This window comes from Gossypium raimondii, chromosome 4 (genome assembly GCF_025698545.1).
Source record: "Gossypium raimondii isolate GPD5lz chromosome 4, ASM2569854v1, whole genome shotgun sequence".
NCBI lineage: Eukaryota > Viridiplantae > Streptophyta > Magnoliopsida > Malvales > Malvaceae > Gossypium > Gossypium raimondii.
This window is the reverse complement of record NC_068568.1, coordinates 29390628-29462716: the sequence shown is the minus strand read 5'-3', so window position 1 is coordinate 29462716 and position 72089 is coordinate 29390628. Positions and strand designations below refer to the sequence as shown.

General features: G+C 33.4%; 4 protein-coding genes and 1 pseudogene across 6 annotated transcripts; all 5 read right to left on the bottom strand.

The window, feature by feature from the left end:
• Positions 1-2003: 2003 nt before the first annotated feature.
• LOC105780657 (probable glutathione S-transferase) lies at positions 2004-2973 on the bottom strand. The gene is made up of 2 exons (XM_012605113.2): positions 2639-2973; positions 2004-2568 (listed from the first exon to the last, which is right to left on the bottom strand). Exons 1-2 carry the CDS (start codon positions 2948-2950, stop codon positions 2218-2220), a joined length of 663 nt encoding a protein of 220 aa, XP_012460567.1. The 5' UTR covers positions 2951-2973; the 3' UTR covers positions 2004-2217.
• A 30016-nt stretch (positions 2974-32989) lies between these two features.
• Positions 32990-35503, bottom strand: LOC105781005 (probable protein kinase At2g41970). Of its 2 annotated transcripts, XM_012605570.2 has the most exons (8): positions 35061-35503; positions 34799-34925; positions 34466-34725; positions 34265-34391; positions 33910-34183; positions 33657-33789; positions 33488-33574; positions 32990-33352 (listed from the first exon to the last, which is right to left on the bottom strand). In XM_012605570.2, the coding sequence occupies exons 2-8, from the start codon at positions 34893-34895 to the stop codon at positions 33215-33217; spliced, it is 1116 nt and encodes a 371-aa protein (XP_012461024.1). In that variant the 5' UTR covers positions 34896-34925; positions 35061-35503; the 3' UTR covers positions 32990-33214. The 2 variants fall into 2 exon arrangements, with proteins under 2 accessions (XP_012461024.1, XP_052485471.1); XM_052629511.1 differs by lacking the exon at positions 35061-35503 and having other exon boundaries at positions 34799-35054.
• Positions 35504-48863: 13360 nt separating this feature from the next.
• LOC105779018 (E3 ubiquitin-protein ligase SINAT2-like) lies at positions 48864-55621 on the bottom strand (annotated as a pseudogene).
• Positions 55249-58465, bottom strand: LOC105780270 (gamma-tubulin complex component 3). 2 transcript variants are annotated; one of them, XR_001129237.2, is made up of 3 exons: positions 56113-58465; positions 55552-56014; positions 55249-55475 (listed from the first exon to the last, which is right to left on the bottom strand). XR_001129237.2 is itself a non-coding variant. In XM_012604496.2 (2 exons), exons 1-2 carry the CDS (start codon positions 58374-58376, stop codon positions 55723-55725), a joined length of 2556 nt encoding a protein of 851 aa, XP_012459950.1. In that variant the 5' UTR covers positions 58377-58465; the 3' UTR covers positions 55249-55722. The 2 variants fall into 2 exon arrangements, 1 of the variants encoding a protein (XP_012459950.1); XM_012604496.2 differs by having other exon boundaries at positions 55249-56014.
• Positions 58466-63650: 5185 nt separating this feature from the next.
• Positions 63651-66655, bottom strand: LOC105780867 (DNA-3-methyladenine glycosylase). Its single transcript, XM_012605394.2, has 6 exons — positions 66329-66655; positions 65967-66038; positions 65695-65818; positions 65273-65343; positions 64049-64106; positions 63651-63960 (listed from the first exon to the last, which is right to left on the bottom strand). The coding sequence occupies exons 1-6, from the start codon at positions 66620-66622 to the stop codon at positions 63797-63799; spliced, it is 783 nt and encodes a 260-aa protein (XP_012460848.1). The 5' UTR covers positions 66623-66655; the 3' UTR covers positions 63651-63796.
• Positions 66656-72089: the final 5434 nt, after the last annotated feature.

The window sequence follows — 72089 nt, the reverse complement described above, 5'->3', positions numbered from 1 at the left end:
GTTAAATTTGAGTGGTCTGAGAAATGTCAGCAAAGTTTTGATCAATTAAAAGCATTGTTAACCGAGGAACTAGTGTTAGTTTAGCCAGAGCCTGGTAAAGAATTTGTGATTTATAGTGATGCATCGTTAAATGGTTTAAGCTATATTCTGATGCAAGAGGGCAAAGTAATAGCATATGCTTCTAGACAGTTAAAATCGCACGAAAAGAATGATTCGATGCATGATTTAAAGCTTGTTGCAATTATGATTGCTTTGAAGATTTGGCGACACCATTTGTACGGTGAAAAATGTAATATCTTCACATATCATAAAAGCTTGAAGTATTTAATGTTGCAGAAAGATTTGAATTTGAGACAGCGCAGATGGCTCGAGTTGTTGAAAGACTATGATTTGATCATTGATTATCATCTGGGAAAAGCTAATGTAGTTGTTGATGCTTTGAGTAGAAAATCTTTATTTGCTTTGTGAGCGTTAAACACACGATTGACATTGACTGATGATGGTTCAATCTTAGCTGAGTTGAAAGCTAGACCGATGTTTTTACAACAGATTTGCGAAGCTCATAAATGCGATGATGTGTTGATAGCTAAACAAAAACAGATTGAAATGACTCCTGATTCAAACTTTCAAATTGGATCCGATGATAGTTTATACTTCAAAGGCAGAATTTGCATTCCGAGAAATTCAAATCTCGTTCAAAAGATTTTGCAGGAAGCTCATAATAGTAGCTTGTCTGAGTTAAGTGGCTTATGGCAGGAACTTAATTATTATCAACATATTCAAACAACTTGTACCAGTGATGCTGAAAATTTTCAGATGCTGAAAATTAAGGAACACGTTTTTGATTTCTTGGATCAATGATAGCTTCTCTCCAATCCTCGCGAAGCTCATATGTAGATATTCTCCAAAAATAGTCATCTCAAGATAGAAATATTTACAAATACAGATTGGGCTAGCTCTCTTGATGACAGAAGGTCTACAACGGATTATTGTACTCTTGTGGGAGAAAACTTAGTCATTTGAAGAGGCAAGAAACAAAGTGTTGTGGCTTGATCAAGTGCAGAGGTTGAATATAGGGCTATGAATCAAGGTGTTTGTGAGCTTTTATGGCTGCAAAAGGTACTAGAAAAGCTAAAGTTGTTGAACGTAAATGGATCAACCTTGCACTGTGGCAACAAAGCGGCCATCAACATAGCTCAAAATCTAGTGCAGCACAATAGGACCAAGCACATCGAAATTGATCACTATTTTATCAAGGAAAAAGTAGCCAGTGGTGTTTTAAGTCAATCTTATCTAGCATCCGAAAAATAGTTGGTTGATGTTTTTACTAAAGGGTTCAGCAATAAGATTTTTCATAATCTTCTTTGAAAGTTGGGCATGCAAGACATCTATGCACCAACTTGAGGAGGAGTGTTGAGAATCTTTGATTATTTGACAACATTGAATAGCTAACTTTTAGTGTTTATAGCTGATTTTTAGAGATTCTAAATTAGAGACCTTCTTTCCTTATATGATTCAATAAATGCTTCGTCTATATATATCTTTACATATTTCTAAAAAATATATAGTTTTGAGTGAGTTTTTCCTTAATATATTAGAGTATTAATCTCTAATTTCATCATCGTCTACTTCCATTGTGGTGAATTTGTATGAATAGATGTGGAAACTAGAAAGTGTGACTTTTTTTAACACTTATTTTTCTCATTTTCCTTGGAAGTTAATTTTTGTTGCTCAGTAAATGGATTCTTTTAATACTTGCTGTTCTCAGCCTTGTGTTCCTGACTATACATTTTGAAGCCAAGGATTTTGATAAGAAAGATAAATCAGTCCTGCATGTAAATATTCACTTTATTGCTGTCTTGGACCTGCTTTGCTTAATGAAAATTTCAGTGTGCTTATGGAGGCATAATAATTAAGCTTTATTATTTTACTATTATTTTCCACTAACAATCCTTTTGATTAAGCTGTTTCTTTGCATTAGCTAGCTGCCATTGGATAACAAGTGAAAAAAAAAACAGCAACAACTGATATAATTCACGAGGCAATCTGGTTCAACAATTACAACTTCAGTTTCTTGACAGATTACAAAGGAAAATCCCTCATTTATGGTAAATAAGCTCCAAGGCCTTGTCTACACACATAGTTTTGAACTTATTGCAGCAATATGATGCCTAAACTTTTAATGTAAACTACCAATGGAAAAACCTCAGGAACAGGTCATTTTGCAGGCTGGTATTTGTCATAACGTGCTTGATACTTGATGATCATCTTGTCACGAGGAGGCCAGGTATCTTTAATCACAGGGAGTTCTGAAAATTCTTGCATCCAGGCCGATAACAATGGATATCCCTCACCAACTATGTTGAAGCCAGATACCTCTTCAAAAATAGAGATCAAGTTAGCAAGCCAACCGAAAACAAGATCTACCAGGCCTATCTTCTCTCCACTGAAGAATTTCTTTCCTTTCAGCTCTTCTTCTACGAATTTCAGGTTCTCCATCGTTGCAGCCATAGCTTCCTCTCGGTCTTTCCCTTCTTTGGTGAAAGCACCCCATACTGATGGTAGTAGCTGCGCCAACAACAAGAATAGAGATACGTTTATGTTTTCTCAAATGGATACAGAAACAGAAGATCCTTACCTTTTCATCACTAAATTTGGCCCAGAACCGTTCCCTGGCTCTGTGTAGAGGATCTTGGGGCAATATGGGATTTTGCTTCCATGTCTCATCAATATATTCAAGAATCACAAGGGATTCAGAGATGGGGTTCCCATTGTGAACAAGAACTGGGATTTTCTTGTGGACAGGGTTATACTGAAGAAGCAAAGCGCTCTTGTTGGACAGATCTTCATCTATTGCTTCATATGGTATACCTTTGAGCTTCAACGCCCAAACAACCCTTAATCCAAAACGGCTTGACCAGGTCTTCAAAAGCTTCACTTCTTCTGCCATTTTATTTTGCTTTCCTCATTCTTCATAGTTTAACAGCATATATACTACTTCAATTTTCACTGGCTCTATTTTAACTATATTTTTGGTAAAAAGACCTCTCTAATCCCTCTTAATTTCAAAATTGAGTAAATTGGTCTCTTTCGAAAAAATTGGAGCAATTTAATCCTCGTTAATTTTGAAAGCGAGCAAGTAAGGAGAATTAAGCATAACATTAATGTCTTCCGTTAATTGTACATAATTTTGATTGGTATAGTAACAAATTTAGCCTTTAATGTTTATATACTTCGTTATTTTGACATTAATTCTAATAAGTTCAACAAATTCAAGCTCAACATTTACACATTTATACAAACGCTATGGGATAAATTTGTTAAATTAGGACTTGATTGATAGAATGTGTAAATTTTAAGGACTAATTTTATTATTATACCAATTAAAATTATGTCTAAGTCGTGATTAATTATCCTTAGTTGCTCATTTTTATATTCATAGAGATTAAATTGCTTTGATTACTTTAAGAGAACTAATTTATTTAATTTTGAAATTGAGAAAGAATAAAATGATTTTTTAAAAATATATTATCTTTCTTATTGGGAGAATCATATTAAAAACCAATTATTAAGTGGCAAAGACTAGGCTGTAGGTCTTTGAGTACTCATACCCTTGTAATATGGGTTTTGTTTGCTTATGTACTGGTTGGCGGTTTGGTTGTATTTTTTAGTGGTTTGATTTATTTTATTTTATAAATTTTTCATATATATTTATGATTGAATTGTATTTATATTTATTAATTCTTTTATACTTCAATTGTAGGTGAATAAATATATTTATTTTTTATAAATAAATAATATATAATATATTTAATGTAAATAATATTTAAACTAACTAAGAAACAAAATACTTTTATGCAATGTAGAAGTTTTTTTAACTATGGTATAAAAAGTAAATGAGAATTCAAGTTTATTGTAAACATTAATAAATCTATGAAAAGATTTTTTGTATGTTTGAATTAATTCATAACATTATTAAAAGAATATAGAAATTTAGAACTACATTGAAAAGTAAATTATAATATTAAATTAAAGTAAGAAATAAGTGAAATCACATTTAATATGAAAATATTTACATTAAATTAATAAAACATTTAATAATGATTATAAAATAATTTTAAAATTTTTGTTTACTTTTTAATTTTTCTTGACTTTATTTTGTTAGAAAGTGTTAAAGTCATACACTTTGCAAAATAATCTTTGTATGAAAAAAAAGAAAGGCTAGTACAACCCCATTTTTCTATATGTGGAAAACAGAAAAAAAAATAAAAAAGAAGTAAATATGAAATTTTTATTGGGAAAAGTTTTGACCCATTGCGCTAATCTGTCACATGGGCGGCTCTTAGGATTTCATAACCAACTAAAAATCAAATATGGAAAAATTGGAATATATAAACACATCTTTTTTAAAGATAGATAAAAATAGTTTTTATTCCCAATTATATTCTTAAATTAATATTAAAAATAGCCGATTTAATCTTAGTTTGATTGGCATTGACTTTGTTGCTAAATAATTATACAACTCATACACTTTGCAAAATAATCTTTGAAACTCATGAAGAAAAAAAGAAAGAAAGGCTATTACAACCCTATTTTTCTATATATGTGGAAAAATAGAAGAAAAAACCGAAAAGGAGAAGTAAATACGAAATTTTTCTTAGGAAAAGTTTGGACACATAGCGCTAATTTGTCACATGGGCGGCTCTTAGGATTTCATAACCAACTAAAAATCAAATAAGTTTGGGTTTTGAATATTTGCACTTTTGACCCACACGGCATCAATAAGTGACACAGTCTATTTCCACGGCTATGTGACTCTAGCTCCACACAGCATCAGGCTATAACACGGCTTGGCCACAAGGCCAGGTGTCCCATCCCACATGGCCTCAACCTTTCACACGGTCAAGGGACACGGTCGTGCGATTCCTGTTTGCAGAATTTTCTTATCTATTCATTTTTGTTTCAATTTAATCCTTGTTTTTTACCAGGTTGATTTTAAGCTTTTGTAAGCTCGATATAAACATGAAATTCATTTAATTGCATGTTATACATGATTAAATATGGTTAATTGATATTGAATTGAATTGTGAACTATTATTTGGTATGTAAATGTTTCGTATTAGTCTATAACATTCTATTACTCAGGTTCAACACCTGGACCGGGTAAGGGGTATTACAAAGGATTTTTTTTTCCAAATTTACTAATTTGATCAACCTTTGAGGACAATGTTTAACCTTACAACCCCCTTAAGATATATACAAAAGTCTTATGACTCAAACCCTCTCAAAGAGAAACAAATAAGAAAACAATGAAACCTCACAAGACAAAAATGTTACAATTACAAAGAAAACACTTGAGCTTATATAATAACAATGAAACTCATAAGTATATGAAAGAAAAGTATGGAAAAATTAAGCACAAAGGTTGTTTGATTGATCTTTAAACTTGAATAATCTCACTTCTAGTTGTAGAACCCTTAGAAGTTGGTATTTATACCCTTCAATTGATTTCCAACCATTGTGGTTGTTGGGATATTGAATAGAGTCGTTGGGGATGAAAATACTGGAGCATTAATGTCACCTGCAACAACAAGTATCGATTTTTTTCTACAAGTATCGATACCAAAAGAATTTAATGCCTAATTCAGTGACCTTTGGAACTCTTTATATTGATACCTATGGAAATTAATCGATACCAAATAAAAGGTATCGATACCGTATCGATACTTGATAACTACTTTACAAGTCAGAATGCTAATTTCGTATCAATGCTGAAAAATGTATCGATTAATGTATACCAGTATCAATACTTGAAGAAATTTATCGATACCCAAAAAAAGGTATCAATACCGAATCGATACTTGGTAAAAATTTTCAAAATAAAATGTCATTTTCATATCGATACAAAAAAATGTATCGATAAATTTGTGAATCTATCGATAGTCATTTAAATTTATCAATACTGGATCCATACTTTTCGGCCTGAAGAAATTTTAGTTTGTTTGAAAAATGTCTAAGACTTTGGTTTAACTAACTTGGATTTGAAAAATTTTCTAAGTATAAGTTCAAGATTTTTTTCTTTTAAGATATCATTTGAGATCAACTTTTTTGTCACGTTGTGTTTAAAATGATTTTTATTAAAAACATAGTATTTGTTATATCAAAATTATTTACCAAGTAAAACTTAGTTTAACAATTTCCTCCATGTAGGTGGCACCCCCATGCATTTATCAAGGACTTACAACCTTTCCGATCTATTTTGACTGATTCAGTTCAGCAACCTTTCGAATCTATTCTGACTAATGCACTCCTCTGTTCTGCTCAATGCTTCTTTGCTAAGGAGTTACTAAGGTGACCGGCCAAAGAATGTTTTTGACAAAACTTTTGTGGCTAAAGTATGGAAAGGAGATGGGTGGCTATGTAAGGGAAGGAAAAGGAAAATGGAATGTAGAGAAAATGCTAATGAGAGAATAGAAATGAATTGTAAGGGATGAGGGATTTAGGGATTGGTGCATGGTATTTATAGGTGAAGGTAAGGGGTAGAGTTAGCTAAAACAATATTCAAAATTCCTTTTTTTTCTACCACACATGGCCGGCCATATTTCAAGGAGAAGGGGATGACTTAATCTCCTCAATTTGAATTCAAACCAAGGCTATTAATAGCCATAGGGTGGACAGTTTCAACAATAAGTTTTTGGGCTGATTTTCTTATTATTTTCCAACTATAAGGACTTTCAATTAAATACCACAAAGCTTGCTTTTGGGCTACCATATACTTGTGTCAAAACTTGGCTTTAGTTTCCCCTTGTTGGACGGTTTATCAGTCCAATAACTTAGCAAACATGTTCATCTTTTATCACATCTTTTTCTAGGTCAAATTATCAACCCCATGACCCAAATTACATGGTCTTGTCGTCCACATGAACTAATTTGTGCATGTCCAATGTTTATTCACATTAATCACATCTTCAATGGTCCTCCTACATAGTGAAAAATCATATATTAATAAATTAACAGGAAATAACATAAAGTATGTACAAAAATCATGTAATTAAGCACAATTTCACATACTTTCTAAATTCATGCCCAATATTACTAATTAAGTAAAATTCACTTATTTTAATAACAATTACTCAAGTAAACATATTTCTTAAGTAAAAAGGTGGTAACAATATGTAGAAAACCCCTATATAATTTTGAGTTTATAGGGACCTTTCTCTCACTTCTTCAAGAACTAATCTCTATTTATAAAGAGGAAGAAACGGAGAGAATTCCTCTTATTATTCAAGTTGAGTCAAAGATATCAATCTAGGCTTTAAGATGCCCCTTGTTAAGGTAAGATCTAAAAACCTCACATACTAAGTTGTTAAGGAGCAACTTGGTTTAGCTGGGTAAAATAAGTATGGTAAAGTCTTATTTAGAGATTTTTGGTGTTCAAACTGAAAGAAAGTGAGTTAAGTGTACAAATCTTGATGAGTTCCCATGTTCTGTCAATTAGGAGTTGTCAATATACTTGATAGAAACCCGAATATGGTGTTTAAAGTTGCTAAATACGCAAGTCAGGTGAGTCTCTAAGTTGACTCCTAAAAATGTATTATGCATGTTAGAACATTTTGTGAAAACAAGCTAAGAAATGCATGATGTGATGATTCTATGTGAAATGTATGTCTAATGAACTTGTATGAATGATTCATATGGAAAATGATTAATATGTCTAAATGAGTAAAGTGTGTATATGTGTATTTTGATGACATGTTGTGAAAAATTTTATCATGAGTAAGTCACTGCATGAAGGGTCCATGCATGAAGTTTACGGGAATGTGTTACATGTCTATAAGTATGAATGCATATGTCATGAAGAAGTCTGAAAGGAATAAGTTTGTCAAGTATGAGCCTGCATTAAGTGTCTGTGTCTGTCTCTAGAGTCATTTAAAGGGGTCCATCAAGAGTAAAAACACGAATCTCTAAAAGAAAAAGTTCATGGCACTCTTAAGACCATATGGTGTAAGACCATGGCTAGGCCATGGCATTATATGGAATATGTAAATGATAGTTGGGTGAGTACTAGCGATGAGGGAAAAACCTCACAACGGTGAGCTTAGGCAAATACCTAACGTCATAAAAACCAATTTCTGTATAAGAAAGCCTTTGTGTCTATCTCTGAATAGACGCCTTTGTGGCTATCTCTAAAAGAAAGCATTTGTGGCGATCTTTGTTATAAGGAAGCCATATGGCTATCTCTGTTAAAAGAATGTCTATGTTTCTATCTTAGTTAAAAGAATGCCTTTGTGGCAATCTTTGTTATAAGGAAGCCTTTGTAGCGATCTACGTTATAAGAAAGCATTTGTCGCGATCTCTGTTATAAGGATGCCTTTGTGGCTATCTCTACTAAATGAATACCTTTGTGGATATCTCTATTAAATGAATGCCTTTATGGCTATCTCTGTTAAAAGGACGCCTTTGTGGCGAGTCTCTAAAAGTAAAGCCTCTGTGGCTATTTTCAGGAAGGAATGCCTGTGGCAGAATCTGAAGAATGGATCTCATGATGACCATCTGAAGACAACACCTTTGGGTGAATACCGAATGAATGGCCAACCCCATATAGTTACAAGGGATGAAAAGAAAGGCTAGTGTGTGCCAGAGTAAATGGCGAGGCAAGGATATGAGTTAAGAGTAAGAATAGAGAGTGCTTTGAAGTAAGGAAGATATAAGCAAATTTTGAGATAAGTATTGGGCGCAGTCTACCTCCCCCATAGATAATGATAAGACTAGTGAGTATAGAATAAGTTAAGTATGATAATAAGATAAGTGAAGAGGTTAAGGATTATGTAAAGATAAGATTTATGAAAGGATACATAAGGTAATGAGATGTTAAGTACAGTATGCACAAGAGAAGGAAGATGGTTCTGAAGAAATAAAGATGGTAGCCTCAGTATTGTACCCGCCAAAGAAGGTAAAAGGTCAAGAAACACCCCAAGGATGTGCTAAACAACATATGAAATGTAGCATTAACGAAAAAGGTATCTTAAGGTTGAGCTCACTAAGTTCTTACGAACTTACAAAAGTCATTTTTGTTTTTAGGTCTATAAAGGAATATGCGCCAAGAAACGATGCCAGGGCTACGCCAAGGAAGCGGTGTGTTAGGTTATTATGCATACAGAGGTAATCAAGTGGCATGTCAAAGTCTACGCATAAGTCATTTGAGTAGAAATTCAATATGTTTATAGCTAAAGCCTATGCCAAAATAAATAAGTAGTACTCTAAGATGTACACAGTAGAATAAGAGAGAGAGGAAGTAGGAAAGTCTGAAGTTTTATTGAGCCAAAACAATGCCCATACATTGTATTTTTACAAGAGAATCTGTAGTAGCCATAAATAGTCAATTGTACATAGGCTAAATGTAAGTGTAACCATACAATGTATGCTAACTAGAGATTATGTTACATATATAGAAAGACGTTTACATGAATGAATAAGAAAGAAAAATTTTAAGTTACATCAATAATGAAAACATAAAACCCGAGATTCAGATCTGGTAGATCGGGTCGGTTCAAGGGCATTACAAAAATATGAGCTTAAAAGTACTGAAAATAACTCAATATTTTAGAGGTATCACTTGTCCCATATCTCCTTGGCATTATAACACGATGACACCTTATTATATTCTTCGAGACCAAGTGCACAAAATAACGTATGCATGGCCTTGGCATTTAGTTGATACTCATTCTTTCTTCTTCGTTCCACTCTTTTTTTTTGGCACCAAAAGTTCTCCTTATTCTTTTTGAGGGTATAATACCCTTAACCTGTACCCATCGCTGGAATAGGGCTACGGAGTATTACCGGAGTTTACAATACAAACAAACAGAATTTTAAACATTTCATAACATAACAATATTCATATCAAGAACCAATCAAAATCATACATATTGTCCCTTATACAAGCCCTCGAGGCCCTAAATATGCATTAGAAACAAGTCAGGACTAAACTAGAAACTCAAAGAATTTTTTGAAAAACATTGAAAATTTTCAAAGCTACAAAGGTCACACGGCCAAGAGACAAGCCCGTGTCTTAGGCCGTGTGGGCATTCAAAATAGGACACACGGTCATATCCTAGCCCGTGTTCGTGCCCATGCAACTCTCTGACTTGGTCACACAGCCAAGCCACACGCCCGTGTGCTAGGCCGTAAACCCTTCTAAGTAACCTCACTCGCCTGTGTACCAGGCCGTGTGCTAGGCCGTGTAATAGCCTGACTTGCAACCCCTTTGTAAAACTACAGGGGACACACGGCCGTGTGTCACAAACGGCTGAGACACACGCCCGTGTCTCTACCCGTATGGACGAAATTAGGCTATTTTACAAGCCATTTTACTCACCCATTTTGGCATGTACCTACACCCAAAGTTTCACATATATACAAGCTATAAAAAAGCACCAAAATTATGAAAAATCAAGCTATATACATATTGTATATTAACATACAACCAATATGCCCATAGGCACCTCAAATGTCAACATATAAACATGTAACCATGTACTCAATTTGGCCAAATAATATTCACTATCTTTTAAACTAAATTTACTTCAACATATGGCATTTAAATTACATAATAACCAAACACCAACAAGGTACCATTTGTATCATTCCACTCCTATAGCCAATAGACTTATATGCCATTGAAGACAAAGTTAGCAAATCCACATTTAAAACATATCCTACAACCTATATTTCATGCATTTTCAAACTAATCTTTCATTTTTATTTGTTCAAACACCTAACCAAATTCAAATGCTAGCATAACAACGTAAATTCATCAACATTAAGTTATTCATAATTAATACCAATTTATCAAGTCAAAAATACATATGTACAACCTAGAAAACAAAATGTCCAAACATACAACTTAGTAATTCACTTTTATACCAAAATGAACTAAACACATATACATATATACTTATAGCCAAATATACATGCGATAATCCCAAAAAGGTTCAAAAGCTACTAACGATGATGGATAGTGTGAGCCGAAGTTTCAATCCGTCCCAAGTCAGCAAAAGTAATCTACAAAACAACACATAAACTCGAATAAGCTTATAAAGCTTAGTAAGTACATAGCAATTTATTTAACTTAACATTAAATGAGTGAACCACTATTTTTCTTAATAAATGTTACCGAAGCGTAACCATGGCGCGAAAGTGATATCAAGAGTACTGAAGTACACCAGGGGCACGTAAGTGCAATTAGGGGTATTGAAGTACAACAGGAGCACACAAGTGCGACCGGGGGTACCGAAGTACAACAGGGGCACGTAAGTGCGATCAGGGATATAATTATATAATAATTAAATACTTTATTATAAAATAAAAATTCATAAGCAAATCAAATGATATAATTTAATTACTATGAACTTACTTCGACACTATCGTAAAAGAGTACGACCGACTAATACACAACTTTCACCTTCCCTCAATTTAAATTCGGCTAAGATCTATCTTGGTCTAAATAAATAAATTTAACCAATTTAATAACTAGTCTATTAAATTCAATCCAAATTCACATGTTACACTTTTTCCCCTACATATTTGATTTCTTTTCAATTTAGTCTCTAAGCTCGATAGATGAAATTCATGTAAATCCATACCTAACCCAAGCTACCCAAATTTCATATAGGTCCCTATCAACTCATAAACTTCATTATTTCACAATTTACACCATGAACTTTTTACATTTTTCAATTTTAACCCCTAATTGACATTTTCAACAAAATTCACTTTACAAAAGTTGTGTATCTAACAACATATATTCATTTTCCTCCACCAAAAATCAAATTCACATGATTTTAATACCCTAGACTTTTAACAATTTTTCAAATTAGTCTCTGGGCTAGCTAGATTAAGCTACAACTTCAAAAACGTAAAAATGATTAAAAACAGAGTTAAAATTCATACCATGCAATCCCAAAAGTTTAACCGAACTTTCAAGCTCCAAAAATGGGGCTAAGCCTAATTTCGGTGGAGAAGAAAATGAAGATGAGCACTAAATTTTCTATTATTTATTTTATGATTATACTAATTACCATTTTAACCATAGTTTTTAACCTTTAAAAATTTACTAAACCATGCCCATTTTTGTCCATTAACCATATCAATGGTATAATTACAACATAAAACCTCCAACCATTTAAATTCATAGCCTATAATTCCCTTTAATTTATAGAATTTAAGTTTTGCACCTTTTACAATTTAATCCTTTTTTATCGAATTAAGCATGCAAACAGTAAAATTTCTTAACGAAATCTTTATACGACGCTACTAACATGTTTTAGAAATTAAAATAATAAATAATTAGATATTCACATATCGAATTTGTGGTCCCGAAACCACTGTTCTGATTCCACTAAAAACCGGCTATTATAGAGGGATGGAGGGATCATCCATAATGATATACCAAGCCCCAAGATCATTGGCTTGAATGAATAGCATCGTCCTCATCTTCTAATAAGAGTAGTTGGCTCCATTGAAGTATGGAGGCTTTGAGATAGATTTAGATTCTTTATAAAAAAAACTAACCCAGATGTGGACATCATTCTTTGTAGAGTGTGTTGATGATTGTTTGAGATTCTTCAAGGATCTTCTCTTGGTTGTTAAATCGTCTGTGGAGACTAGTTTTGATATCAATTGCTAGCTTGATCAATCAACCGAAATAGCCAAGAGTGGTTGAATTTGTTGGAACATTGGTATACCCCGTGACGCAGCGAAAAAATTATTCCAGTGATCATCAACCATGGATCCATGTACGAGGAACAAATTGGGTGAAGAAGAGTTGAAGATATACCTTTAGAATCTAATTTCTTTCACAATGTTGATTCCAAGTTGCAACCAAAAACATCTCGGCCTCTACGTAGTCCATCCAATCAAAGAACAAACAGCAAAAACTCTTCAAATTTTTTTAGAGAGAATTCAAAAAGTGGTTGCTAGACCTTTTTTGATTTGTTTTTCATGGTAACCCTAACACAATCAGAGATTCACTCTCTTTTCCTTTGGTATCACATAATAAAAATGGAAATATTTCATTAAAGTATATATAGAAAGTTTTATCATATTCTTTCCAAAAGAATATTATCTTCCATATTATTTATCTTTGACCGAAATTATTAAAATAAATAGTTATAATAATAATTTTGGTAAACTATATTCAATTAATATTTTATTTGAATCAAATTCATCTATTAATTTTAACTATGTTCTCTATTTGTGTACAACAAGTTTGTACATATAATACGTTCAATATTTAACTTTCAAATTAAATTAATTCAACAATTAATTTAATTCATGTGACAGTTAAATACAATACCAATTGTGTTAGGATTTTCTTCGTTTCACCCATAGGGTTACAGGAAGTCGCGAATCAGCATAACCTTTTTGTGATAAATTTTTCATGTATTATATCATTTTGTCATTTATATCTAGATTGGACACAAGTCATCGAATAGTCACACTTGTATAGTCCATCTTATATTTCTTGATATTCTGAGTAGACTATAATAAACAAATAAGTGTGATATCTCATATAAACTTATTTGAGCATGGTTATGCATTTCTAGTCTCACTCCATCAAGTGACCTAAGATATTGTTCCCATTATGTATAAGGTACAAAGCCTATCTTGATCAATCATATCTCACCACATAGATTGGGGCATATCCAACATCAGTCTTTATAGTACAACCTATTACAGTAGACGTTTGACTGTATCAAAATATATGACTCACAATTTTAGGACAATGATGATCTCAAGTCTGAGGATCGTATATATAATTATCACTATGAGTAATGTTGTGACTATTACATTATAATCCAAGAAATATAATCATAAAGGGTTAGTCCAGTATGTTGTTCTCTAACACATACTAATGTATTGATTTTGACATCCTTATGTCAATGACAACACTTTGTCATAAATTAACTAGACATTAGTCTCAATGCATTATTATTGTCCAAGCCCACAATAATACTTGAATAAAGACCTTTTAAGAATAATCATATTATACTTAAGAGTTTATTATTAATCAATTTATTTACACACATAGAAAAAGAAACTGAAATAACAATGGCAATGCCTTATATTTGCAAACAAGGTAAAATGAGTATGTGATTACAATCATCTCATGATTTGTCTTTGCGCATACTCTAACAGAATTGGCCGTTTAAAATTTTGTGGAAACAAGAATGAAAAGATAAGACAATGAACACAAGAATTTAGACTATGCGCAATTCTGTTAGAGTATCCCACAACTAAGGATTTTCTCAAATTCACTAATTTGATTAACCTTTGAGGACAAGAATTAATCTTACAATTCTCTTAAGATTTCTACACAAATCTTAATACTTAAACCTCTTAAAAGAGTAAACAAATGAGCAAACAAAGAAACAATTCTTACAAGATTAGGATGTTTTCCAATTAAGCACTCACACAATAAAAACACTTGAGCTGATAAAAATACAAAGAATTTCTCACAAGTGTTTGTAAGAAAAATATGAAGAATTGAAGCAAAAAGGTTGATAAAAGAATTGTTTATGTTTATTGATAGCTTTTGATCTTTTGTAATCTCTTTTGTAGTTGTAGAAGCTTTGAAAGTTGGTATTTATACCTATTAATTGATTTCCAACCATTTAGGTTAGTGGGAAATTGAATAGAGCCGTTGGAGATGTAAGAACCAGTCCATTAATGTCTCCTGCAACTGTAACACCCCTAACCCATATCCATCACCAAAATAGGGTTTCAAATATTACTGAATAAACGTAATCTAAATCATTCATTTTAAAACATTTCAATAATTATAATATAATCAATCATTAAACATGCATAATGTCCCTTATTCAAGCCTTCGAGGCCTTAGAATCACTTTAGAAACGATTCGGGACTAAATTGAAAACATTTGAAAATTTTAGGAAAAAGTTAGAAAAATTTCAACTGTATGGTTCACACACTCGAGTGGCCTGGCCGTGTGCCTCACACGGCCGAGACACACGCCCATGTGGCTAGGTCGTGTAACTCTCTGACTTGGGTCACACGCCCATGTGTATTGCCCGTGTGTGATACACGTTCATGTGGCCAGGTCGTCTGCACCTAAAAGTACCTTAAAACTCAAGTTTACCATTTCCTACTTACTTGGGCACTAAGAAACTCAAAAACCATTCGTTTAATCTATTCAAAACATGATCAAACATACTCAAAACACGCCAAAAAATCATCCTAGGTGCCTAACCAATGTACCTTCATTGGTACCACATTTATATCACCAAAACATATCATCAATGCATCATTCAAATCAATATTATAAGTATACCAATTCATTCAAATTAACCTAACTTATAACTACCTAAATATCAAGCTTAAGTTCGCATACACATCACAAGCAATGGTTCCAAAATAACATGCCAATTTATGGCTTCAAAGACAAACATATAATTATATACTCAAACCAACATTACACTTATAACTCCATTTACAAATCATTCACAAAATAACTATCAACTAAGACATCCTAGGTACATTCCATCACAAAAGGAAATGATACAAGTCACAAAGGCCCAATCCAAGTTCAAGAACGTGATGGGCTCAAATTACCATAAGGCCCAATAACGAGATCAAAGGCTCGACAAATGTGTTCCAAACTAAATGGGACCATTCAAGAGTTTGTTAGCAAGGCCTTAGAAGAAAATCAAGATTCACTTTCTTGTTTTCAAGAAAATCAAGAAACCGAATCTTGGCCCAATTTTGCTGTTTGGAGCGATTTCAAGAATCAAGAAAATCAAGATTTCAAATCTTGGAAATCTTGGTCCAAGAAACCAAATCTTGCAGCCAAAACGCATTGGATCTCCATTACGAGCATCAACGATCCAATTTCGGTACGAGATGGATCACAAGTCCAAATTCTTGAATGCGAGGCCCAATAAGCAAATTCCCAGCCCAATCAAGAAATCCAGACATACTTAGTTGAAAATCAGGCCAAAATATCAAAGGGCCCAATTTGTAAACATTTTATTTGTTAATTTAATTTTTTAGGCTCTAGAGATATTACATGTTAAATTCGGCCCAAAACAGCCCATTTAAGTGTTAGGCGAAATTCTTTTATTATTTTTATTATTTAGGGTTAATTTTTAAGTTTCCTAATGAGATTAGGATTAGTTTGAGGCCTATATAAGTGATGGTCGGCCACCCCTTGTATTCACTACTCAAATACATTAAAATTTCAGATTTGTTAAGTGCAGAATTTTCTTTGAGGTTTTCTCCAAGAATTCTCTCTTGATCTTTCTTTAGAAGTTGTTTTAACAATCTATTGATTGTGGGAGCCATCTTCAACCTTCTTCTTGCCATCGATATTCTTTGGAGGGGAGATTAGAGCCGTTTGAAGGGATTTGTGAAGTCTTTTGGGATTTCAAGGATCGTTAGGACTTTAATTTAATTCTTGCTGTTCAAGTTCTTTTATTTATTTTTGATTGTGCCAAATCTTGATCTAATCTCTTTGCTGTTCTTTGTCGCGTTTCAGATTTGTTTCAACTCCAAGAACTCTTCGTTTAATCAATCTCTTGTTGGCAGCACATAATCGATTCAAAATTCCCGAAGTTCTAGGTTTTTTACCGATTGCTACTTCTTTTTGGGTGAAATTCGGTTGCTGGAATTTGGGCATTCTTGGCCGAATCAATTTGTTGGCGGATTCGCATCCTTTCTATACTTCCAAAATCGTTTGATTCATCTATTCTACTTCTTTTCTTCTTGCCGTCCCAATCCCTAATATTTTATTCCTGATTGTTTTCTTTTTTATTTGAAATCTGATTTGTTTGTTTCTTCTTAATTGATAGGGTCGATTGTATGAATTCATTGCTTAATCACAATTCGACTCTTAGCTCTCAAGAATCACAATCTTCTCTAAGGGTGTCTTGGTTTCTTGCTGTTTATTAATAGTTTATTTCAGATCTAATTGCATCTAATCTCAATTCTTCTGTTTCGTTCAGATCTGATCATTTAGAGCCTTTCGTAGGAGTTTCTCGTGACCTGACAACTCGATCTTGTTCCGCGCGCTACCCTCTATCAGGTAACCATCACCACATTTGAGATCAAGATCGTTGTTGGATACTGAGTCGGTGATCAAAAGAGAAGTACCTAACCTGTGCAGGGAAGACAAAACCGTAGGCTGAGTAAAACTCAGTGATATTTCTATAATCCGAACATTTAAAGACATAATAGTACATGAATGCTCAAATTGAATTTTCAATCACATTATTAAATAAGCATAACATTACAAGATATCATCATTTCAATTTCATACATATTAATGCATCATTCCATATTGTATTCAATTTTTCACATGATTTCATACTTGATTTGATTTAAACAATTATCTCAATTTCCATCACTTGCTATATAAATAGTTTTACATATATCAATCAACATTACATTTATACAATGGCACAACTCATTCCATATTCAATTCATGTGTACATAACTCATATATTTCTTTAGTTCACAACATATTTCACATTTCATTTTTCAATCTATTATCTCATTTTCATTTCACATACCATGTCATTTCAAATATCAAATATAGAACTTTATTATTTATTTATCCCTATTAACACGACTCGGACTCAGACAGATACACGGATCCAACCAACAAAACAGTTTAGCACCCAATGTCTCATCAAATAAATCCAAAGTAATAACTAAGCCCAACGCTATATAAATTAGCACCTAGTGTCTCATCGGTTAAACCGAAGCAAATAGGCACCCAGTGTCTCATCGACTCGAAGTCGAAGAAATCTATGAACTCTTCCTATCCTATGGCATGCCATCTATATTCGACTTAGCCCAATACAGTTAATAGGTTTTCATTTCACCTTTCAAATACAACCAATATCCAATTTTCATATTTGCATATTATCACATTTACACATATATTCATTTCAATTCAAATAATTAATACATTCATATTGTATATACCAATTCAATCCATTTCAATCAACTATAATTTCAATTCACTATCAAAGTGTCAAATTATTCACCTCAACCACTTACCAAATGCATTAAATCAAACACAACAATTAACAACTAGGTTCGGATTATAGAAATACAAACCGTGAATTCCGAGCTATTCGACTTCGATTTTATCCTTTCCCTTTTTAGTTGAGGATTCTGATACAATATTAGCTACAAAATTAAAACAATTAAAATACATCAATACAACACAATTCAATTTCATATTGAATATTTTAATTTTACTCAATATTTGCTTAAATTCCAATTTAGTCCCTAAATCCGCACTAATTTTTATTCTTCACGTTTAATCCTATATTTTTATACTAATTTCACTTTAAGCTAAATTTAGCTCCTTATTTCTAATTAAACCCTAAATTTCAAATTTTTCACAATTTAGTCCCTATTCTCAAAATTTATAATTTGTTCTACAATTTAATCATTTTCCATTTCCGCTTAAAATCCATCAATTTAATCCCTAATAGTAAAACTTAGAAAATTTAAAATCTTAATCAATGCTAAAATTTTAACATGGGTGAATACTACTTAAAATCGAATTCTAAAAATATAAAATTTACAAGAAAAGGACTAAATTAACTAACTAATTAAACTTGAAAAGTTTTGAACCTTTTGTGGTAGTGCGCTCTCCTTCCTTTCTTTCTTTCTTTTTCTTTCTTCTTTTTTCTATTAATTTGCATGCTTCCACTTACCTATTCTATTATTATAACTATTGTTACTATTTTATAATTTACACATATAATTTTTATTTCATTTAATTAAAACATATAACATATATATATATAATAATAATAAGTTAACATATGAATATATAAAATCATCATTAATGCCGTCCACTTAAAAAACAAAGGTGTAATTGCTACTTTAGTCCCTTTAATTATTTTTAAATCATAATTCAACTTCTACCTTATACGCGATTTAGTCCTTATACTTAATAACTTTTAATTTCACAAAATGTACTTAATCAAAATCTAATTAACTACACAACTAACTTTGTAAATATTTATTAAAAATATTTATGAGTCCGATTTAAAGGAACGAAGTCCCGAAAATACACTTTTCGACACCCCTAACTATAGGGCCGTTACAATTCAATAGGTATCGATACCTTTGAAGGGGTACCAATACTTTGGGCATTTAATGCCTAAATTTAGTGACTGTTAAAGCCTATAGTATCAATAAAAAAGGAGGAAATATCGATACTTTTTATGAGGTATTGATACCTTGGGGAGGGTATCGATACTCGAGCAATTTTTCTTTGAATTTCTAAAACATCGATCCTTAAAACGATATCGATACCAGGAAAGGTATTGACAAATTTTGAAAGGTACCGATACTATACAAGTATCAATACATTTTATTTTTTTTCAATTTTCCAAAACATTAAAGCTTAAATTGATATTGATACCAGGCAGGGATATCGATTATTTTTGCAAGGTATCGATACAATTTTCATTGTATCGATACTGTAATAACAAATTTTGCCCGGACCCAAATTACAATTGGCCTATATGGCCCAAACCCAAAATACAACAGGAGCCCAAAGCACGGTGGCCCAATTATGTGTGGCCCAAATGCCCAAAACGATAGTCAGAAACCCTAGGGGTTCTAGGGAAATCCTCAAGTGCCGCAGCCATGAATCTCAGCCCCGATCTTCACCTGCAAGGAAGCAAGCAACAAGGAAAGAAATAAACAGCAAGGATAGAAAGAAAATCAAAAGATTCGTAGATCAAATCAAACAAAATTTGTTTCTTGATTTTTTTTCATTCGGCTATAAAAAAGCCATTAACATACATTGTAAAGGGGGGATGGAGAAATTAATAAAGAAAAAAAACAAATAGTTTCACAAACAACCGAATACTAAGAGAGTCCAAAAACCAATCAAGAGATCAAAAGGTTGATATTTTTTTCATTTTCTTATCCACTCTCTTTCTATTTTTTTATTTACTAAAATAAATCGAAATAAAAGGTAAAATACTCACCACGATTTGCTTCTGAAACGCCGCGAGCGATTGAGGTAACCGCCCCGAGGATGATTTGTGGAAGCCGAGGAGTTTATTGAAGATTTGGGCCCTCTCCGTCAAGATTTTGGCAATTTTGGGGTTAGATTCGGATTTAAGGGCTTTGGAAGGGTCAGATCTAAAATTTTCGGCTCTCCGACCACCGCATATGGCGGCGCCGTCACCGGTGATCGGTGGTTGCCGGCAGGGCCGACAACGGATCTCCGCTGCATAAACCGAAAGGGGAGAGCTTCTGGAAGTTTTTTTTTGTTTTTTTTTTAAAATAGGTTTCAAATGAAATTTTTTGAAGAATGGGGGGTATTTATAGGGCATCAAAACGGCGTCGTTTTGGAAAGCCCCCAGACGTCCAAAACGGCGTCGTTTTGAGTAACCGACCCGACTCCGACCCGATCCACTTTAGGATCCGCGTGTTTTTGAGCGGAGGGGCAAATTGCGCTTTTAGCCCCTCCGCCTTTTAACATATTTCCAATTAAGTTTTTTTTTGTTTTTTAATTCGGCCTTTAAATTATTTTAAATTCCAATTTAATCCTTTTGAAAGGCGCCGTTTTAGAGGAGAAGGGAAAATTTCCCTTCCAGCCCCTCTATGTAATTCGCGCGTTCAAATTAGTCCTTTTACTTTTATTTATTTGCGAATTTACCCCATATTTTTAAATTGCAATTCAATTTAGTTTTTTTTATGTTCTTTTTATTTATTTTATTAATTAATAGTGTAATTATTATTATTTTTTTATTCTATTTTTTGTTATATATATTCCTTTTATATGCACACATGTATATATATTTTTTTTAAACGAATATTTTCCTATATTTTTTTAAATGAATACTTTCATATTTATATGTATATATTTACGTTTTTTAAGTGATTAAATATTCACCTTTTTCTTTTTTTTAAAAATACTTATTTTTTATTATTTTATATATGTACGTATAATTATATTTTTTATTTTCATAAGTATATTATGTATTGTATTTATATATAAATTCTATAACCCAAAATTTTATTTGTAAAATATGTGTATATTTTAATCTTCATAATTTCCATGTGTACATCTTTTGATCCTTATTTATTTGTTTGCTATCCCATCCATTGTATAATTGTGTTTACATTTAATATTTTGCATGTCATGGATTACCCTTTTTATTTCGTTTATTCATTTGCTTATATTATTTTTATGTCAATGATGTATTTATTATTGTTATTATTATTATTATAGTATTTGTATGTATAAAATCACATTACATCATTTTTACTCAAATTTAAAGATAGAATTTTTTTTTTAAATTGAGATAATGTTCGTATTTAGGATTTTCAAGGAAATTGAGCCCTAACGTATTGGGTTCCGATTTTCTTCATTAAATCCGAAAATCGAGCATTTCTCTTCAATTAAAAAATTAAAAACTCACTATTGGGAATTCAACACGTTGTGTCCTAACGTATTGATGTGACGATTGATTTCTCAAAATGAAGATTTTTTTAAAGGAAATATTCGAGTTTGAGATTCTAAAGGAATTGTGCCCTAACGTATTGGGTGTGATTTCTTAAATCTTGAATGAGTGGATGTTCTTTTAAAATAAAGGAAATATTCCGAGTTTGGGATTCTAAAGGGATCGTGCCCTAACGTATTGGGTGTGATTTCTTAAATCTTGGACGAGTGGATGTTCCTTTAAAGTTTTATTGTATAAGTATTCTGACCTAATTCATTTTGGAGGAAATTAGAATGTTGTGCCCTAACGTATTGGGTGTGGCATTTTTGCTTCTCTGAATCGAAAAGGGTCTTAATGTGCAACATTTTAAGTTTTTAAAGATTATATTTTTAAAATTTTCGACCTTAAGACATTAATTAATTAACTAGGTACCAATTTTTGGGCGTAATGAGGGTGCTAATTCTTCCTCATACGTAACCGACTCCCGGATCCGTTTTTCTAAAATTCGTAGACAAAAGCCGTTTTTTTAGGTGATCCAATCACACCTTAATAAAAGATTGGTGGCGACTCCCAATTTTCATTTTTTAAAGTCGACAACCTAAAATTTTTATTTTTTCAAAAATGGTTTCGACAGCTTGGCGACTCCACTGGGGACTTTTTTTTAAATAAGAGAGTCGAGCCACAAAGTTGATTAATTTTTGTCTTATGGTCGAGAAAATATTTTTTTGTTTAAAAAAACTCATAACATCCTTTTGCATTCATTATCTTCTTGTCTAAACATTGTTTGCATTATACATTTCATGAGTTGAACAATGTTACCCTTTTAAGTGGGTGTGAGAAACTATGCCTTTGTGAGGTTTTTACCTCCGTATAGGGTAGTGGATTGCTTTCGGGATACATCCGTACCTATGTCTTCGTGAGATTTTTCATCTCCGTGCAGCCATAGGGAAATGTATTCCCCTGAACTGAACTCGGTCCATATGAGCCTATAATGGGTGAGGATTGAGGAATCTGCTAGTTCGGGTACCTTTACTCTAGAAGCCAAACCTCATATAATGAACCTTAGGAATCCACCTTAAGTAGAATCATACTAAACCTTAGTAGATATCCAATTAGGGATCTTTATTATTTCTTGATTATATCTTGTGTTTCTATGTTATACTGCCTTTTGGTGTTTTATTTGCATGACATGACATTTCATTTCATCATAAAAGGCGTCAATTCAAATTCAGTTGCTAGATAGAAGGCTTAACATGGAAAGCGGGTTTCTTGATAAAGTGGAGGACAATGTGGCTGTTCGAACTTGGTCTGAGACAACGCAGCAAGAAAAGGGTGATTGTATTGGAAAGATCTCTTCGTCAGTACCGAAGCCAAAATTCTACGTTAGAGTTAAAAGCAAGCTTGAGCAAGATTAAAGAAATGGAGAAAAGAATTGAAGAGTTAGAGACGGAGTTGTGAAATTGTGAGATCCAGATCAAGCACTTGAAAGCAAATGAGAGTCATAGTAATGAACAGCTTCACCATTTTCAGAATCAAGTTAGAAGCAGAGATCATCTTATCGGGAAAGCTGTAGTCCAGATTCGAGGAGTAGCTGACCATATACAGACTTTAGCAGTACAAGCTGACACGCTGAGTGTGAAGTATGAATTAGAGTCAGATCGGGGGCAAGAATTGGCTTTGTTACTTAGAAAGATTAGAGTTCTGGGTACTAGGACAAAGTCGTATTTGTAATTCATTTTATGTAAAGAAATTTAATTTCTAGTAAAGTTTTCTTATATGAAATTGAATTCAAATTGACGCCTTTTCTGCATTCATCTCATGCATTGCATTTTTTCATATGCATTAATAAATACATTAAGGGATTCTGATTAATCTAAATCACTCCTCAGCTAATCTGGAAACCAATCAAGCTATCAAACACTACTACGGAACTCGATCCAAAACTAGAGACATGGACCAAAGGCTAAAACAGTTCCAGAAAGAAATGCAAGAGCAAATGAATGAGCAATTAGAAAAGATTCAACAAAGGATGATGGAAAAGATAATGGAATTTCAAGGGAGTATGATGGCTAAGTTGACTCAGTTATTGGCTGGAGGAGTTGACAAAGGAAAGGGATTGGTGCTCAACAATAAAGAAGGTGACAATGAGGGACTTGTCTATCCTCCGGACTTTACACCCCAACAAGTTGAGATATATCCGCGTAGGTCCTCTGTTACCATTAACCCTCCGGGTGACGTTGCAACGCAAATGAATTTCCAGGTGGGATCGGGCTCTAACCCCGAAGCCAACTTTGTTAATCATGCTATCCCTGATTTCGATAAGACGGCCGGAAAAGAGAAAATGAATGATGAATTGCCAAAACAGCTAGAGGAAAAGTACAAGTGGCTGGAGGAAAAACTTAGAGCGATAGGAAGTACTGAGGGCTACCATGGAATTGACGCTAAAGAATTGAGCTTGGTTCCGGATTTAGTGCTCCCTTACAAATTCAAAATGCCAGAGTTTGAGAAATATAATGGAACCAGTAGCCCCGAAGCTCATATTACCATGTTCTGCAGACGAATGACCGGTTATGTCAATAATGACCAACTCTTGATTCATTGCTTCCAGGATAGCCTCGCAGGGGCAGCATCCAAGTGGTACAATCGATTGAACCATACCCATATTAACTCATGGAGAGATTTGGCACAGGCGTTTATAAAACAATACAGTCATGTGACTGACATGGTACCTGATAGAATTACTCTGCAAAACATGGAGAAGAAGCCTAGTGAAAGTTTCAGGCAGTACGCACAGAGATGGAGGGAGGTTGCTGTCCAAGTTCAGCCATCTCTGCTAGAAAGAGAGATGACGATGCTTTTCGTCAACACATTGAAGGCACCATTCATCACACATATGTTAGGGAGTGCAACAAAAAGCTTTTCTGACATAATCATGAATGGTGAAATGATTGAAAGCGCCATAAGGAGCGGAAAGATTGATGCTGGAGGAAATAACAGAAGGCAAGCCTCAAAAGAAAAGGGAAATGAGGTGCACAGCGTGAATACGTACGGCAAATCGATTGCTAATCAACAGGGTTCATCAATACAAGAATTAGGTGTGAAGCCAGGTACTGAAAAGCTCCAGTTCACACCAATTCCAATGTCGTACAATGAGCTGTATCAAAGCTTATTCAATGCGCATGTTGTTGCTCCTTTACATGTGAAGCCTCCACAGCCCCCGTATCCCAAATGCTATGATGCAAGTGCACAATGTGATTATCATGCAGGCATTACGGGGCATTCTATAGAAAATTGCATTACCTTCAAAAAGCTAGTTGAAAAATTCATCAACATGGGTATTGTCAAGATAGATGGTTCATCTAGTACCCAGTCATGATTGAATATGAAGGCGTGTTGAGAAGTGTTCACGATGAAACAACTGAAAAGAGACCTTGTCAGATTTTTGCCCTTATAGACTTGGGAGTGTTTTAAATAATTAGACTGCAGAAGAAACCCCTGTAGTATTTAGAGATTACTCAGAGTAATGTTTAAAACACACTTGTTGCCTTCAGCCTAGAGGCAATAAGAATTCCTTTATGAAATAGGCTCATGTCTGAACGTTGTTATTCTAATAAAATACATCTTTGCATTTATTTTTTTAAGCCAATATTCTTTCATTCTTTTTCGAATAATTATACTTTCATTCTTTCGAATCTTCTTCCATATTATTCTATTCATTCATAATTGTATAAATGATTATTCATACATTTTTTTGTATATTCTTTGGTACCTACTATGGGTCCCCTGATATCAACGACATGAGTGATGCTGATACGGACTCAGAAGTTTCTTTGAGTGAGATCTGTGTTTAGAGGGATCTCATGACTTTAAAGATGATAGATTGTAGCCTATTTTCAGACTTGTTGAGGATGGTAGAACAGGAATGAAATCTTACTTCATGAGGGGACAATGAAGATTGTGACCTTAAGATAGCGTGCATAACCGAAGAAATGAAGCATGACCTTGTTGAAGTTACTTCAAAGAGTTTAAAGATGTCTTCATATGTTCATATCAGGATATGCTTGAGTAAGCACCGATATTGTAATCGGAACAACAATACGATATCAAGAATTTACAGTATGTTCAAGATTAACATCATGAACGATGCATTTAGAATTCTTTGCCGGGGCAATGCCTTCTTCTTTGGCTCATCAGGGTTTAGCCCGTTGAAGTCAAGTTGCCATTTCTCTGTTGTTGGATTTCATCCCAATTGAAGAGGAAGATCCAAAGTTTTCGTCATAGTTAAATTTTGCCCAAAAAAAAAAACTCTATGAAAGAAATTTGATCACAAAAAAGATCTTGCATTGGTTTTGATCGAAAGGGATAAGGAAGACTTGTCTAATCCTATGAGTTCAAATTCAAAAAAAAACAAAAACAAAAAAAAAGGAAAAATGGAGAGGCCAAAGTGAAAACCCGCAAAGGGCACTTTGAGACCAAAGGGGATTTGAGTTGAAAACCCGAAAAGGGCGGCTCAAATATTGATCAAAATGGGGCACGAAGTGATTAGAGCAACTCAAAGTTTAACCAGATTGGGGCATGTGGTGATCTTGTTATACCTGAATTATCAGGAAAAGGTAGGCAACATCTTGAGGCATTGGCAGAGTACTGTGGATCTCCTAAACACATGTCAAACTCAGAAGGATCTTCAGAAAGTTTGTACAGAGAAGCTCAAGCTACGATATTTGGGGCACCCAATATTCATACTATTTATACTGAGTTTGTTATTTTTGGGATACTTCATTCTTTTCCAAGATACACATTCTCAATCAATTTCTTTGCTATCCTTATTTACTATTTTTTATAATATATTCCTTTCGAGCTATGCACAAAACCAATTGTATTCTCATCTATTGATATACCTTTTTTGCAAGCATGTTACATTAGAATAACGATTAATGGACTAATAAAACTTTCATGAAGGAAGTTTTGCATATTACTCTAGAAGTTTCTAAATAATACAGGAACCTAAAACAGGACTATTGTTTAGAACGCACCAAGTTTTTAAAGGTTGGAAATCTGAAAAGGAAGAGTCTAAACTAGGACTTTCTCTTTGGATTTTGTTGTCAAAAACATTGGATGTTGTGTTGATGACAAAGCCTAAATCAACAAGCAAGTAATGATCACCAGGCAATAGAAAGAGGTTACCTCGGAGAAGAGAGCCTTCATTTGTGCATGAGCTTTTGGTACGACACCTTGGGAATGGTGTAAAAGACTAGAAATATTTAGATCCTGTATCCTTGAATTGTGATAGGAGAGGATTGAAGAAAAGCCATATACTCTTGGGTTACAAGGGGAGAACAATGGTATGAATTTTGCACCCCAATGGATTAAACTTGAGGTTCACGGTGGGGGCACTGCTAAATGATTCTTCGAAAAGCCGGTCAAGCAAGAAGGCGTTGTAGCACGTCACCACAAAGCCTTAATAAACTTCAGTGATGACAACCTAAGTGGGATCATTCTCGAAAAAATAAATTTTGCATTCATGCAAACACCATTCACACATGTCTAGTTAGGAGCATTTGATGCATTTTGATCATGCCATCCTAATCATTAGGCATAATTAGGTTCATTATACAGGTCATGTTCCACAGAGAACAGATCAGTGAAAGAGTAGATCTGGCCTTCCTGCATTGACGGCGAAGCAGATCGAAAATAAAGCATTGCCTTCCTCGGTTGTAGTGGAGCAAGTTAAAGATAGCAAATCTTGCCTTCCTGCATTGACAGTGAAGTAGATCGAAAATGGCGGATTTTACCTCCTTGTGGTTACAGTGGAGTACATTGAAGCTAGTAATTCTACTTCCCTGGGCAACAGTGGAATAGATTGAAGATTTCAGATCTTATCTCCCTAAGCAGTAGTGGAGCAGATCGAAGATGGCAAATTTGACCTCCCTATGGTTACAGTAGAGTACATTGAAACCAGTAATTCTACTTCCCTGGACAACAGTGGAATAGATTGAAGATTTCAGATCTTATCTCCCTAAGCAGTAGTGGAGCAGATCGAAGATGGCGGATTTTACCTCCCTGTGGTTACAGTGGAGTACATTAAAGCCAGTAACTCTACTTCCCTGGGCAACAATGGAATAGATTGAAGATTTCAGATCTTATCTCCCTAAGCAGTAGTGGAGCAGATCGAAGATGGCGGATTTTACCTCCTTGTGGTTACAATAGAGTACATTGAAGCCAAGAATTCTACTTCCCTGGGCAACAGTGGAATAGATTGAAGATTTCAGATCTTATCTCCCTAAGCAGTAATGGAGCAGATCGAAGATGGCGAATTTTACCTCCCTGTGGTTATAGTGGAGTACATTGAAGCCAGTAATTCTACTTCCCTGGGCAACAGTGGAATAGATTGAAGATTTCAGATCTTATCTCCCTAAGCGGTAGTGGAGCAGATCGAATATAGCGGATTTTACCTCCCTGTGGTTATAGTGGAGTACATTGAGGCCAGAAATTCTACTTCCCTGGACAGACAGTGGAATAGATTGAAGATTTCAGATCTTATCTCCCTAAGCAGTAGTGGAGCAGATCGAAGATAGCGGATTTTACCTCCCTGTGGTTATAGTGGAGTACATTGAAACCAATAATTCTACTTCCCTAGTCAGTAGTGGAATAGGTTGAAGATTGTAAGCCTTATCTCCCTGAAATTGCAGTAAGGCAGACTGAAGATGGCAAATCTTATCTTCCTGAAGTCGCAGTGGAGTAGATTGAAGCACTAGTTCTAATACCTCTGAAGATGCAGTAGGAAGGAATACCAAAGTCCAGTACGACCGGGCAAAATTGTTTTTGGTCTTTGCTCTGTTCTCGTTACCCGACAACAAGCAAAGAGGGGCAGCTGTAATAACAGATTTTGCCCGGACCCAAATAACAATTGGCCTATATGGCCCAAACCCAAAATACAACAGGAGCCCAAAGCACGATGGCCCAATTATGTGTGGCCCAAATGCCCAAAACGATAGTCAGAAACCCTAGGGGTTCTAGGGAAATCCTCAAGCGCCGCAGCCACGAATCTCAGCCCCGATCTTCACCTGCAAGGAAGCAAGCAACAAGGAAAGAAATAAACAGCAAGGATAGAAAGAAAATCAAAAGATTCGTAGATAAAATCAAACAAAATTTGTTTCTTGATTTTTTTCATTCGGCTATAAAAAAGCCATTAACATACATTGTAAAGGGGGGATGGAGAAATTAATAAAGAAAAAAAACAAATAGTTTCACAAACAACCGAATACTAAGAGAGTCCAAAAACCAATCAAGAGATCAAAAGGTTGATTTTTTTTTCGTTTTCTTATCTACTCTCTTTCTATTTTTTTTATTTACTAAAATAAATCGAAATAAAAGGTAAAATACTCACCACGATTTGCTTTTGAAACGCCGCGGGCGATTGAGGTAACCGTCCCCGAGGATAGACGGTCGGAAGCCGAGGAGTTTATTGAAGATTTGGGCCCTCTCCGTCAAGATTTTGGCAATTTTGGGGTTAGATTCGGATTTAAGGGCTTTGGAAGGGTCAGATCTAAAATTTTCGACTCTCCGACCACCGCATACGGCGGCGCCGTCACCGGTGACCGGTGGCCGGCGCAGTGGCTGACGGCCGGATCTCTGCCGGACAAACTGAAAGGGGGAGAGCTTCTGGAAGTTTTTTTTTGTTTTTTTTTTTTAAAATAGGTTTCAAATGAAATTTTTTGAAGAATTGGGGGTATTTATAGGGCATCAAAACGGCGTCGTTTTGGAAAGCCCCCAGACGCCCAAAACGGCGTCGTTTTGAGTAACCGACCCGACTCCGACCCGATCCACTTTAGGATCCGCTTGTTTTTTAGCGGAGGGGCAAATTGCGCTTTTAGCCCCTCCGCCTTTTAACATATTTCCAATTAAGTTTTTTTGTTTTTTAATTCGGCCTTTAAATTATTTTAAATTCCAATTTAATCCTTTTGAACGGCGCCGTTTTAGAGGAGAAGGGAAAATTTCCCTTCCAGCCCCTCTATGTAATTCGCGCGTTCAAATTAGTCCTTTTACTTTTATTTATTTGCTGATTTACCCCATATTTTTAAATTGCAATTCAATTTAGTTTTTTTATATTCTTTTTATTTATTTTATTAATTAATAGTGTAATTATTATTTTTTTATTCTATTTTTGTTATATATATTCCTTTTATATGCACACATGTATATATATATATATATTTTAAACTAATATTTTCCTATATTTTTAAATGAATACTTTCATATTTATATGTATATATTTACGTTTTTTAAGTGATTAAATATTCACCTTTTTCTTTTTTAAAAAATACTTATTTTTTATTATTTTATATATGTACGTATAATTATATTTTTTATTTTCATAAGTATATTATGTATTGTATTTATATATAAATTCTATAACCCAAAATTTTATTTGTAAAATATGTGTATATTTTAATCTTCATAATTTCCATGTGTACATCTTTTGATCCTTATTTATTTGTTTGCTATCCCATCCATTGTATAATTGTGTTTACATTTAATATTTTGCATGTCATGGATTACCCTTTTTATTTCGTTTATTCATTTGCTTATATTATTTTTATGTCAATGATGTATTTATTATTGTTATTATTATTATTATAGTATTTGTATGTATAAAATCACATTACATCATTTTTTACTCAAATTTAAAGATAGAATTTTTTTTTTAAATTGAGATAATGTTCGTATTTAGGATTTTCAAGGAAATTGAGCCCTAACGTATTGGGTTCCGATTTTCTTCATTAAATCCGAAAATCGAGCATTTCTCTTCAATTAAAAAAATAAAAACTCACTATTGGGAATTCAACACGTTGTGTCCTAACGTATTGGATGTGACGCATTGATTTCTCAAAATGAAGATTTTTTTTAAAGGAAATATTCCGAGTTTGAGATTCTAAAGGAATTGTGCCCTAACATATTGGGTGTGATTTCTTAAATCTTGGATGAGTGGATGTTCTTTTAAAATAAAGGAAATATTCCGAGTTTGGGATTCTAAAGGGATCGTGCCCTAACGTATTGGGTGTGATTTCTTAAATCTTGGACGAGTGGATGTTCCTTTAAAGTTTTATTGTATAAGTATTCTGACCTAATTCATTTTGGAGGAAATTAGAATGTTGTGCCCTAACGTATTGGGTGTGGCATTTTTGCTTCTCTGAATCGAAAAGGGTCTTAATATGCAACGTTTTAAGTTTTTAAAGATTATATTTTTAAAATTTTCGACCTTAAGACATTAATTAATTAACTAGGTACCAATTTTTGGGCGTAATGAGGGTGCTAATCCTTCCTCATACGTAACCGACTCCCGGATCCGTTTTTCTAAAATTCGTAGACGAAAGCCGTTTTTTTAGGTGATCCAATCACACCTTAATAAAAGATTGGTGGCGACTCCCAATTTTCATTTTTTAAAGTCGACAACCTAAAATTTTTATTTTTTCAAAAATGGTTTCGACAGATACTTTTGAGTTTTGCTCAATTTTTCTAAACTTCGAAGATCAAATTGGTATCGATACTTGGTATAGGTATCGATAATTTGGGTCAGGGAGCAGTTTTCACTTGTTAAAAAATATTTGAAAAATTTGTTACTCAATTTGAACTTGTTCCAAAATATTTTCTAAGTGTTTGAAAAGTAGTTTTAAAATTTTATCTCTTAGAAATATTTTGAAATTAATTATCTCTTAAAATAAACATTATTTTTATTATATCAAAATATTTATCAAATAAAGTTTAGTTTAATCCTTCTCAAAATTGGTTCAATCTCATTGTTAGGGTTTAGGATCACTTACACCAAGTGATTTTTGGTGAAATAAATTATTTGAATCCAAAATAATGAGGTGGATATTAATATTCAAGGTGCAAAATAAAAAAATAGTTCGAATGTCATGTAATATTTTCGTTTGTAATTTTAATGAGAGTGTCCAAAATGAACAATTTTTTGACGTGAGTGCTCATTTTGCAAATTTTTATTTTAGATGTTTAAAATGCAAATTTTTGAAAATTGAGTGACTATCTTTATAGTTTACCCTAATAATAATAATAATAATAATAATAATAATCTAAAATATAATAATAAATTCTAATACAAAATATTATGAGTCTTTACTTGCCTTCCAAGATAAATCTAGTCTTAATTAATTACTTCAAGAGATATCTATACAAATAAAAATAATATTAAAATCTTACGGTCTTGTGTTGCACTCCATGTCACAATATTCCATGTGGTACATAATTCGACTTTTTTTTCCACAATCAAGACATTATCGTTTCTAAATAGAAAATTACCAATAAAATGCAAAAATTAATAGAGCTCGTGTACAAAATTAATTAAAGTAAATTATAAAAATATGTTAATTAAACACATTTTCAGCAGCCAAGAAGGTGGTCGAGTTTTCCTACGCCAAAGGAAAAGAGAAAGCTGTTGAAGATTGACGGTTACGGTCTGTGCAAGTTTAATCTATTTTCTTTATACGAGTTTATTAAGTTGCTAGGCTTAGAGAATATTTATTGAAACATTAAATCAAAATATATATATAATTTTAAAATTATATTATTAAATTAAAAATTTTAAATTTTATAATAATGCAATAAAATAAATTTAATAATGATAGGGAGACTTAGCTTATATACCTTAAATATACCTTTTAAACTTAATTAAAATTTTTTAAATATCCAATGGTTGAGGAGGGTCGTGAACTTATCTACGGTCACCTTATAATTTTCCATAATTATACCCTACCGCAATATGTAATATGATAACTTTAGTTGTCAATATTTATAATTTTGTTATTCTTTTTTATTAAATTTGATCACTAATATTTTAAAAAGAGTTAAATCGTTTTCAAAACAGAAATGTTAACTAAAATTATTTTTAATAATTTAAGTGTAGCAACCAACATAACAGTCTACATGTATTTTATGTTGACATGGTACTAATTATTTTATATGTCACATTAATAAATAATTTAAAATTATAATATAAATAATATAAATTTCAAAAATTAATATCAAATACATGTATATTTTACTGTCATATTTAAAATTTAACATTTTAAATAGTATTTTATTAAATAACAATAAATCGATTTTTTTTAAAGTTGATAATAAAATTCAACTTTTTCTAAAGATAATTTCGTTAAAGAAAATACATCCCACATAAATTAACAAACAAAATATTTTACTGACTCACGATATCTCGTGGCTACTTAATTTTAGATATTAAATTCAAATGTATAATATTATGTATTTAAAATAAAATAAAATTTTAAATGAGACTCCATATTAGCTTTTATAAGAATCAAAACACTTAAAATAAAGCTTTTTATATTGGGGTTGAAAAGCCCATTCGAAGGTAAAAATTGATTGTTTAACATCTAATGCCATCAAATTGTATTTTTCCCACCTCTATAAGCAATGCTAAACAAAGATATCTGTAAAATTGATTTCGTCAAGTAATGAGATTATAAAACAATAACAAAGAGCCACGTTATCCATGTTTTTCATTTTCTTTTAAACGCATTCCTGTCCAGTACTTACATCCGACATTTATTCGAATATAAGTATGTAATTCTTGAAATGCATGAAAAAAATTTAGGAATAAAAAAATATTCCGGATAATATATGGGAAAAAAAATACAACTACAAAAGCCTCACACTAATGCTTTACAGGCCAGATATAGACACTATGGTTGAGGGTCTGTTCCTGCTGGTTTTGCTTCTGGTTTTGCATTAAGAAGTGGTTGAAGAGCTTTGACAACAATTGTCATGTTTGGTCGAAAACCTGCCTCGTACTGGACACAAAGTGCCGCAACGGCTGCTAGCTGATATTATCCAAATAAATAATACCGAAAATCCCAATATTTAATTAATAAGATTTGAAAGGAAATCATAGCTTTAAAAGGAAAAAGAAAAAAAAAAAAACAGAAAGTTTATGCAGCGGAAGAGAGAATTACAACCTTGGCGATTGCCTTTGGTGGGTAATCATTGTTGAGCTTGGGATCCACAAATTGCTTAACCTTGTCTTCACTCAACCTTGGGGTTGCCTGCATTGTATGATGTCACATCAGTTAAAAGCTATATGGAGTGTAAATGGGTTTTGCTGTTCCAATAAGAAAAGAAACACACCCAAGTAACAAGACTCTGTTGGCCTTTGGGCATTGTATGATCCACCGGTTTTCTTCCCGTCAACAGTTCAAGAAGAACAACTCCGAAACTGTATACATCACTCTTCTGCGTGATCTGTCCCGTCATTGCATACCTAATACAAAACAGACAGCGCAAAACTGTAATTTGCAGGGGACAAATTTGTTCAAGTCTTACGAAAACAATGTCGAAAGCAAATCATAATAAAGTGAAATGGTAAAAGAGAAAGACTTACTCAGGGGCATGGTACCCAAATGTACCCAAGACACGAGTGGAATGCAGTCGAGCTGAGGAATCAGATGATTGATTGGTCAAGTTGAAATCCGCAATTTTAGTCACAAAATCATCAAACAGAAGGACGTTGCTTGATCTAACATCACGGTGAACTATCGAAGGCTGAACTTTCTCATGCAAATATTCTAGACCTTTCGCTGCACCTACTGCAATCCTTACTCTTTGGTTCCAGCTCAGAACCGGACCTGGTTCAGCTCCTTGTACTCCTTTCCTCCCTGATTTGTTTAAAAAAAAAAAAAGTTTTCAACTCAAAGCTCAAAAGATGAAACAGTTGAAACTCAGGCATACATACATACCATGTAATACATCATGCAAAGAACCCATTGTAGCGTGTTCATATATTAAGATTTTATTATTTTCCTCCATACAATACCCCAGCAACTCCACAAAGTTTTCATGTTTAAGCCTTGAAACTACGGATAACTGTAAACACATGGAAATCATGTACATATCATCAGTTTAATAACAACAGTGATGTTATTATCTAAGGCTCTCACCTGTGCTCCAAACTCAGAATCTGGCTCAGGTGAAGACCCAGTGTCCAGTTTCTTTATTGCAGCAGGCTGGCCATTAAATGTTCCGTAAAAAACACGACCATAAGATCCTTCTCCAATCAAAGCCTTTTTACCAAAGTTATCTGTCATCTTATTTAGTTCGTCTAAAGGAACAGATGGGATTTCAATGGGCAGAACTTTCTGGGAAGCCCCACCAGGTTTAACTCCATTCCGAGCATTTGGCTCTCCTCTTCCAGTACCGCCTGTAAACCACTGCACCTTTAGGATTTGAAGAATAAATAGGGCAACATTAAAAAGAAAGAAACAAGAAATTACCAGTACCACCACTTTGATCTCCTCCTTTAGATGGGGCAGTATATTGGTTTGCAGGTGGGCCTTTAGGTTCATTATCCGAACCCCCGCAGCAGAACATTGCTTCAGGATGTTAATATCTCATGTGACCCTTTATTCGATTCAATACAAAAACCAATTTTTTTCATGCATGAAAACCAAATATAAAAAAATGTTGTTGATTAGATTTTCTTTCATTGAAAAAACTTGATGACCCAAATTTTCAAACGAACAAAAGAAATAGTACCTGAAAGCCTCTGGAGGGATCAACCGAAGAAGGTTTTAAGAAAAGAAACACACACACAAACAAAAAAGAGTTATGGAAGAGTTGATTGACAGAGAGGAAAGGGGGGAAAGATTGAAGATCGGAAAATTTGCAGATCTTAGTGGGAAACAAAAAAGTGAAAGAATTCTTCATGTTGGGTTTGGTTGTTTCCGATTTGATTTTTGTTCCTTTTTTCATGTTTTATTCCCCCCTTTCCTCTGTAATGGCTCTGTATGGGAACAGACACACATGTCGCCCCTGTTCTTCCCACAAACTCGAGTCCGTCATAGTTTAACCGTTGAAATCTTAAAACTAACCTACTTCTACGTGCACGCATGTTTACTCGTATTAATATATACTTTCAAGTAATATATACTTTTTTTAATGAATTGTTTAAATTTTGCAATTTTATATGATGGTCCTAAAAGACCTGTATTTTACATCAAATCTATACTCTTAACTTGATATATAAATATTGGGCGTAGTGTAAATTTTTTATTTCACAAGCCTTAAAAAATTAATATGTATTTTTAAAAATATTTTTAAATATTTTATTATATTTTTATAGGACACTTGTCAATCTCTTAATCTTGTTTATAAAGTCTAAAAATTCTATTGATAGTGTACTAGATATTATCTCATAAATATTTATATCATGTTTGATCTATGAGGTGACTTTGTTTATCAATAAAATTTAAAAGGTCAAAACAGATGATTTTTTTAATTAAGGTAATATACTTTTTCTAGGTAGCAAGGTGCTAGAAGCAATCAAACCAGAAAAAGAAGAGAAATAAAAACCAGAAATGAAAAGAAGAAACAAAAATGGTCTACTTATTTTATTGAATAGACTCTAATAATCCATAAGGATCGAGCCTTGATATTTATACAAAGCTAGTTAATGAAGCAACTAAGATTTCAGCACTAACAATTGAGCCTAACCGATTTTCAAATGATCCATTAACTGAAAAGAACTTAGTTACGAGTTACCTAACTAATAGGCTTGACTAACGGCTAACAACTAACTGTGGTAGCCTAACAACTAATTGCCTAACACCTAACATCAGTTTAACCAAGCTCATTCCTTAACATTCACCCAACTATTTGCTCATGTCAGCTTCTTTGTCTGCAATTGTTCATTACTGCTACCAACTCAAAGCCTGGTTGTAACAGCCTATTTTTCAATAATGTCAGAAATAATAGTTTTGGGACCACAAATTCGTAGAGTAAGCTCGTATAATTAATATTTAAATTATACGAGTCAATAGTAATTTTATAATGAATTTTTATGTGAGGAATTTTAACCAATTGAATTAAAAGTTAGTATAAGTGGTTCGCTTCAAAAGCCAAGTGGTTATTGAAAATGAGGTATTATGACCTCGTTCCCGTAATTTAAAGCCGTAAATACTTTAATTAATTATTTACAGAGTCGTATTATATGTAATTTAAGTTTGGTCCGGTAATTTTTATGATTTATTGCTTAATTACAATAAAAGGATTAAATTGTAAAAGAGGTAAAAGTTAATTGCTTTTGATTTAAAATAGTAAAGGGACCAAAATGGTAAGTAAACTATGGTCAAAAAGTCCAAGCGGTGGTGGATGTGATTAAATCACTAACTTTTGGGCTATTTACTCATTGAGTCCTAATTAGTTTAGGGTTAACTTGAAAATAAGCTTATTTAGTTAAAATTTAAAATAATTGAAGGACCAATTGTGCAATTAAACCTTCCTTGGTTGGTAATTGTACCATATATTTAAATTATTGACATTTTTAGGCATGTTTTAATGATTTTATACGTTAAAATAAAGGTTAATTTGGTAAATAAGTAAATGGTAAATTAAATTAATAGGTTTAAGTTAATACTATCACATTTTCTTTTCTTCTTCTTGTTAAGCGAGCCAAAACTCCATAGCTAGGGTATTGAAAGCTTCAGGCAAGATTGAATTCTTGATTGGGTGAGTAAACCTTGTCCATTTTTAGTAATTTTTATGTTTTTAAGCTCGTATTAGCTTAATCTAGCTAATCCAGGGACTAATTTGTAATATTGTTAAATTTTTTGGATTGTGTCATTATTGATTTTAGTATATTATTGAAGTTTTATGATAGAATATTAAGCTTGATTGCTAAATAGGACTATTTTGTAAAGTAGTTTTTGTTGATTTTAATGTTTAAGGACTAAAATAAGAAAATAGTCAAAGTACAAGGACTTGATGCAACAGCAATTATGGGCTGTAATTAAGGGGTTAATCGGCTAAGCTTGGATTTAATAGAAAATGGTTAAATTGCATGATTTTGACTTAATGACTAAATTACATAAAAGAGAAATGTTGGGGATAATTTCGTAAAAATGTAAAAAAGGACTTAATTGCATAAAATGAGTTAATTTTGCTATTGGAATTACTAAATTGAATAAAATTATTATTTTAGATTAAGAACGAGTGGAAAACTGAGGAAAAGAGAAAATTATTGAATAGTCCCTATACCTTTATCATTGTTGCAATTTAGTCAGGTAAGTTCGTTCGGTTTAACTTTAGTACAATTATAAATGTATTATATGAATCTAATTACATAATCTTGGATTATATTGATGTGTTTAAATGAAAATGGAAATATTGAATCGATACAACGTCGATCGCTGATTGATATACTCGAAACCGTTAATGCAAATCAATTCTATAAGTTCGTACCGTTATTTCTATATTATATCTATATATATTTCATGTTTGTTATGATCATATCCAATGTTATGATTAACTATGGAATAATTGGAGATTACATGATAAATGAATATGAATATTAACTATCAAACCTTGAGCCGGTGATACAAACCGTAGCGATGGCTGAGATCTTGCATCTGTTGTGGATTCTCTACAGCTTGTGTGAGCAGTATCGTGAACCGGTCAAAGTTATAAAGTTAACTCGAATGAGTGATACCCTGAAATTACCTGAAATGAGATCTTACTAAATGATGACTTTGAAATATGATTTGAATTAATGTACTATACAATACTCACCTGCTGTAAGTTGTGATTGACAGGAACTTTGTTATTTAATTTTATAATTTGATTTGTTATGTTAAATTTGGTAAGATTTATCATTTGATTTAACGAACTTACTAAGCTTCAAGTAAGCTTACTCGTGCTTTGTCCTTGTTTTGTAGATTACATTTTGTGGTCGGGAGATCGGATCAAGTCACAGAATCACACTATCCTGAGGACTCTTTTGGTAGATTTTGTAAACATTTGGCTTATATGGCATGTAATAGGGCAAATGGCTATTATGCTATATTTCATAACTATGTGTGATGTTTGGTACTTGATGATAGAACGGTAGTCTTTGTAGCATGGTTGTTAAATTTTAAGTAAATTTGAGTATGAGGCTATGAAATGGTAAGTGTCATATTAAGTTGGTATGGTGTGTTTGAAATGGGTTAGTTTTGTGTATGTTATGGCTTATAGATGATTGTTTTGATAATGAGTAACATGAGCATTATAATGTGCTTTAGTATATGATGCTTGGTATGGTGTTAGGTGATTGAAAATGGCATGTTTTGGTTGTTTAAAGGTGTGTTTAAAGACTTGAAAACATGTACTATGAATTGGTTTAGGTACCTATGCAATTCTGTGAGGAAATAGCATGATCTTGGTCATTTTTGGACACACACGGACTGGGACACAGGCTGTCACACGGGTAGCCCACATGAGCATATGCCCTGAGCGTGTTAGGTACAGGATTCACACGGGATAGCACATGGGCTAAGACACGAGCGTGTGAGCCAAGTCAGTAAGTTACACGGGTGAGCACACAGTTGGACACACGGGCGTGTGGTATAGCCACACGGTCTGGGCTCTGTCACACGGCAGTGTGACCCTTGTAGGTGAAATTTTTCAATTTTCTTGAAATGTTCTGATTTGGTCCTTGATTGCTCGAAAGTTATTTTTAAAGCCACGTAGGCTCAATTTAAGGCCCATAAATGCATGATTTATTCCATTTTGAATTTTTTGTGTATTTATTAAAATAATTTGAAAATTAATTGCTATTGGCTATAAAATATTTTGTTTTGTATGGTAATACTCTGTAACCCTATTCCAGCGTTGGAAACGGGTTATAGGTGTTACATTGGTTCTGAACTTGGTGAAAAAACCAACAAACAAAGGTTTGGTGAGCACATCTACTACCTAGCCCTATGCTAGAACATGACCAACAGTCAAGGTGCCAGCTGCCACCTTCTCTTGAACAAAAAAAAGAAGTTAAGTTCTACATGCTTGAACTTAGAATGCAGAATTGGATTTCCTAAAACTACCACAACACATGAGTTATCACACCATACAACAACTTTGCCAACAACCTGAACTTATAGCTCAGACAACAAAGACTCCAGCTGTAACACCCCTCACTCGATCGGGTCATCAAACACAAGCTACGGGATGTTACCACCGATTAACTGAACATTTTTAAATAGGTTCACAAACACCATGCTTACATAACTTACAATATGCATAGAACACAATACGCATGACCTACAACATGCTTAATACATACATGGCGGACCGTTCTGCGGACCATTACATGGCAGACAATCTTGTGAGCAAGTCATGTATCAGTCTGCTTTCAGTGGTGCCAAAAATAGTAGTTTCGAGACCATAATTCTGACTTGTGAATCCGTAAATATTATTTATTTAGTATTTATGAGGTTAGTCGTATTAAGGTTTGGTCTAATAACTTTAATGTTTGACTAGTTAATTAAAGAAAAATGATTAAATCATAAAAACTACAAAAGTCAATTGCTATTAGTTTATATGGCAATTTAGCCATAATAATGTTAATGGACTATTATACTATAGTTTAATGAAATTAAAATTTTACTTAAGGTTAATTTTAAATAAATGTTAAACATAAAGAAAATAAGCCAAAACTATCATCTTCTTCATCTCACTACTTTTTGCCAAAAACCATTGAAGAGAAAGCTTAGAGAATTCTGTTCATTTTATCCCTTGCATGTAAGTGTTCTTAGTCGACTTTTCATGAATTTCATGTTTTTGAGATTGTTGTAGCTTAATCTAGCTAGCCTAGGGACTATTTTGAAATACTGTTAAAGTTTTGAAAACTCACCATTGATGTTTTTGAAGCTTTTTAGATGTTAATGCTTGAATTTGAAGCTTGATGATGAAATAGGACTATTTTGTAAAGTGATTTTAAATAGTTTTGAGTTAAGGACTAAAATGATAAAATGTTAAAATTAGCTTGAAATTTTTGTAAAATTCATTACTTGTGAGCTGTAGTGGGACGAAATTGAATTTGACACTATGGTTTAGGTCTTAATTGTGAAAAATAAGCTTGATTCGGTTTTAAGGACTAAATTGAATGAAATGTAAAACTTTAGGAAAATTATGAAAACTATTAATAAGAAGGATTATGCAGCAAATTGATTCTTAAAAAGTAATTAGGACTGATAAATTGAAATAAATTACAGTCTAGATCAAGAACCAATAGATAATTGAGGAAAAAAATTATAGATTAGTCCCTGATACTGCTATATTTGTTGTTTGGCCCTGATAAGTTCATATGGTATTGTATTGTGTATTTTGATAATGTTTTATTGAATTTTGTATTTTGTCGATGTTGAATGTAAGCTTGAATGTTACAATTGGTACAATGTGAGAAAAATGGATTGAAATAGAAATTGTCATACCGATATATGTAACAAGCCTAGATGAACATAGGATAGGATACAATTGGCATGCCAATAGGTTATTTTTTTGTGCTATACAAGACTGAAATGTGATGAGATGATGATTTATGACATGATCTTATACACTGAATGTACTAAAATCCAACATTTGTTGCAGATTTCTGAATTATATTTACAGTGATCTTGGCGTGTTTCTAGGGGAGGATGTGAAGCCTACAGGCTTGGCACTTGGTGCCCAGGGATGTTTTTGCAAGGATGTTAGCCTTCGGTCTAGGCACTTAGTGCACAGGCATGTTATTGGTTGGACTAGCTTGATTGAGCATTTTGGCGTGACTTACGTGGATAATCACATATATGTTCATATCAATTCATCAGGCAGAATCGTGATTGTGAAATGACTTAATGACTTGTATTGATTCTTGGTAATAATGTCTTGATAATGACTTGAAAATATGTGCTCATGCTTATGGATATTATATAGTGACTTGGTATGGAATGATCTTGTATACCTTGAATGGTTATATGACTTACATTTAATAAACTCACCTACTGACATGGTTGTGATGACAGGATTCCATGTTAGTTAATTGTTTTTCTAATTTTTAAATGTGACATTAAGATATGTTATATCTTTGACTACCTATGAACTTACTAAGCTCAGTTGAAGCTTACTTTGTTTCATTTTCCTGTTTTCTTGTAGTTGTTGTATTGCAGAACCGGGCGATCGGATCAACTTGAAGATCACACTATCTAACCACTTTTTGGTAGACTTTGATATTGTTATTATTCGATTTTGTGGCATGTAATAGGAGTATTTGGTATATATACTTATGTGTTCATGAAAGTAAATATGTTGTGCGTTTGTACAAATTATATATTTTTGATAGCCAAATGGTAAGGTTGTTCATGGCTTATTATGGAAATTTTGAATGTAGATTGTGTATGCTATATGATAGAATGAGATGAAATGTTGATAAGTTGTAACTTGTTATGGAAAGAATGATTGGGTGATAGCTTGGTTGGATGTTATGGTAATATAGTTGGATATTTGATTTGGATGTCATGAAATGATATGTGCATTGGTTCTTTTGATGACAAATGTATTAGTGAATATGCATTTGTATTTGGTTGTTAGTTGGTGAAATAAATTATGGTATTTTGATGCTTTACATGACATTTTTTAGTTAAGCTTGAATTTGATAGACAATGAAGCTGAATTTTAGGTTTGAATAATGTTTGTGATGGTTCCCTATGACATATAGGTTAGGACTAGGCAAATGACATGTTTTGGTATGTTTTTGTTGTCTTTTGAATAGGTTGAATGAATGGTGAATGGTATGTTTGAGGCCTAAGTAAGCAAATACATGTGTAACAACCCGTTTTTCAATGGTGTCAGAAACGGTGGTTTTGGACTTACAAATTCGACGAGTGAGTCTGTAAATATTATTATTTAATATTTACGAGTCAAGTATAGAATCATGTTGAAATTGATTTAATAGTTTTTGTTAATTGAAGGAATAATTAAGTTCAAGTGGTATATCTCTAAAGTTAAATGGTTTTAGAAAATGAGGGATCGGACCTTATTTCTATAAATCGAGCCCGTAATATTTTATTAAATATTTACGACGTGTTATTAGGGTCATATTAAAATTTTATTAAGAAATTTTAATGTTTAGATAGTTAATTAATTAAAAGGGCAAAATTGTAAAAGATGTCAATTCTAATCACTATTGAATTATAATGATTAAATGGTTTAATTATTAAATGAGGGAGGAGTTATATGGCATTTAGACCATAATAAATTTAGATGGACAATTTTGGACATTTAGTAGTTAAAATGCATGTTTATTTAAGGGTAAAATAGTAAATAACTAATTTAAACTTAAGTAAAATAATAAAAATAAATATCACCATCTTCTATGATGGTTTTGCAACCGAAATTGAAGGAAGAACACCATTTTTTTTCAAGCTTCAGGTTTGGCCATCAATAGTTATTGCATGTAAGTGAATTTTTCATCGGTTTTTAGTAATTTTTATGTTTTTGAGATCGTTGTAACTTAATCTAACTAACTCAGGGTGTAACACCCCAAACCTGGCCTAGAGTTATGGCCGACTCTGGGAGTGTTACAAGAAGGGGTTTTGAAATCGAATGTATTATATTAAAACCTTGTTTAATTTATCGATAAAAGAAGTCTGTATTTTTATAAAACATATCAGTTCACATGTTTATTACTAAAACCTTCAATAGTTGTTCTTTCAGAAAAGCTTAATTCACAGCGAAAATTCTCTGTGTCTTTACATGTTGAAAAACCAACTTTGTGTTTTCAAAACATTTATTTGCAAGAAGCCGTTAATTGTGAAAAAATCATTTATTGTGCGTCACAGAAATCATAATAAAAAACAAAACCATAGCAAAACCCAAAGAAAATAAAAAGTCCAAAGAGTCCCAAAAATTACAAACTCTCAAAAAAACCAGGAATTTGAATAAAGCCATAAATTAAAGAAAGTTTTATTCTAGTGGTCATCGCTGAGCCTCCGTCGCACCGACCTGCCTATGTCTGAGGATTACCTGAACCAAAACAGACAAACAGATGTGAGTTTTTGGAAACTCAGTGTGTAAACCAACAGAGATAGTCATGCAAATATACACAGGAACTCATTTGCAGAACAGATACAAACACGGACATAAGTCCTTAGCAGAAACATGTTAGAATCAGATAATCAGAATAGACATACAGAATCCTACCCCCATCCTCTACACACCATCTCCAACCATCCCATCACACTATGTGGGTATATAACTCCCACTCATCCCTACACACCATATAGTGTCCATACGACACATAACAGAATAGTATGTAGCTAAGGTGCCAAAAAGTAAGCGAAAGGTCGTCGTACAGAACACTTTCTCGATATATATGAATCCCACCCCATATACAGATACAGATATCAAATAACAAATATACATAAATAACGTGTCTCGCATGCTTGTGTGTAGATATCATACATGCTTATACAGAATAATCAGATATACATATCAGTCTATCAGAATAACCGATAACAAGTTTTAAGGTTTGGTTAGCCCTTACCGACCCTACGGAAGGCCCACAGTCGATTGGATCGACTCATGTGACCCTAGAGAACATTTTAGAATTTTGGGCCCACATGCCCGTGTGTAGAAGTGATCCTGGCCCGGCCCAGCCTATTTTTTTAATAAACACCAAAAATTTATTTTTAAAATAAAAAAATTATTTTAAAAATATTTTAAAATTAAAAAAATAAAAATATATATTTATTACCCCGGCCCGGCCCAAAAAAGTGGTGCCCGAGGCCCGATCCATTTTTTAAACGGGCTTTAATTTTTTGCCCAAACCCATATTTTGGGCTATATTTTTACCCGAACCCTCTCATATTTCGGGCGGGCCGTCGGGCTGGGCATCTCTACCCATGTGGCCTGCCCGTGTAGGCCCACACACCCAATCCGGCCCAACCCATATGGCCCACATGGCCACACACTCGCCTGTCACACGGTCATGTGTAGCACACAACCGGGCACAAGCCCGTGTGGCGTCGACAGGCCCCTTCCTTAGCTTTTGCTGAATTTCAATTTCTCGTGTTTTCGTTACACACCTGGTACGATTTAGATGCTACTGCAATCCTGAGACCACCAAAACCTATAATTCATTAAGGATACCAAGTCAAAAACTGAAACAGTTATGAAAAACTAAAGTCCCCAAACCTGAAGTGCTCACCTTAGATGAATCGATGCACCTTAACACCTTAACTCGTTGAAGGATTAAGTGCTTCTTGAGATTCTCCTAAACCGTCAATAGAACTAACAATTAATCTAACAATCGAGTAATTACACACGAACTTTTCATAGCAGAAGTTTACGGAACGAACAACAAAATCAACAAAATAAAATGCTACTTACGGAATACCCAACAATAGACCCATTCCCCCTCCAAAATTCGTTCGGACAACGCAATATTAAAGAAAGAGAAAAAAAACTAGATAGAGAATAAGAGAAGAAAAACCAAAACGTGGGAGGTTGAGAAAGAACGTCAAAACCAATTAAAAATTAAAAATCAAATAATTTAATTCAAATCCTACTAAATCTCAACCCCCATTATCCCACTAACTAACACGTAACCGAAGCAAAAATTGTCACCCATGCTCACTCAAGGATTCGAACACTTAACCTCTAACAAGCTAACTCCTTACCATTCGAACCAACAAGCTCATTCTAATATGAGTTTACCAAAAATATAATATAAGCCCACCCAACAGGGATAAGACTAGGATAAAAAATAATAGAATTTACCAAAAGTGGGACTTGAACCCAAGACCTCATACACAAACTAGAATACTTAACCACTGAAGCAGATACATATTTTATGTTAGAATTCACAGAAACAAGTTTAAGAAATTTAAGGCGTTACACAAGGACTAATTCATAAAATTGTTAAATATTTGGGATTATTCCATTGATGAGTTTGAAGTATTTTTGAAGCTTAAGGGTAGAATACTAAGCTTGGTTGTTAAATAGGATCATTTTGTATAGTAATTTTGGTAATTTTAATGTTAAAGGATTAATTTATAAAAGAGTAAATTTCATTGGATTTAATGTGAAATTTTGATGAATATAGGTTGTTTAGGAATCCTATGAAAATCGGCTAACATGAATTTTAGTTAAAAATGGTAGATTTGCAAGTTTCGGGTTTAGGGACTAAATTACATAAAAGGTAAAACATTGGAGTTAATTTTGTAAATTTCCCATTAATAAGGGTTATAATTTGAATTAATAATATTAAGTTATTTGAATGGTTTAATTGAATGAAAATTTATTATTTAGATCACGAAACAAATCAAACGGATTTAAACTGAGGAAAAGCTAATGTGTCAGATTAGTCGTCAGCTTTGTTTTTACAACAGTATTTGTCAAGGTAAGTTTGTAGTGTAACAATATATGTGTGTGTTTCTTTATGATAATGTATATTTTTTTCTAGTTAAATTGTAATAAATGTGAAATTTCATTGTTTACTTGTAAATTATTAAATGTTGCAATTAAGTATAAATGGAAAATGAATATCTAATAGTGGTAAATCTTGTGGTTGCACAATATTGAAATGAATGTAACAACTTTATAGTATGTGTATGGAAATAAGAAGTGCCTCTGAATGGTTGATTTACTGATATTATTAATTTAAGTATAATGCCCAATAAAACGTAGTAAACGGTTACGATACGGTTGGCATACCAATAGGTATAGTATGCACACTTGTATGAGATCGCACTTTGGTGTCTCTATTTACACTTCGGTGCCTCTGTATTTGCAGTACGGTGCAGCTTTTAGCATTTCAATGCTTTCCGGTGTGTTTTGGAGGAAACTCGAGTATCTGAGTCAATTTGCTATAGTTTAATGGGCCATGAAATTTTATGTTTAAATGTTAAATTACTCTTTGAATTGGATTTATGTACAACAGTATGTTTATGTATATATGTAAATGTATGGAAACATGGATTGCTTTGGTTTGAGCCATTGTGTATATTGAATTATACGGGATGAATGTTTTTATTAGTATAGTTTGATCATGAATATTAATGCATTGGCGTAATTATATGTTTCATATGTCTATAAATATGTTATATAGTTATGTTTGTGGTGTGTTTAGAGAATTAAATGGTTATATGAGTATTTTCCGAATATTCGAGTTTGTTTCATTTGGTTTAACGGGTAAATAAATCTTTAAAAGGTATATGGTTACATGAAACGAACTATGATTTTTTAGTAATGATATAGATTATGATGAAATGTGTAATTGAAAGGAAAAGATGGTTTAGTATATTCGTATGAGTGGTGAATTTTGAAACTGAAATGTTAGATATGGTTTATACCATGTTTTGATTGGAATTATATATGCAATGTTACACCAACTAACCTTGTGAGGTGGTGTGTATAGGAAAGGAAAGTTGGCTTATGACATAAGGAAATTATGTTTGGTTGTTTAACTTAAAATGTTCGGTAAGTTAAGTTTCTTTATACGAACTTACTAAACATTAGTTGTTTACATAGTTGTTTTTCTCTGTTTTGTAGTTCACCAGAAGCTCGACCAATTGGAATCGCATAGGAGCACAATCACACTATCCATTCGTCATATTGGTAGTTTTGGTTGTTTTGGATAACAATTATAAATGGCATGTACTAGGAATTTTTATGTTATTTATTTTTATGATGTGGTTTAAGTTTATTTGCCTATATGTCTTGATGTTGGCTTATAAATGTATATATGTAAGTATATGTTTTGCTCACTTGTGAATGCCTTGAGATTTAGATGGCTTTTGTTCATTGAAGTGTGAATGAGGTGGTTAAATGGTAGATGTGTGATGTAAGTTTAAGGTATGAATTTATGGCATTGGATTTGAATTTATTTGGATGTTAAATCGTGGTACCAATGAAAGTATATTGGATAGACATTTATGATATAAATGTGTTTTGGCATTTAATAATGCTTGAATGTTGATTTGATAACTTAGTTTATTTTGAGTTTGTGCCAAGCTTATATGAGTCTTAATGTCTTTAGTTGATAGGTTGCAAATGAAAGTGTAAAAATATGGTAGGTGACATTTATGTATACTCATATGAAAGTAGGTAAAAAATGGTTGAATGGTCACAAATACTATTCTTGGCGGATAAATAAACTAACTGATCTTTCAAGATGAACTTTGTACTGATATTATTCTCATATTGATTCTGATAACTATTAGAATACCAATCAGGTTATATCTTAAACCAACCCCAAATGATAGCTTATACTGATAATAAAACGTTCTAAATCATTTTAAAGAATTCCAGATGACTATGTTACAAATCACGAGAACATCGACAAACAACTTAGATTCCAGATGGCCTCTATACTAACATGAAAACTATTCATATTTGGCAGAAACCATATAACTTAGATTACTTACTTACATAGCGTAGACAAACTCAGATTTAGAAACATTGTTGCGAACTCTTTTTAGGAAACACCCATCAAAGCACATTCAATCTCATCACAAGGCTAACCAAACAAAGTTGTCTTCAGACTTATCAGATTTTTATCATAAAGTTAGTTAGCGAAGAAATATCAAAGCTTACCCAGATATCGCCACAAAGGTAATTAACCAGATTTTTTCCACGAAGGCATCATTGAATACGCCACACAGGCCTTACAGAATATGCCACTAAGACTTTGCAGATCATGCCACACAGGCCTTATAGAATACGCCACCAAGACTTTGCAGATCACGCCACATAGGCATTACAAAGAGTTACGTGTTTACTGTCCCGGTGGGCTTTCTCAAAAGATGCCATGGGTTTTTCCCTTATGATCTTATACACATTTTTATGTCATGATCTGCCAATTCGGTTTACATCTCACCAAAGGCAACACCATGGGTATTTTCATTGTCATATTATGCCATGGGTCTCAGCCACATGGTCCTATACATCATGTCGTGTTCTGTCAGTCTAGTCTACATCTTATTGGAGGCTACACCATGAGTATTCTCGTTGCCACTGTGATCTGCCTGTCCGATTAGCATGGTACCTGCCTTACCAGAGGCATCACAATAATATGATTTACTCTTTTAACACTAAATACACTTACCCAGATTCGTTCACTCACTTGACTAATTCATACTCTTCCATACTTGATTCCATATGCTTGAATACTATACATCTTCTTATTCATGCAGTAACTTATATGTTTCATTTATAAACACAAATTCTAGTTGTCTAGCCTTACAATTAGCTAGCACCTCAGCAAGAAGATCAAGAGAGACATTTGTAGCTGAGGCCACTACTCAAACTGACTCATACTCAACTGAGAGTCCTGCAAGAATGATATTGATATGCTCTTGTCCAGACACCACGCTGCCAGCTGCAGTTAGAAGATCATGCATGCCTTTAATCTTGGATAAGTATTCTTTAATAGTCAGTTGTCCTCTTTTCTGAGAATAAAGTGTACGCCTAAAGCTTGAGAGCTTAATATTAGACTTAGTGGAAAACCGCTTTTCAATAGTAGCTCGCACATCAAAGCTAGTGTTGGCACTAGTTAGGTAGACAAGCACCGCATCACACATAGTCGACAAGAGCCATGATGCCAATAGTTTATCTTGTTTTCTATGCATTAGAAAATCAGGATTATCTACTAACTTGTCATCTTTATCAACTGCAAACTGAGAAGGAACACTAATGGTCCCCAAAAAATACCCTTGCAAGTTATATCCCTCAAGAATCAACATTATCTGATGTTTCCACAAAAGAAAATTGTTTTCACTAAGTTAAAAATTTCATGCTTTGGAAACTACTGAATTCTCTTTCCAACTACACAAGAACGTATTTTTGAATGAGGTGAATACACCTGCTCGTCAACATTTGAAGATTAATGTTGACTACCATCGTTCTTCGAGACCACCTTTAGAGCCATGAAGACCAACACTTGAACCTGCAACTATTACTCCTTATAGCAAACCTTCCAATCAACATCTCACACAGCACAAAAATATTGGTTCTGGTACCTTGTTAGAAATAATCAAACCAACAGAAGAAGAGAAATAAAAACCAGAACTGGTCTACTTATTTTATTGAATAGACTCTAATAATCCATAAGGACCGAGCCTTGATATTTATACAAAGCTAGCTAATGAAGCAACTAAGGTTTCAGCACTAATAACTGAGTCTAACTAATTCTCAACTGATACATTAACTGAAAAGAACTTAGTTACAAAATGTTAACAAAATTACCTAACTAACAGACTTAACTAACGACTAACAACTAAATGCAGCAACCTAACAACTAACTGTCTAATAGCTAACATCAGTTTAACCAAGCTCATTCCTTAACACAAGGTAATGGTGGTGTGTATATGCCATTTGGAATAAAAGTGGATTTTGGAATATTAATCATATAAGTTTTTATTGGAGTGAGGATATCGCCTATACTATCATTAAGTTGGAACAAAGCAATAGATATTATTTTGAGAATAATTTTATTTTTTTCATATAAAATTTAAAAGAATATTTGTACATGTGGATTCAAACTCAAACAGTTATCATTTTTAATTACTCAACTTTATCATTTCAACATTATAGTCATAATTGTTTATTAAATGAATTTTTTTTAAAATTCTTATATAATTTCTTTTACTTACAATGTGCCATAAACTAAGAGATATAAATAAAGCATTAGTTATGTATTAAATTCAATTCAAGATATAAATATTCACAAAACCATGAGGCCAATGAATCTAGTGCATCCATAGGAAAATAACATGGAGGCCCATGATCATTCTTTTGGAGTTGCGACAGAGTTTGTTATAGACATGACGGCCACCGCACCAGGCATCATGCATGGCAAATTACCATTACAAACTTTCAGTGTTTTTCCATTGTAAACTGACCGAGGTTTCATGGTTGGGATATGACCTGTTAAAAAGGGCATTGTTCTTGCATTTTAAAGATTAAATCAAATTTCTTTTTTTCATTCTTTCCACTATTAATGAAAAGCGGACAAAAAACAGACAACTAAAGGCAAAATGTACAATTTAAGGATGGAAAAGGGATGTTGCTGCATTAAACTTCGAGCAACCAAATTTGACTCGTATAAATCATCATTTCCTACATTAACCATTCAGGTGAAAGGGACCGTAGTCGGTAGTGGGATTAGCCGACAGTAAATACAAAAGAAAGCTCCAATCGGGAAGATAAAAACTTCATCTGTTTGCCAATGAGACTGAATTTATCTGAAACTGTACAAAATAACTTCGATTCTCCATCGGCTTTCCTATCTAATTCTTCTTTCCATTTACGACCAGTTACCCTCAACTTCAGCTCTCGTCTATCACCACCAGAAAGAATAGAGCTAGGTTCCTTTGGATAACAGGTCCATCCAGACTCTCACGAACTTTCCTGCTACTGTCCCGGATGCTCCTCGGAATCCCCTGCCATATTAGCTTACGGCCATTGGCACTAACTTCCAAACTGTAACTAAACCGTTTTGCTTCATTATCATCACCCATCAAACGTAAAAAGGCCATATAGACAGGTGCCCTCCGAAGCCGGAAAGCCTCAAAATGCAAGCATAACTTTCTTCCGAAACAATAGAACACCTGTGCAGGATACCGCAGTTCAAAAAGAAGATTAGGGTTTCATATCAAGTCAAAGGAATCCTTTCAGAAGCATTAGATTTGCAGTTTAAAAGGAGTACTAGCTATAACTTTTAGAAGTCCAACTAGAAACCTCAAAATGTCCTTGGTTGGTGTAAAGAACTCAAGTGACTTATATGGTAGTCGCTTTATTTTCCACTACTAGAAAAAAAATAGCTACAAGTAACACTTTACAACCTTAATGTTTTATCACAACACAAATAACTATAATTTGAGAAGCATAGAAACACTTGAGTTGCCATGTATTGTAGAATAAAGAAACTTACAGTAAGCAATCCATGTGGCACTTTCAACTTCATGCGGATTTGATTTGACATATCGATGGTTGAAGAAGCATCCGTCATGCATGTCAACCTTATGATCATCCTTGAGATGTGCAACAAGGGTTGGGATGTCACCAGTGACGGAGCAATCTGACGCAGCATAAGGGCACTTGTAGGGACGAAACCAACAGTGTTGCTCGTGCTTAAGCTTTCCGTAATAGGGAAAGATATCATGGCATCCAAGATTCTGGTATTTACAAGGAACCTCCAACGATTCTGCAACTTCCTCCAAAGCTAAACACCTTATATCTCCAAGATCACGGCGGCATGTTGGGCAACAGTTGTGCACTTTATTCTTACAATTTGAACACAAAGTGTGTCCGTTGGGGCACTGTAATAGATGATTGAATGCAACATATAAAATTTTATTAATTAATATTTTACTAAATAAAGAAAAAGAAAGAGGTTAAGAATTAAAATGATAAGTAAGAGAAATAGTTCGTACGTTAAGTACAATAAAAAATGATTTAAGAATTAATTTAGAGTTTTCTGAATTATTATTTAATTAATTATAATTAAATAATTGAAGTTCAACAATGAAATTAAATTAATTCTTTAGTATAAATATCTTGATCAAGGAAATTAAATAAAAGCGTTTGAATAATTCAGTGATCAAATTGTAACTTTTTTAGTTAAGTGACCATAAAATTTAATCATAGTTTAGTGACAAATAGTGCGTTTACCCAAAAATAATAATAATTTTGATATTAATTTGATATAATTTGCAAGCAAGTGCAATATGTGGATACAACTTTCTTCTATTGATTTTATTTATTTCTGAATGTGTAATCATATATTAAAAATATAATCTAAAGTATAAGAATAGTTATCTAATTATTCAGTTCGTTCTATTTTGACCAATGTGAATTTTTTTCGTTTTAGTAATATTTCAAATTAAAATTTTAGTCATTTTTGTCATTAACTTAGTAATAAATTTTGCATCTTGGTTTTATCAATTTGATATTAAACCTAAAAACTGCAACAACTTTAGCTCTTAATGTTTAAAAATTTTGTTATTTTACCTCTAATTTTAAAAATTAGAAAATATATTTAAAAAGATTTAAATTATTTTTATATTTACTTTTTAAAATTTTATTAATTTATATTTAATTTTTCTTATCGACCATGCTCATATTCTTATCAACCAAGCATATAAAAAACCCATAAATTAAAGCTATTTTTTTTATTTAGTCTCCTTTGATTTAGTCCCTTTTTTCCTACATTGTTTGTCTCAAATGCCTAAATAAAACCCAAAACGCTCAAATTTAATAAATTTATAAACCCCAAAAATGGTCGGATTGATGATACTAACTTCAACGGCCTTACTCTTTGCAAGATATTACCAGTTTGAAGATTAAGTGTTCTCATATCTTTATCATTTCTAGCTTAAGCATTAGAGAGAAATTGTAGGTCAAGGCCATGACATTTAATATTTTCAACTTCGTCAATTGAATGCATCAAACAACAAAATAGAATATTCTGTTGAAAGTCATTTTGGGTACAATTTTTTTTAATTTTAATTTTTTTATAATTTATATACTTTTTAAAGTTTTTAAGAATTTTAAATATTTTTATAATTTTTATAATTAGGACTAAAATGAAAAATTTTGTAAACACCGAGGCAAAAATTTGTTAAATGTTTTAGATTTAAAATCAAATTGATAAAAATATGTGAACATTAGAGAGCTAAATTCGTTATTGGACCAATAAAACAAAACTCACCTTAGACTTCCACTAGGCAACTAAAAGTGACTAAAACGTATTTAATTTCAAAAGGTTAAGTGACTAAAATAGAATGAATTAAATAGTTGGGTGACTATCCTTGTACTTACCCAAAAATATATAAAATTATAAAATTAGGCGACAAATATTACTCTTAATCTTACAGCTATTTAAACAGTTGAAGCCTAAATTTTTTATTGATGATGGATGAACTTTCGGAAAGTTATAATCAAGTTCATGGTTATAATTTCGATGAAAACTCTCTTCTATTTGAAGAGTCAGATCTTAATCTGAAAGACTGCAAAGATAATGTTAGCAGAGAAGATTTTCAAGCGAGATTAGTTAAGATGCTTTTCAAACTAGAGAAAGGAGCATCTATTTAACTACAACCACACCCCCATCGAATTCCTTGGCATCTCGAATCCAAAATCCATGCAAAAAGGAGCCTACATCAAATTACAACCTCATACAAACGAAAACTCTCTGCGCCTTTTGCCTACCCCCCATCCGCATCAATCTTATTGGTCCACATGTAACATTAAATTTATGTTTGGAGTCCTATTAATGCCGTGCTCTTTTTCTCCGCTTCTTGAAGTTTCAGTTTTTTGGGGTCAAATTTCTCAAGTTCCAGTGAAAACAGAGTGTTGCTTTCTTTTCAACCATAACAGAAGCTCGGTAGATCTGATCCGAGAGGCTGCCAGAAACAGAGTTCAAGTTAACATCCAAGCAACCATTTATGGGGCCCTGACTAGTAGGGATCCATAGAGTATGACGTTGCTCCCCAATTACAGATGCATAGCATACGACAAATGTGTTGATGATGTGAAGCATTCATATGAGCATTTCAAGGCATAAAGGCCTTCTTCCAATAATTCTCTCAGCTTATACCAAGATAACTGTTAAACTTAGATTCTCTCTCATATTTGATGGAAAGGCGCAATTAACCATAAATGACTTTTAAATGGCTGCTTCTAAAGTTCTTGCTCAAAACCCTACAAACATGTATGACATAAACTCAGTTTCTGGTTTAGTAAACCAGAAATTACCATGGCTTAGTAAGTGTATGTTTCTGGATTAAAATGATGACCCATAGTCTCAGCTTGACACCAAGGAACTTATGTATGTTTCTGGATCTATAACCTGTAGAGTGGTTTAGTATAGTGCTCTTTCAATGGCTTAAGCTTCTGGTACCTGACAATTATAAGGTTGCAGATGGACTCAATGAGACTAATTTTAGACGTTTTTTTGCCACTCAAAAAACTTCGGATGCAGTCTTAAAGCATAGCATCCGATAAATCCTTATTTGAATCTTAAAAGAAAGAAAGAAAAACGTAAATGAAACTTGAGGAGAAGAAAAAGAGTTCATGGCGTTAACAGGAAGTAAAAATATAAAATTCAATCTGACACATGGACCAAATAGATTAGTAGGGCAAGAATAGGAGCTAGCAGAAGGGATAGAGGATTTCAGTTCACCTCATACACCACTGACTTCGTTGGCATCTCGAATCTGAAAGCTATTGCTTATCAATGGGTGAAACCATAATGATAAGCCATGAGAATAAGAATTCTCACATTGACAAAGTAAAAACCCAACCACCTGATGCTATTAGCATCATTGGTAATGTGGATTTTGCTCTTTTGAAAAGCCCTTTGCAGCTAAAACAGTTTTAGGGGGAGGGGGGATCATGGCTGAGGAATAGGTTCACATGACACGAGCATTGTGTAAATAATCCAAAACTACTGAATATATCATCTATTTGTGTTCCACAGCAGAACACAGCAACATAATGAACAGAAACATATGCCATCCCTGTCAAGACAATAAAATCCTGGTTACATTTAAATATTATTAATTTCCTACTACCTAAAAGTAAAATTGTAAAAAATTCTTTCCAGATTGCTAGTCATACTTTGAACTTCAAAATTCTTGTACTTACTGATCTCTATTCCATGCAGAAATTGAAAAGGAACAAGAAAATGGATAGATATTATAAGTAGGTTAATGGTCCCTTATGGTTGAAAATTATGAAAAAGAGTAAAACTTCCTTGTTCACATGCATTGAGCCACCACACTTTGCATTGCGAGCCAAACTTGCAACCAATACAAAAAAAATAAAAAAAAACAGGCTTTGCATCAAAAGCCAGATAAAAGCCACATCTTAGAGCCACAATAAAGTCCCCAAAGGTATAGCACAAGAAATGGTTAAGTTAAAATAAGAGAGATAAAAATCAAACATATAGCATGAATTGCTCATCAATTAACAAATAGAGAAATATGGTACAGATATACAACCTTTGGACATATCAGTTGTAAGAGCTGTAAGAAAACACCAATAACCTTGGACTATCAGATCCAAAACTTGTACACTACTACATAAACACCATAAACAAAATCATAAGAATACCTTCAAATCAACTGCAACATTCCAAACAAGCCATCCGATAGACATCTGAAATATAATATACAGCGTGAAATGCCTGTAAAAATATAGAACAAAACTGACAGAAGAGTACAAGTTGTCTTACCTAAAAACGAAGAGATGATGTACAAATTGGTCAGGCTAAATGTTCACCAGGTGTATAGGAGATTGTTCATTCAAGTGGGAGCATTGTGAAAATGACATTAGTGAATTGAAAAACTACATTTATGTCTCAAATATGAGCAGCAACTCCTTAAACCCATACGTGTTGATAGCTTTACATGGTAGCATGCTGTCGAGTATAAAATTCAGTGAAATCTAACCGGAAAAGGAGGAATTTTAAATCTACATGTTGCTGAACAGGCAACTCAGTTAAGAAACCCTCAAGCAATGATTTATACTCCGTAGCTAATGCATCTAGTTCTTGTCCCATATTTTGAAGGAATTCACTAGCACGCTGTGTTAGAGCTTTCCTGCCTTCCCTAATCCAAGACCCTGGCTCTGAAGATTTATCCTTGGTTTGCCTCGATTTGTTTTTGTCTTGAGAACTTAAAGAGGATTCTGCAGTTCTACACAACATAAAAAGCAAGTGTGAGGGAACATCTAAACAGGACACTTCACTCAAGATAACTAAAAGATGTGCAAATAGTATGATATCAGTACATACCTCGCTTGTAACTCATGAATTCCTTCATAAAACCGATCAGCATGACTTCTAAATTGCAGTATAAGGTCAAAGAGGACAAACAGTGACTTGTAAAGGGTTTGAGATCTTTCACCCAGGAGTGATTTTTCTACAATTGAGTAGAGGTACTTCTCATGTGCTGCAAGTAGATCATCAAGATCTTTGGCTACTTCCATTTCATTGGAAAAATTGGACCATGACACCTCCAAGACTTCAAACATGATATAGTATTGCAAGTTGGTAACAAAATGATTCATCTCATCCCAAAGAACCTGGCATCGCCTCAATGTTGAAAGCAATTGCAATTTTACAGCATGTTGCAGCTTTGTGTATACGTGTGAAGTAAGACAATTGGGTTTCATTGTCTTCCAAGCACCAATGAGTGCATGCTCCACCCGTCTAAGCTTCCACAGAAAATTAAAAATTCTTAAATACCTTGTCATGACAGATTCAGTAAACACTGTATCTAAAGGAACCCTAGCATCATATTCCAATGAGAATACATCCCATCCACGGTCACCAGTGCCGTGTGGCATCATCCTAACTCTCAACCGATCTAGTATGTCAGGATCATCATACTGAGCATTAGATGACCGAATTGCACTTTCCAGTAATCCAGCTAACTTGAAGGAACTAATAGTATTAGCAGGCTCAGAAAGCTCTGGTCCAACAATATCCATCAGGTACTGAACAAAATCACCCTGCCCAAGCAGCAAATATCTCTTGATTGCAAGACAGTGTTCTTTAAACTTGTACCTCTTGTATATAACATCCAACAAATGCTTATCAATTCTCTTAGCTGCTTCCATGACTAGAGATTCAAGTGCATCAGTTTCTCCATATCCAAGACCCCCTCTTCTAGTAGTCACTCCAGCAGCAGCTACAGCCTCTGTTGCAGCATCCGCCCAACCTCGGTCATCACAACAAACACGAAGAAAATTAATAGATTTCCCAGTCCTCAGAATACGTTGAGCAATAGATTGGGAAATGAACAGAGGCAACATTCCAGCATGCAGTCGGTAACCTTCTCTCCAAAGGGATTCAGCTTTCACTGGTTGCCCCACAATAAAGAACTCAGCAAAAATGTCCTCCAATTCCCCTTCCAAAACCCAACTCCTCACCATTTCAAAAAGCGGAGAGCACACCCTCCTAAGCAATCGCCTCATGAAGTCATGGACTAGAGGATCACCATGCTGTGCATGCAAATGAATAGCGCCAGCCATAGCACCTCCCCTCAAAGCTTTACACTTATCAACCAAAACGGCCATTAGTCTCATTTTCACCATTGGCTCAGCAAACCAAACTGACAATCTCCTCAAGGACAAATAGTTCCCTGAACTTGCATTCTCTGAAACCAATGGAATTGGATTTGTTGACTGAGCCTCTAGGACAGCCAACAACTTATAATACTCCGATAACTCATCCTGCAAAGCAGCACAAAATGCCTGGCCTACAGTCCCCACATCTTCAGCAGGAAAACGATCCATACTCTCTGAAATATACCCTTTAACTTTCCTAAACAACCAGCCTAATTCACAAAGCTTCCTAACAATAGTTCGAGTAGCTCTAGGTACCTTAATTGAATCTGGTAAAGCATAACCATCTAAATTACTATCAAATTTCACATACTTCCCATCAATCCCTTGACAAGCATACAACACATCTCTAACCAAAACCTCTTCAGTCACCTCATTCTCTTCCTCAACCAAATTCCCAAACTCCCTAAACGAAATTTCACGTAAATTTTCAGGGTCTTTTGAAACCAATAAAACCCCGTTTTTCCAAGCCTTTTCTCTATTCTCTTTAGCATTCAAAACCCTTAAATCATTTCCCATTTCATCATCATTTAAACCTAAATTAGGCAAGAAAACCGAAGAATCCATCCCACTGATAGCATTTTTTCGATCCTCGGATATAATTTTAAGCAAATAAAGAACAGCCCATTTGTTATTAACGCTGCCCGGACCATTTTTGGAAGCGAACTTGGTATAGAGATCAGCGAAAGTTAGGGCACCAGAGGAGTTACCTTGAGTGGCGAGACGGCGCTTGATGGATTCGGCGACGGCGTCCGCATCAGGGGAAACGGAAGGGGTTAAACGGCTGGATAGAATGCGGAGAGCGTAGCGAAGAGATTGGGAGAAATGAGGAGAGTTAGGGCTTGCGTTTTGAGGGTTTTGTTGAGAGAGTAAACGACGAACTAGCTCAATTACTAGATCTGTGACTTTGCGTTGATCTTCTTCTTCCATTTCTGAAAAACAAAGGGTGAACTTTTTTCTGTTTCTTTTTTCCTTTAAAGTACGAGATTTTGGGAAAGAAAAAAAAATCGGTTTAAGGGTTTTTATTTAATTTTATATGGGCGGCAAACTGGCAAATTCATAATCTTTAAACTATGACATTTTTCTGAGTTAGGTTTTTTTTAAAAAATTAGTCTACCTAAAATATTATTTTGTACCTTAATTAAATTTATTTTTGTTAAAAAACCCCATCTATTAGCTTCGTTGAAAAATTATTGTGATATGTCACATATTTATTTTCAATTTTAATCTTCTTCCTTCTATCCTTCTTTATTCTTTCATGATTTTTTTAAAGTTGATCTATTTTGTACTTTTATTTAATTTGATCTTCTCTTGGGATAGTTTTTTTCTTTTTAATTGAGAAGAGGTCCAAAGGCAAAGCATCAAAAAATCATTAATTGATTTAGCCCCGCACAAATTTAATATATGTTAAATTTTGCTCAACACTGAAAGATAACTTTGTGGTATATAGTGAAACATCTTTAACTCCTTCTGTAATGGTGATATCAACTTTGTTATTGCATCTGTCGTCTAATTTGTCTCGCGAAACATATGCTGACAAGTAATACTCTAATTTCTCAACTTGAGACTACTAATATATCGGATTAAGCTAAACGGACTGACCACTCATCCTAATTATTAAGCAGTAGAACCACCTAAAGGTAATCCACTTCGATCACAACCTGTCTGAAATCAACCCTCCACACTAGCTACAAGTTGTCTACAACACCTCATACTTTCGCTTGCAACACGTCCAACACACCATCATTTAGACAGCAGCCAAGTAATTGATTTCTGTGTTTATCATGCAACAACCCACCCGCTGGGCCAAGCCTTGTTCCTATGTCCACGCCACCGTCTATGTTCAATTTGACCCAGCCCGGATGAGGTCCCTCCCAATGAACCAATTGTTGAACACCACCTTGTTGCACTGGCTTAGGCAGTATAGATTGGATGATATGCTTAGCATAAGCAATGCTTTGCTTCAGCACAAGTTCAGAGCTGGTAAGAGTAGAATTAAAAACAAAAGCATTTCGATTCTTCCATACACACCAACAAACGTCCCCAGAGTACATTCCGCTGTGCACCCACATTGAGAAGTAAGTCCTCGATTTGGTTCATGTACAACCAACTCTCCAAATCATAGTTAAAGAAAGTTTGTTGCTTCCCTCGCGACACTACCCTCGCCCAAATTGTTGGATAAATCAGTTAAGAAAATGGTTTTAACAATTACCATGAAAGTTTAAATTTTTTTTTTAAATCGAGCCACTTTATGATATTTATAGTAATAAACCCTAATTGAAAAGTACATGTGCTTTGTGCGAGATAGATTCGAGTCAATCCTAGATTTTAACCGAACGACCTTCTTTGTTATCCTTGTACCACGAATTTCGTCGAGTACGAGCTTGAGCAACACGAATCAGATCACAAAAAAGAAACAATTTTATTACTTTTAGTACAAAAGTAATTTCTCTCTTATAGAAATGGGTAAACATCATAATTCCTAAAAAATAGAATTTATTCTTAGTTAATAAATTCCCAATAATTAAAAAAAATGTGTGTTTTAAGTCAACCGATAACATCTATTTATAAGTAGAGGTACAAGAATCCTAGTTAAACAAACCCTAGAAAAATAATATTATTTAAATAAAAAAACACACTCTTAGATAACGAGGTCGGCGACACACCCTAGTAATATTTACTAGGGTTGCCGCCCTTCACTTATTGTATAAAGGGAATTGAGCCTATGATATATTGGGTCAAATTATATGTGTTTATTGGACTTTTGATTTAACACTTCATAATTTCACTACACCAGAACAGGTTTTTAGCGGCGTTTTTTTAGGCCTTTAGCGGAGCTTTTTAACGCCACTAAAGGCATTTGCGGCGCTTGAAGAAGCGCCACAAAAAATGCCGCTAACGACAACGTCTCTAACTTTTGCGGCGCTTACAGGAAAAAACGCCGCTAAAGATCATGTTCTTTAGCGGCGCTAAGGAAATAAACGCCGCTAAAGATCCTGTTCTTTAGCGGCGCTTATGAAAAAACGCCGCTAAAAATCCTGTTCTTTAGCGGCGCTTAGAAAAAAACGCCGCTAAGAGTAATGTTCTATAGCGGCGCTTAGTCAAAAACGCCGCTAAAAGTAGTGTTCTTTAGCGGCGCTTATTTCACAAACGCCATAATTTTGGGATTTTTTTAAAATAAAATTTTCTGTTTTTTTCAGCCCTCCTGCAACAACAAATCAAAAGCAACAAGATCTAAACTAACCAAAAACAATAAATTTATATAATATTTCAAATTAAATGACTAAAATAATATTAATTGATATAAATAAAAGTGAATTCATACTTTTCTTTACAAAAACGTTAAAAGTTAAAATGATAAAAATATTTATGCAATATACACTATGACGGCGGAAGTTGCGAATCCTGAAACATCTTCATCATAATCAAGTTGCTTTGTTGAAGTTCGTCGTACTTTTGCTCGCTCTGCTTCTCTCGATGCCGCATCTTTTGAAGTCGAGTGTAGTTCTTCACATTTCTTTTGAACCTCCGCTTCTATCATCGCTTCTTCACGCTTTTCTCGCATGCGCCCGCTTCTCTCGCTATAGCCTCTGCTTCCCTCGCTGCCTCCTCTGCTTTAAGTTGTTGCTGAAGTTCTTCATATTTCCTTTGAACCTTAAATGTGGTCGCTTGCATCTGAGCCATCTGGTCTTTTAACCTCTGAACTTCAGCTTGAGATTGACTCCCCGAAGCCATGTATTGGTGCGAGCTGGATCCAAAATATTGGGTTGGGCTGATAAAAGATCCTTGAAATCGAACCCGACCATACTTTTCAAGACCCAAAACTTCAGTAATAATCCGGTTATCAATGTCTTCAAGATTAACAGAACTATCACTAGAAGCAATCGCTTCGTACTCCGTCTTTTTTTCCTTTAGTTTTTCCTAATAAATAAATCACATAAGAACGCAATATAAATTAAAAAAAACAAATGCAATATAACAATAGTCACATTACAAGCAATGAATTAAACCATTAGAAAATAAACACTATAAATAACTAAAACAAGTCAAATCGTATTAAGTAAACGTACCATAATTTCACCAGCTTCAGGAGTCATAGCAGATCCATCTTTCTTCTTATGTGTAATTTCAAAAAGTTGAAGGCGTCCAACTTTTTGACCGGACGACTGCTCCTACAATATAGTAGTAAAAATATTATTTAATAGAAAGTTATACATATTTGAGAATATTAAAAATTAAAATACCTCCCTCACTACACATGCAAAACTTCTCGACTTACTGTGTGAGTGAATTTTTGTTGCCGCATTTTTGCTTTTCCAAATTGTTCACGATCCTCGTTATAAATTTTTAGTACGTAAATAGTAAATACTATATTAACCCAAATAATTACAATAGTTTGGAAGTACGTCATACCTCGCCTTTCTGAGAATGTCAAAATCTAACCGCATCTTCCCATTGGTACCTCAACATACCCGGCGGGACATTTTGCAATTTCTCATCAAGGGTTGTTTTTGTCTTATAATAGTTTTTCTTCAAGGTCCTGAACATTAGCGGCGCTTATTCAAAAACGCCGCTAAAGACCTGAGCATTAGCGGCGCTTATTCAGAAACGCCGCTAAAGACCTGAGCATTAGCGGCGCTTTTCAGAAACGCCGCTAAAGACCCCAAAAACTCAGAAAACGGTGCCGTTGGGCTTAGGCTTTTTGCGGCGCTTTCCAAAAAACGCCGCTAATGCTTATTTTTAGCGGAGTTTTTTAAAAATCACCGCTAATGATCGACCTTTAGAGGCGTTTTTCCAAAAGTGCCGCTACTGCTTGATTTTTAGTGGCGTTTTTTGTCCAAACGCCGCTAAAAGCCTGTTTTGGTGTAGTGTTTAATCCAACTCAATATTTGTTTTTTATTTCCCAAAATAAATATTATTTATTCTGATAGGGGATTGCGCGCGGACCAAGATCGAGTTGTCAAGTCACGGGAAAACTCCTACGAAAACTCTAAACGTTTGGATCTGAAACGAAACAGCAAAACTTAATTAGAATCAATTAGATCTGAAAACTAAAAATCCCCAAATCAATAAAGAACAGTCAAGAATCAAAACACTCAAAACAACAAAATTGGACCAAGATTTGGTTTCTTGATTTTCTTGAAAACAAGAAAGTGAATCTTGATTTTCTTTTTCCTTCGTATACGCATCTAAGGCCTTTGTGACTCGTATCATATTCCCTTAATTTAATTAATTAAATTAAGTAAATTGATTTCTCAATTAAATAAATTTCTCCACTCAATTTTAATTTTGTTAAGGTAATAACAACTAAATAAAAAAAGCTTTAATTTATGGGTTTTTATATGCTTGATTGATGAGAATATGAGCATGGTCAATAAGAAAAGTAAATATAAATTAACAGATTCTAAAAGGTAAATATAAAAATATTTTAAAACTTTTTAAATATAATATATTTTTATAATTTTTAAAATTAGAGCTAAAATAACAAATTTTTTAAACATTAAGAGCTAAAGTTGTTACATTTTTAGATTTAATATCAAATTGGTAGAACCGAAGCAAATTTTATTACTAAGTTAATGACAAAATGACTAAAATTTTTAATTTAAAAAGTACTAAAACGAACAAAATTTACATTGGTTAAAATAGAACCAATTGAATAGTTGGATAACTATTCTTATACTTTACCTCATATTTTTAATATATGATTACACATTCACAAATAAATAAAATCAATAGAAGAAAGTTGTATTCACATATTACCCTTGCTTGCAAATTATATCAAATTAATATCAAAATTAATATCAAAATTATTATTATTCTTGGATAAACTGCACTATTAGTCACTAAACTATGATTAAATTTTTGTGGTCACTTAACTTAAAAAAGTTATAATTTGATCACTGAATTATTCAAAATTTTTTATTTAAGTCATTAAATTATTCAAAGTCCTTATTCGAGTCATTGGGTTGTCAAGTTTTTCTTTTTTCTAAAGTTCCGCCAACAAGCTCCAAGTAATGATTTGACAATTAGAGAGGTGGGTCAATACCCATCGACGAGCAAAAAAGCATACATTAGATCCAAGTCAATTTGACGAATGTTAAAAATTGGACAAAAAATTGTTTGAATTTTGATTCACAAGTTTGTGACATTTAAAGTTATCCAATAAAAAAAAACTAAACTATAGAAGAAAAGAGGAAAGAGAGCTTTACAAGGCAAAAAATTGCAAATGAATTTGCTTCATTTTGTAGTGCATTGAATTCATATATATATATCACATTTTCCTAGAACGAAGGAAAAAGAAGAGATAGAAAACAATTCATATCAAAACCATTTCATGTATTCTAAAGAACCTAGGGAAGCCTGAGAGTATTTTTAGGAGCACTTATCCATGGGGAACCGGCAATGGCAAATCTCCACAAGGCGTTAACGTGCTCGGGTAAAGCATACTCAATGCCAACACGAGGCCCAATTAATATCTTATCCGGTTCAGGCCCATCCAAGAGTTCCAAACCACCTAGGCCACAATCCATATAATATTATATTATAGGACGACATCAGTAGAAATCAGAATTATGTATAAATATAGCAGCTAAACTAATTACCAGGAGTGTATAGTGGATGGTTAGACCATTCTGTGGTAATTCCAAGTGCCTGACCAACCTAATACACAGAAATATATAAATTAATAACTCAAAAATCATACATTACTCCAAAGAGATATCTATGCCTATTTTTTTCATGAAGTACTCATGTCTGACACCCATGTATGGCACATATGGGTATGACCCCCCACCAATTACATAGAGAAACTTATAAAAAAATAAACATACTCATATTTGACACTCTCACTTGAATTTGAGTAATATAGGAGATGATTGCTCCATGCAAGGACTCTTTTTTTGTTTTTTTGGGGGGGTGGGGGGGGGGGGGGTGGGGGTGGGGAGGAGGACCAGATCACTAATAGATCAGTGAGTAAATTTTCTCTTTGCTAAGTTGCAGCAACTTAATACATGAAAGACCTGAAGAACTTTAATACACCAAGGTTTCAATCCAAACAAAAAACTTTATTGTCTGATTATACATTAATGTTAAGCTCATATAATTTCTTTCTAAGTGTCATCCAATGCCTCCACATTTTATCAGCTAGAATATGACCTAAAACTTTTTCTTTTCCACATAAATGACTTGGAAGCTTAAAAGTAAAAAGATAAGTGAAAGTTAATACTTCAAGAAAGTGTAACAAAAAAAGAGGCAGACGAAAAGAAAACAAAGTGTGAAGTACATATGCACATGTGTGGGCAGAAATGACCCGACCGTTTGCATGCAGGGTTGGCCGTATACATGGTACATTTTTTCAGTTCTTTTTTGAAGCCATTAAAGGCTTGGAATTTTGGCATCATTCCAAACTGTTAGATTCACTTTAAACCTTCTTAGTAGCAAATCCAATGCTGAGTTTGAATGTTTGATAAATGAAAAATCTGAACTCATTTCATCACTTTCTTTTCTTTCGTTTTGGATAATTTTCATCATCCCCCCTCCCCCTCTCCCAAATTTTGTCATTATAGCTCATCTCACTAATAAGTTCAAATTGCATATAGGTGATGCAATGAATATGTCAAGGTAAAAGAGGATCAAGATTTTATTTGCACTTGAGAAGAATTCTTAATTAATTATCTGAAACCAATATTTAAAAACTGTTTATGCTAATTGAACCAACAAATCCACATTGCATAAAAAGGAACATGAAAATTATCTTCCATTAGCACTTAACAAAGAGAGAGATTATCAAAATAATCCAGAAATAAGAGGAAATAATAAACTCTAACCTTTCCGGGTCCAGTGAGAAGAATAGGCTTTTCAGTTTGCTGACCACGACGCTCCTGGATAGTCTCCAAACCTGCAGCGGGGTTCACATATTGCCTTCAACAAACATTATGTTTTGTTTTCTGACCCAAAGATAGAAAGCATGGAAAGATTCGAGATTTTTATGAAGGACAAGAAAACTAGAAATGAATATTCCCACAAAAATTCTTAACAGTTACTATATTATGAGATGTTAAAGTAGGCGATTGCAAATAATTGAATAAGGACAATTCAAGGGATTATCAACTACGCATTCACAACAATGAAAGGCTAAATAGGCTACAAAAATAAGAAACATTAGCAATTTAATAGATAACAAACAAAGCAGATGATTATAGAAGTAACAGATACTTAGTTAATACCGGATAATAATATTATAACTTACCACACACCGGAGCGCATGCACGTATTAACACTGCAGCCCCAGCTCCTTCTTTGTCAGCAACAACATTGAGCATCGTATGAAGTCCATAGCAAAGATAAACATAAGCATGCCCTCCAGGACCAAACTACAACAACCACATAGAGGAACTCAATATCTATTATTATTAGTACCAAACTAAACATAAATAGTGTTAAAACCATCAAGGTATTACTGGAGCAATAATCAGATTAGCGAGAACATGTGAAAGATGAAAGCAAAAGGGCTAAACTCACAACAGGGGCTGTTCTTGCAGTGACTCCAAATCTACCATGACAAGCTGAATCATTTGGCCTATAAGCCTCTACCTGTTAAAACATAATGATTCAAATTAGAAAATACATAACAATGGAATTAAAATTAATTGCGGGGGGGGGGGGGGATGAAACTTTGACCAATCCCAATTAGTAGGTAGCCTTTGTTTTTCTTTGGTTTTCTTCACAGCAAGCAAATAAATGGGCATTTGAACAAAATTCAACTGCTCAAATTAATGAAAGCCCCAACACCCAAAAAGTACAAATTTCGAACTTCCATTTCGATTTTCCGAAGAACAAAAAGAATTTGGGAAGAAAGTGAGCAAAAATGCACCAAAAATTACCTCAGTGATTTGAAGAACAACATCATCTCTCCTTAAAAACTTGCCAAGCAAATGTGGCGCCAAATCAAGAGCGTCAATTTGAAAGAACTCCGGGGGCAGTATCGTGGTATTGCGAAAACAAGGGAGAGAAACCGGAGAAGATTGCGGCCGAGTTTGTTTACGGCTTGGTTTGGTCCGGGTCCTAACGGTCGCTGCTTTGGAACTCTGACTCCTCCGTTCCTCCAGGCATTGGCTCGACCGAACTGTTTTCCTGGATTTCGAAGCAACTGGTTTAAATTGGGGAGTTGGGTTCATCTGGACCAAAAGTGTAGGAGCTGAAAGAGACGTAAGGACATTGAATTATTTTATATTGGTCAGAATTCGAAGGTTGGGTACTTTTTGGGTAAACGACCCACTCAACTTTTAGAATATTTTCAATTTGATCACCTAAAATTAAATTTTTATAATTTTGTCAGCTAACTTTTAGGGCAGTTTCATTTCAGTCACAAGCTCTGACGGTAGTTAATTGTACATGTTACAACATATTTGCACTTTCATTTCTGTCACCCAACTTTCTAGTCGCTTTAACTTTGGTGACCCAAAAAAAATATCGTTTTTAAGTATTGATTGGGGTAAATAAAACATCAAGCATTAAAGTGAAATAGTGATAGAAACTAAAATAATACACAATATCAAATTGTACTTGTTTATCCAATTGTCGAAATTCTAAAGTTCTTTTTTAAAATATTGAAAATTTAAATTTCAAAACATCAAAATAAATTAAATAAATGATTGATTTTTTATCCCTTGATAATGTCAATGATTTGTTATTATAATATTGAAATTAATTAATTTAATCACCATCTAAAATTTAAAATTTTATTTTATATTTTCTAAATTATTGTAATGTCCTTAAAACCCCTTAATCGTAAATAGTGTTAATTCGAGAATATACAACTTAAAATTTTCAAGCCAATAAAATAAGAATTATTAGTGTTAGTAGAAAAGATAATTGGATACTTGAGGGAATTGAAAAGATTAATATATTGAAAGATATTAATTTAAGGTAGAAACTAAATTGTAAGGTTATAAAAGTGTTAGAATAAAAATGAAAGATTTAATGTGAAAGAACATTGAGTGCAATTATTACAAAAAGAGTAGGTGATTGTTTAAATTTTTAATTAAAGAAAGATATGAAAATTTTGTCAGGGCCATTGGATAACATAGGAAAGAATTAAATCTAAGCCATTGAAAATGGTATGTTATGGAAAGATTTTTTTTTAGTTGTCATTCTTTTTATTTCTTTATATATTATTGACATTATATCATATAATTTTATTATTATTAAATTAGTTAGTGACGTGATCTTTGGAATGTTAATTGGACCAAACATCAAGCTGCCCATTTCCATATTATTTAGGACGTATGTTGATGGTCCAATTAAAATTCCTATTAGGCCTATGATGCGGGCTAAAGCTAAGAGATTCAAAGAACACTTGTAGGTTTGATCCAACACGTTTGGCCTGAATATGACTAGTTCAATCTTTATTTGGCATCTATTAAAGATTCAAGTTCATGCAACATTTTGCATGTGGAATTTTGAAGCTCAATCATCCTTTTTACTTTGTCTTAATTCCACAACTTTTTAAAATCATACTTTTTTGTTTCAATGTCTCTTATTATTTAAGTATTAAATATTGTAATTTTCATTACATCGTTAGTTTTATATCTAATGTGTCCTATTGTGTTTTAAATATGTCTTAGTTTGTTATGTCATTATCATGTCTTTTTTGTTAGAAATTTAATTGTTATGTTTATTTTTGTCTTTAATATGTCTTTATTTTGTCCTAGGAACAACAAAGGGTTGGTCACCTAAGGGGTTACAAGGAGTTGTCCATTCAGCTAAGGAATATGGAATTAAGGTGCTTTAAACTAGGTCTGTTCGTTCTCCAAGGTTCATACAAAACTGAACAGTCACAAAGAAGGTGCAAAGCCTTAAGGATTAAGCTACATGAACATTCATCAAGTGTCCATTCAAACTCCTTCACATATATGGAATTTTCGGTCACCAAAGGGTCTTAGATGAATTTGGTTGATTGACTTCTTCCCATGCATGAACTCTCTTGCAATGTGTTAAATGCAGCCACCAAATTCATCATCAAGGTGCATGGACGGCAAGGGGAATGTATACAATTGTTTGTTGTATTCTTTGAATACTACGATTGATGAACTTTAGGATTAATGTATTATTTTAATTCATGTATTCACATTAAAGGCTGAAATGACCATTCGTTTTCTAGGGTCCTATATATATTCGGTCAAGTACTTTGTAATAGGGTAATGAACATTTTTAATATATCTTTGAGAGTTATCTTTTTGTTCTTTAATAAATAAAGCCGAACTTATCAAGACTTGTCTTGTAGCATTCAAAACTTAATCGATCTTATCATTTCAATCCTTTCTATTTCTGAAGTGTGGCGGTCACCCTTATACAGTTGGTTCCTATTTCATATATAAATAGTGGGTCACAGTTTTTCTTCAATTATCCAAACCTATCGAAACATTAATCATCTTTATAAAAACCGGGTCTCGTTATTATATAGCATAAGTTCATTTCTAAAATTGTTTTTCGAGTTCAAAAGTTATATTATTTACCATTTTGTTTGTTATCTTTCTTTTATTCCTATCCTTTATTATATTTCGAGTTTAATCCTGCTTAGGAACAATTGGGCAACTTAAATCGTGACTCGTAATCTTAACCGTGTACGAGGTTCACATCATTGGGTATCAGAGCTAGAATTCTTTACAAGTATCATTTTATTTTCTCTCTCTCAGATTTTAAAAAATAAAAAAATTTGTGAGAAAAAATTGTGAAAAAAAAACAAAAGATGAGGTTAAATTTTTAAAAATAGTCTGGGAACCCATTAAGAAAATTTTCAATTGATTAGTACTTTTGAGCCTATTTTACATATTTTGGTAAATTTTTACAAAAAAAAAAATCTTTTGTCCATTTAGCCAAAATACCTTCTAGTCATATTTTGAGTCCTTTGAACCTATATCTGTCAAATTAATTTGAACCTTCCATTTTTCTTTGATTGTGTCTCATCCTAACAACACCTCCAAGATTATTGTTTTGTTAAGTTCTTTTCATACCAAGTTCTTAAAGAACTCAAAAGATTTGAGTGGTAAAAGGCGAGAGCGTGTCAGCCTATTAGAGTGATAAAAGCTAGAATTTGTGTGCAAAAACGATAGGAGTGAACTTTCTTTCCGAGAGTAAGACATGAGGTTTTGTTTTGTAAGGTACATATCTTTTTGTCAAATTTGTTCTTTTGTTTATTAAAATCATGATCGAAGAGAGTATTGTTTCGAGGAAGGCTTTAAACATTCGAACCTAGTGCAAAGGATTACAACGAGAAAACCTGCTTCAAACTCGTTGCCATGTAAAATGCAAGGTCTATAGTTTGATAGTTGATGGTGGGAGTTGTATTAATATTGCAAGTGCAATCATGGTGGAAAAGCTCCATTTGCCTACAATAAAGCACCCTCAATTGTACAACTTGCAATGGTTGAACAAGAATGGCGAAATCAAAGTCACCAAACAAGTGATGGTATCTTTCTCAATTGGTAAGTACAAATATGAAGTACTTTGTGACGTTGTCAAAGTAATAAGAGAGAAGAAACTAAAAAAGAAAGAAAGAGAAAGCTTGAGAGAAGAGAAAAAGAAAAATATGAAAAGAAAAAAAGAAGAGGAGAGTGAAATTGAGATTGAGAAAGAAAAAGAGAAAGAAAATGAGAGAACAAAAAGAAAAGAGGTTCGAGTAATGAGGGTGAGGAGAGTGAAAGTAAATGTGAAATAAAATAGGAGAGTTTCAATTTGGAAAAAGAAAATAAGCAGCAAAAAAAAAACCCAAGCAAAGGAAAGAGATGTTTTAACTAACCAAAATTCAAATTTGCTTTGTGATAACCTTTTATTATAGCTTTCCAAGAACCCATCAGTGGTTGTTTTACTTCATTTCTCATCCAATGAAAAGCAATTCCTTATTTAGGAGAAAGGTAAGTTGGAGAATGAAATTACTTCACAAGTTCAAGAAGGTAAGGAAGGTAAGGGAACTTTGGCAATTGAATCAAGGAAGCTTATCTCGAATGTTGTTGATAAGTTTGACACTGATATTGTTTTAAAAAGTTTTCTCTACAACATGCCTTTTCATTGGTCTACTGTTATTAACAATGAATTTTCACATAATAATCTTGAACTGCTTAATGTTGATGGTTATGTGAAATTCATGATTCTTCATTGGAAACACTTGTGGATGTACATGCCTATTTGAAGAAAGTTTGAGGGTTTTGTTTATTCAAACATTCATATACCTAAATTTTATTTTTTTAGCATGGGTGATTTGTTTTTGAAAGAAAAATATTTGATTCATGAAGATGTGAAGGATCAAAATTTTGTGTTTCATCCCAGGGATTGTATATCCATATCATTGTTGAGAAAATTCAAGTATCAGAATTTCATTTTAAACAATTGTGTGGATAAATTTTTGTTGTCCAATATTTATTCGTCACTTTTGAAAAGGAATTTTTTGATTCATGTTGAGATGGTAAAGCAAAATCATGTCTTTAACCCTGGAGTTTTCTTTTGTGCACCATTTTTAACAGGGGATCCAAGTAAATGTATCGTGTTCATTTGCAATATCTCTGATTTGTTTTGTGCTGAGGGAGGTAATAATGTAAATGAAGATCCTTTTGAATTATAAAGGTGTTTTTGTTTTTCAGGTTACTGGAAAAAAGTTGTTCAATTCAATGGTTGAAAAGTACAATTTAAAGAACTGTGATAAAAAAAATTTTATTTCGAGCAAATAGCCTAAATTAAGGACACATCACCTTGAAGAGGAAGGGATGAGTGACCTCTAAAATGCTAATTGGGCCAAAAACCAAGCTACCCATTTCCACACTATTTGGGTCGTATGTAGATGAGACTCCAAGAGATAGGATGCAAGATATTTCTGATGGTCCAATTAAAATTCTTATTGGGCCTACGGTGTGGGCTAGAGCTTAGAGATTCAAGAAAGCACTTGTGAGCTTGATCCAACACGTTTGGGTTGAATATGACAAGTCCAATCTTTATTTGGCATCTATTAAAGATCCAATTCCATGCAACATTTTGCATGTTGACTTTTGAAGCCCAATAATCCATTTACTTTGTCTTAATTTCAAAGCTTTTCAAAATCATACTTTGTTGTTTTAATGTGTGTCTTATTATTTAAGTATTAAATATTGTGTCACTTTCATTACATCATTAGTTTCATATTTAATGTGTCCTATTGTGTTTTAAATATATCTTAGTTTGTTATGTCCTTTTTCATTACAGTTTAATTGTGTTTATTTTTGTCTTTAACATGTTTGTCCTAGGAACAACAAAGGGCTGGTCACCTAAAGGGTTACAAGGAGTTGATTATTCAGCTGAGGAACATGGAATTAAGGTGCTTTAAACTAGGTCTTTTCATTCTCCAAGGTTCATGCAAAACCGACCAATCACAAAGAAAGTGCAAAGCCTTAAGGATTAAGCTACATGAACATTCATCAAGTGTCCATTCAAACTCCTTCACATACATGTAATTTTTGGTCAACAAAGGGTCTTATATGAATTTGGCAGATTGATTTCTTCACATGCATGAACTCTCTTGCAACGCAATAAATGCAGCCACCAAATTCATCATCAAGGTGCATGGACGATAAGGGGAATGTATATGGTTGTTCATTGCATTATTTGAATACTTGG

Excerpts from the sequence above, each read along its gene's own strand:
- LOC105780657 (XM_012605113.2), bottom strand. The coding sequence starts at position 2,950 with ATGGCAGAAGAAGTGAAGCTTTTGAAGACCTGGTCAAGCCGTTTTGGA. Across the intron at positions 2,569-2,638 it reads CCAAATTTAGTGATGAAAAG|CTACTACCATCAGTATGGGG; the intron begins GTAAGGATCTTC and ends TTGTTGGCGCAG.
- LOC105781005 (XM_012605570.2), bottom strand. The coding sequence starts at position 34,895 with ATGTTCTGCTGCGGGGGTTCGGATAATGAACCTAAAGGCCCACCTGCA. Across the intron at positions 34,726-34,798 it reads AGATCAAAGTGGTGGTACTG|GCGGTACTGGAAGAGGAGAG; the intron begins GTAATTTCTTGT and ends AGTGGTTTACAG. Across the intron at positions 33,790-33,909 it reads TTTGGGTACCATGCCCCTGA|GTATGCAATGACGGGACAGA; the intron begins GTAAGTCTTTCT and ends GTTTTGTATTAG.
- LOC105780270 (XM_012604496.2), bottom strand. The coding sequence starts at position 58,376 with ATGGAAGAAGAAGATCAACGCAAAGTCACAGATCTAGTAATTGAGCTA. Across the intron at positions 56,015-56,112 it reads ATTCATGAGTTACAAGCGAG|AACTGCAGAATCCTCTTTAA; the intron begins GTATGTACTGAT and ends TATGTTGTGTAG.
- LOC105780867 (XM_012605394.2), bottom strand. The coding sequence starts at position 66,622 with ATGAACCCAACTCCCCAATTTAAACCAGTTGCTTCGAAATCCAGGAAA. Across the intron at positions 66,039-66,328 it reads TTGTTCTTCAAATCACTGAG|GTAGAGGCTTATAGGCCAAA; the intron begins GTAATTTTTGGT and ends ATGTTTTAACAG. Across the intron at positions 63,961-64,048 it reads CCATCCACTATACACTCCTG|GTGGTTTGGAACTCTTGGAT; the intron begins GTAATTAGTTTA and ends ATTGTGGCCTAG.